At 40.8% G+C, this 54,216-nt stretch overlaps 1 protein-coding gene across 9 annotated transcripts; it reads left to right on the forward strand.

The window, feature by feature from the left end:
* Positions 1 to 1,576: 1,576 nt before the first annotated feature.
* On the forward strand, positions 1,577 to 50,879 carry Setx (senataxin). 9 transcript variants are annotated; one of them, XM_052181997.1, is made up of 27 exons: positions 1,577 to 1,693; positions 2,281 to 2,377; positions 5,909 to 6,098; positions 7,925 to 8,135; positions 10,214 to 10,323; positions 13,780 to 13,999; positions 14,648 to 14,767; positions 15,899 to 16,070; positions 16,192 to 16,279; positions 16,675 to 20,787; positions 22,142 to 22,241; positions 25,689 to 25,847; positions 28,468 to 28,730; positions 29,775 to 29,942; positions 30,557 to 30,713; positions 32,514 to 32,615; positions 32,793 to 32,908; positions 33,990 to 34,061; positions 35,002 to 35,151; positions 36,562 to 36,669; positions 39,830 to 40,017; positions 40,802 to 40,894; positions 42,114 to 42,278; positions 42,695 to 42,859; positions 45,337 to 45,435; positions 45,942 to 46,029; positions 47,818 to 50,879. In XM_052181997.1, exons 3-27 carry the CDS (start codon positions 5,922 to 5,924, stop codon positions 48,535 to 48,537), a joined length of 8,124 nt encoding a protein of 2,707 aa, XP_052037957.1. In that variant the 5' UTR covers positions 1,577 to 1,693; positions 2,281 to 2,377; positions 5,909 to 5,921; the 3' UTR covers positions 48,538 to 50,879. The 9 variants fall into 9 exon arrangements, with proteins under 9 accessions (XP_052037957.1, XP_052037961.1, XP_052037962.1 ...); XM_052182001.1 differs by having other exon boundaries at positions 28,468 to 28,700; XM_052181998.1 differs by lacking the exon at positions 1,577 to 1,693 and adding an exon at positions 1,708 to 1,986.
* Positions 50,880 to 54,216: the final 3,337 nt, after the last annotated feature.

The raw sequence follows: 54,216 nt of genomic DNA on the forward strand, positions 1-54,216 counted from the left end.
TTCATCTTTATGTGTATGAGTGTATTTTGCCTGCATGTATGTGGACTCCTTGCCGAGCAGTGCCCGAGGGGGCTGATCACTTAAGACCGAAGTTTCAGACAGATGTGAACTGCAATGTGGCGCCAGGAACTTTACCTCTGGGTCCTCGGGAAGAGCAGTGAGTGTTTATAATTGCTGGGCTCTCTCTCCAGTGCACACTTACACTCAACGACATTAACTTAGGACATAACTTAGCATTTATGTCCTTTCATGAATAAAACATGGTATATTGCTGAAGTCTGAAATCTGTGTTACAAATTCTGCAAGGATCTGTAGTACCAGGGGCATGGAACTGCAGGTAGTTTCTATCGTTTCCACTCATACCTGAAAATTTCAGTTAGCTCTCAAGAGCTTTGAATTAAAAAAAAAAAACCTACAAAACTATCAAATAAATGCGTTATTTTAAAAACCATAAATACACATAATACTTTTAACTTGAAACTGTTTCTTGCAACTTTGATTTTGATAGAAACCTTTGACGAAATGGAAAAAAAAAAACAGGGCAAGAAAATAACAGTCGGCCTCAACTGCCGCTTCCTGATTGGCTAAAGTCCCTCTAACGGTCACCTGCTGCCTCATACACCACACCCCCTTTTCTGGAAGGTTCCTTAGAGCTTTAACCTCGTGCTCCTGGCGCCGGCTTCTCATTCTGCGTTAAGGTTCTCGGAGGTAGGAGGGTCTCTGACCCACCTGCCACGTCTGAGGGCCTTGCTCTTTTTCCGTGGCGTTGGCAATGGAACCCAGTGGCGCGGTGTGATAGGTGAGTGCTCCTGAGTTACCTCCTTGCACCCTTTCCTTTTTTAAAAAATTATTTTAATTTTTAAATTTTGGTGAATGCGATGTAGGCCCCGGAATCGCTTTGTGTACGAGGCTGGCCTTTGGGACGCTCCGGCTTCAAGCCTTTCGAGTGCCGGGACTACAGGCCTGTAAAGTGGGGTTTTTTGTGTGTGTGCTTTTTTGTTTTTTTCTAAATTCCGTTTTTGAGGGAGAGAGGTTTTGGGCGACCCAACTGCCCTTTGGAAAATTTGGAGTGACGGTGTTCCGTTACTGGAGGCCTGTCCTGAGTCGGAAACAAGGATTAATTCGTATAGGCTTTGCAGGACCTTGAACTCGGGGGCGCCCTTACGGAGACAGTTTTCCGTCCCAAGCGCTCATTTTATTTTTATTGTCTAGGTTTCGGACGGAAGCGCGACCAGAGTCTCGGATGTTAGGGAGCTGAACAGCAGAAAGTCAACGGCAGGTAAGCAGCCAACCCGAGGAGGTCTAGGCAAGGGGCGGGGCGAGTCGGGGGCGGGGCGAGTCGGGGGTGGGGCGAGTCAGGGGGCGGGTCAGGCTCCTCGGCTAACTTACCGCCCCTTTGGTCAGGTGCTCTTGATTAGTTGGACTTGCCCCCTCCTTCCGGAAGTGATGCCACGCATCGGTCTGCCCGGCTGCTGTTTCCGGACTGCTGTTCTTCCCACCTCCCTCCGCCCCCATGGTCCGCCCCCTAGGCGTACCACAACAAGCCGGCCATGGCGGGGGCGGGTAGAGGGCGGGGCCTGCTCTCGCGGCTGTGGCGGGTTGGGTGCTAGGCGTTGCCGCACTTCCGTCTGCGGCTGCTCGTCCAGCCGGGGGCATGGAGGTGGGCTAGCGCGCTGCAGCCGGGCCTAACCGGGTGAGAAGCGCAGCGGGTAGGCCGCGAGCGGGGAGGGCGCGTGCGCGTGGAGGGGCGCGGGGCTTATTGCCCCTGGTTACTCGCGCGCGGCCTGCGGGAGAGGGCGCCTGCTGTGACCCTTCCGGAGAGCTGCGCGCGACTGGAGCGGCGGCGGCCACAGGCGGGCATCGCTTGGTGTTTCCTGCAAGCCAGGCCCTCCCCCGGAGCCCTGCGGTTCAGGCATCAGCACCGCCGGCTCTGGGCTGCGATGTACGGCGAGTGCCCTTAGCTTCGGGGCGAGGGAGGACTCCCCGGTAAGGATCCGGTTGGGTGCAGCGTCTGCCCAGGCGGCGCTTCCGCATGGGTACCGGGTTGCCCTCCCCGCTATCCCAGGCGTTGCAGTGTGGACGGCCTCCCGCACGCCCTCAGCCCACAGCGGGCACGATCCAATGCTTATTTGGCTCCTGAGGGGGGAACAGCCCCTAGACAAGTTAGGGTCACGTACCGTAGTGTGGGGTCTACCTGCGGTAACTGTGTAAGGTTGATGCAAGGCCCAAGGGAGATGAATAAGGGACATTTTATCAGTTTTTAATTTATTTTAATTTCAGAAATGTTCTTTTTGGGGGCCAAAGTGTGAATATGTCTGAATGCAGATAAGCCCAGCAATCGAAAAGAGGATCACTTCTCTGTAGGACGTTTGTCAAGGTAATTGTCTTTTTAAACAATCACCTCTTTTTCAGTTATTTGATAAGTACTGGAGTTACAAAAGTGTAGAATAGGTCCATGCCTTGACATCTCAAATTGCTGAGGTAGGGGCAGACTCCGAACCACCTTGATAAGGAAAGAAGGTAATGTAAATGTGAAGGACAGAGAGGAGGTTCTCAGAGACCCTGGAAGAGAAAAGTCTTCCAGGTCGCTGACACTCAGGGTTGTGTTGTACACTGGTTTCAGCAGGTGATCTTTGAGAATCACTAGTGGAGCACAGTAAGTTAACATTCTTATGATTAAGAACTGTATTGGTATGAAGGGTGTGAGTGTCTTGAAGGCAAATGGGAAAGCTACAGTACTGGAATGCCAGGCACTAGGAGTTTTAAGCAGAGCAGATGTAGGAGGTGGGAGAACAAACCAAGTGATAGGAATTTTATCCCCAAAGTGGAGGAGTTAACCTGTGCTTTAGAAGTCTAATGTGTGCAGTAACCTCTGGCAACAGTTTGTAGGAAGGTTTGGAGGTGGGTCAGGTGAGACAGAGAGATTAGACTTCTTTAGTAATTCAGGCAAATGATGAAAGAGTAGGAAGACTCAGGAAGAAAGGACTGGTGTTAGGACTTAGGTGCAGCAGAGAGGGAAGAACAAGGTGATCCTGAGGCTATTGCTCTGGAGATGGAGTAGGCGGCAGCACTATCAGTGTAGGGGAACACGCAGTTAGTGATTTATTTTTATGCGTATTGGTGGTTTGCCTGCATGTGTCTCTGTGTGAGGGTATCAATCCTCAGGACTGCCAGGTGGTTGCATGGAATTGAACTCAGGACCTCTGGAAGTCATCCTCCAGCTCCCTTTAGTGGTTTTATTCTTCTTGAAATCTCATCTTTAAATGTCTTTTTTCCTTTAATTGGTATTTTAATGTTGAAAAGTATTTTAAATTATTTAGAAGTATGAAGAAAGTATGCTTCAGAATTAGGTGTAAAAGTAACTTTTTTTTTTTTTGAGACAGGGTTTCTCTGTGTAGCCCTGGCTGTTCTGGAACTCACTCTGCATACCAGACTAGTATAGAACTCAGAGATTCACCTGCCTCTGCCTGTGGAGTGCTGGGATCAAAGGTGTGCGCTATATGTGTGTGTGTATAACTCTGTGGGCAGTAGAGTATAAGTGCCTGTGAGATCTATTGGAGGTGGAGTCACAGGAAGTTGTAAGCTGCCTGGGGTGCTGGGAATTGAACTCTGGTCCTCTGGAAGAGCAGTAATTATCTATACGTTTGTTAAGAAATTGTGGTGTTTTTTGTTTTTTTTTTGTTTTTTTTTTTTGTTTGTTTTTTAAAGCTTCAGAAAAGTGATTATCTATTTATATCTCTACATATCCTTGGCTATCCTGGAATTCACTATGTAGACTAGATTGACTTTGAGTTTAAAGAGATCCCTCTGTCCCTGCCTCAAGAGTGCTAGGATTGAAGGCCTGGCTATGTTAATGTTTTCTTATTAGCAGAGATTATGGACTCTGCATTTTAGAGTGCTACATTGCTATGTGCAAATGTTCAGTGGCTCTGATTAGATTCCTAGACTTTGATAACTCCTCTTTTCTTAGTGAAAAGAAACCAAATAATTGCCCTTTTCATGAAATTTAGTTCCACTGATATATTGTCTTTGTATAATGTATACAAGTATGTGTTATGTCTAAGGGAATTTTTCTCTTCGAAGATTGGCTTTTCTCTAAAAAGTGATACCACTTGATAATGCATGGATTAGGGCCATGGAATTTGTGGGCTTTACAGTGATACTTGTAACTTTTTTCTTCAGTTGGCTATAGTTTACATCCATTAGAAGTTGGGTATGTTACCTTTCTGGTTTTGGAGATGGCTTAAGAAGTCCACTTCATAGCTTGGCGGTGGTGCACACCTTTAATTCCAGTATTGGGGAGATAGAGGCAGGCTGATCTCTGAGTTTGAGGCCATCCTGGTCTAGAGTGTTCCTGTACAGCCAGGGCTATACAAAGAACTCCCCCCAACACCCCTCTTCCCCCCAAAAGAAAAGTCTGCTATATACTCCGAGTGGCTGGGACTAAGTTCCACCTCCTGCAGCAGGAAATAACTTGTTATTTGGGATTCTCAGGGAAGATGCGTGCCTTCTGTCTCATTGTTTATTCACTTATTTGTATTACTGTAATTGAATTGTGCTTATTTATTATATGGCTTATTTAGTATTTATCCTTTTCAAAGTGTTTCAGTTTTAACTGTGTTGAGCTTTTTCTTTTGCACCTTGCAGTGCAGGATGCTCCTGGCTCACTCTTCATTTTATCTGCTTAACCTATTAAGAGACCAAATCTTTTGACTCTTAGAGAACCCGACCTTCTCTCCCCCCCACCCTCCCCAGGGTTTCTCTGTATTATAGCCCTGGTTGTCCTGGAACTTGCTCTGTAGACCAGGCTGTCCCGGAACTCAGAAATCCGCCTGCCTCTGCCCCCCAAGTGCTGGGATTAAAGGCATGTGCCACCACCGCCCCGCCAGAAAACCTGACCTTAACCGGCTGGTACCTAGCACCAGTTTTCAGGCTACCACCACAACAAGACCTGTGTCTTAACATCAGTTTCCAGGTTACCCCCAACAAAACCTGTGTCTAGCACCAATCTTCAGGTTATTCCCCAACAAATCTGCATCCGCAGGTTACAGGCCTGCCCTGGTACTTCATAACAACCACAGATTGGGAGGAAAGCAGGAGTTAAGTTTATGGTTTAGCTCCAAGCACCAGTAAATTATGTTAAAGACTGTAATGCTGCTACCCCCCCCCCCCCATCAGATGTTATCAGGCTAGATACCCCTTATAAATGTTTGCCTGAAACTAGGCTCATGACTCCACCTTCCTGCTCTATCAGGGATGGTGGAGAGCCGAAGCTCAAGCTTGAATGAGACCCTAATTCGATTGCATAGGATTCGGCTCCTTGGTTTTCTTTTTAGGGGTTCACGAATATTTCATGGCACAACACTATAAATTTAATATGTATCCGGGCACACATTTGCTTTTATTCAGCCATGGCATACTGTTAAGTGACTTTTCTGTTGACTTTTACATAAAAAGTTCTTTGTATTGTATTTCATGTAGTGATCCTTTGATCACTGCTTTTTAAGAATATGAAAGGTTTTTTTTAGCTTTTGATTTTAAATTAGTGGGAGACTACACTATCTTGACGACATTACTTGGTGGTTTTTCTCTAATTTTGCATCGGTAATGTGTAGTTTGATTTCATTTGGCACACAGCGGGTGTGTTGTAACTAATGGAATGTGTTCAGATATTTTTTGCTGCTGTCGGGGATCAAACCCAGGGATTCTATTTGAGATAAGTACTCTGCCACTATGCTTCCTTCACCTCTGCCCTGCTTTCAGATTTGGGTTTAGTCAGTTAAGATGGGACAACAGAACATTTTGGCTGTGGAGGCAGTTTCTAGATGTAGAAAGTATTCTTGTTCTTTGTAAAAAGTAAGTCTTGAATGTTAAATTTTTTCTTTTAAGTGCCCTCTTTTCTTTTTAGCTACAGGTACAGAATGAGCACATGCTGTTGGTGTACTCCAGGTGGTTCTTCCACCATTGATGTCCTAAAGTGCTATGCATCTAGCACTGGATCAAGTGAATTTCAAACAGCTGATGAAGACCTCTGCTACTGCTTAGAGTGTGTGGCTGAGTACCACAGAGCCAGAGATGAGGTGCCATTCTTGCATGAGGTAATTTGCAGTAGATCTTAACCAGGAAGACAATACGTATAGATTACTGTCAGAAGCATTCAGGGAAATGTTGCTATGACTAAAGCTTTGAAATATAGTACAACTCCAGCACCTAATATCCCAGTATATAACAGTTCCTGTAAATACTTTCCAATGGGCTTGAATTGAAACTTAAAAGTACAGTTTTATGATCTGTCAGTTGCAGTTATTTTGCTATGAAACAGTTGTATAAAATTTCTAGCACTCAGGAAGTAGGGCAGAATAATTGCAGGTTGTAAACAGCCTGGCCTACATAGTGACACCCTGTTTCCAAAAAAATAAAAAGCTTTTCTTTTTTTATTGAAATGCTTACAAAGGTAGCATGTTAGGTTTATTGGCATTTATCTGATGAAGATTAGGTAATATATATATATATACTGTATATGGGGATGATTCAATCTGTGGTAAAGATTGTGCATTTTTATAAGGATTGTGAAGTGTTTTTGATGTATGAGATGTATATGTATCTGGTTGTTTTTGTTTTTTGAGACAGGATTTCTCTGTATAGCCCTGACTGTCCTGGAACTTACTCTGTAGACCAAGTCTGTCCTTGAACTCACAGATCCTCCTCCCTCTGCCTCCAGAGTGCTGGGATCAAAGATGTGTACCACCACTGCCCAGTGTATGTGTTGGGGGTGGATGGAAGGACAGAGAGAAAAAGAACCAGAGATTGATGTTGGGTGACTTCCTTGATTGAGCTAGCTCCACCTTAGTTTTTGAGACAGGGTCTCTATTGAATAATTCATAGGCTGGCTGATCAAGTTCCAGGGATCTACTTGTCTTAGCCTGGTACTAGTATTACAAAATACATGCTAGTGCACCAAGTTTTTTACATATGCTAGGGAAATAAATTCAGATCCCTGAGGAAATCACTGATTGAGCATCTCCCCATCCCTAATATTTATGTTCAAACTATCCATCCTATTTGTGTGTAAACTTATATTTAAATTTAAGGAAAAGTGTGTCCACCTGGGTGTAAAATGTTCAAGTAAAAGGAAGAGCAGCACATCATTCTTCAGGCAAAAGCTAGATGTGCTTAGTAAGGAAGGCAGTAAAAGCCAAGATAAGCTGAAAGTTAAGCCTTATTTTATAGCTAAGTTGTGGATGTCAAGGAAAATCTTTTTTGAGATAGGGTGTTTAGCCCACACTGCCTTCAGGTTCTCTATAGAGCTGCTGATGACCTTGAACTCTTCTGGTCCTTTTGCCTCTGCCTCTCTGGTGTTTGGGTTTCAGGCACGTACCATCACACTCAAGTCTGTCTATGCTAGGCATGGAACAAGATCTCATGCCTGCTAGGTGAGTACCTAACGACTGAGTTACATCATAGCTTTTAAACCATTTTTGCTTTTTCAAACTAACTTCAGATATATCAAGTGTTTTTTGGACTGCAATCATGTAAACAACTTTGACCTGCATTGGGAAACCTAACAGTGGGTGAGACTTACTTACCACAGTACTCACTGTGTTGCAGTGGTAGAAACCAAACTTCTAGTTCCAAGTTATGTCTGTGCTACTTTAAACTTCTCATTTGCTTTTTTCTTTTTCAAGACAGGGTTTCTCTGTGTCGCTCTGGCTGTCCTAGAACTCACCTTATAGACCAGGCTGACCCTGAACTCAAAGAGATCTGCCTGCCTTTGCCTCCCAAGTGCTGGGGTTAAAGGTGTACACCACCACTTCTGGGCTATTCTGATTTTCTAAACATGAAGAGGAAAAGTTTTTCCACAGGAAAGATTCACACATAGCATATTTTCAGATAAAAAACATTTCTGGACTTCATCTTTCTGCAGGTTTTATGGGAGCTAGAAACCTTACGCCTCATAAGTCACTTTGAGAAGTCCATGAAGGCAGAAGCTGAAGATGATGATGATTTATATATAGTGGACAACAATGGAGAGGAACAGCTGTTTGACTGCAGTGGCCAAGATTTTGAAAATAAGCTTCGAGTTCCTCTTTTTGAAATACTGAAGTACCCTTACTTGCTTCTGCATGAGCGTGTTAGTGAGTATCTAGGGTGTATAAGTTGGAGTTGGGACCATGTGGTTGCTGGGAATTGAACTCAGGACCTCTAGAAGAATAGCCAGTGCTCTTTACCACTGAGCCATCTCTCCAGTCCCTCTCTAGCCTTCTTAGTATTGTCTATTTTGAGACAGCATGTGCCAGGCTGACCTTGAATTCACTCAGTAGCCTAGGCAGGCTTTAACTTCAGCCTCCCCAGAATCTGGGATTACAGGCTGGTACCACCAGACACAACTATACTTTCTTTTTTTCCCCATGTGACTTGAGACCACATAGTTGCTCTCTAAAATACACTATGTATTTTTTATTTTATTGTGATGTTTTTCATTTTTTATTTTCCTTTAAAAGTCTTTTTGAAACAAGTTCTCTCTTTGTAGCCCTGGTTATCCTGGTACTGATCATGTAAATCATACTGGCCTTGATCTCTAGATTCTAGTTTCCTCCCTCTGGGATGTTGGGATTATAGGCTTGCATCACCAAGTTCTTCTTTTGATTAGATACATTACTAAATTCCAAGTAACTTGATTTTTTAAACTAAGTCTTTTTAAACATTTTCATTTAATACTTTTTATGTATATGAATGTTTTGCTTGCATGTATGTCTATGTACCACATATATGCAAGTACCCAAGGAGCTTGGAAGAAGTAGTTTGACTCCTTGGAACTGTAGTGAAAGATAGTTGTGAGCCATCATGCAGGTGCTTGGAATCAAATTCCAAGTCCTCTGGAAGAGTAGTCAATACTTTTAAAAGTTGAGTTATTCCTTCTGCCCTTTTAACATTTATTAAGAAAAATGTACCCATAAATGCCAGGGAGATAGCATAGCAGTTAAGTGCAACCCCCCCCCCCCCCCACACACACACACACACATACAGGGTTTCTCTGTGTAGCCCTGGCTGTCCTGGAACTCACTCTGTAGACCAGGCTGGCCTCAAACTCAGAAATCCACCTGCCTCTGCCTCCCTAGTGCTGGGATTAAAGGTGTGCGCACCACGCCTAGCTTTTTTTTTTTTTTTTTTTTTTTTATTGGTTTAAGTGCACTTCTCTTACAGAAGACCTGGGTTCAGTTTCCAGCTCCCACATGGCAGCTCATAACTGTCAGTAACTCCAGACCAGGGGATCTGACATCCCAGCCTGTTCTGATTTCTGTGGGCACAGATCTTTGTGGTGCACAAACATGCCTACAGGCAAAATATTCATATACATAAAGATATTTTTAAAAATTTAAAAATCCATAAAAGTGTATAAGCTTGAAGATTGTTTATACTTTCACATATAAAAAAGTATTGCAGCAGTTCCTGGTAAGCTGATCTAGTCATAAATCACCCTCCAAAGCTAGCTACTGTTATTAGTATACTATTTTTTGAAGTTTGACAAAATTGATTTTTAAATTTAATAGAGTTAATTGATCAATAAATGCAGTTAGGATGACTAACCATTAGGAGAAGTTTCCTTGTTCTAACTTTAGTCCAGGTGCAAGACACAGGACCTGTAACCATGCTCCTGAGATTGTTTTGGAGATCATTATACAAAGTATAAATACATGTTTTAGTAAATTTTTAAATTTACTAAACATTCCATTCATGATCACAGTGAATAGTCAGAACTGGAATTTAACTCAGTGGTAGAGAGTTTGCCTAGCATGCCTTAAGAATGAGGTTTGATTTCTAGCACTTAAGAAAATATATACCTCAATAGATAAATACTGATCTAACCAACAATTACAGCATCAGAGTTGTTTTTTTTTTTTTTTAAAGATTTATTATTATATGCAAGTACACTATAGCTGTCTTCAGACACACTAGAAAAGGTCGTCAGATCCCATTACAGATGGTTGTGAAGCCACCATGTTTGAACTTGGGATCTTCGGGAGAGCAATCAGTGTTCTTAACCACTGAACCATCTCACTAGCCCAGCATTAGAGTTTTTAATGCTTTGTTCAAAACAACAAAAAAAGAACGTTTATTTACAAACTAACCTAAGAGCCATTTTTTTTTTTTTTTTTTTTTTTTTTAGCTTCTTGAGGCCCTAAATTTAATCATTTATTGTCTTTCTGTTTAGATGAACTATGTGTGGAAGCGCTTTGTCGAATGGAACAAAACAATTGCTCCTTTCAGGTTTTTGACAAATATCCAGGCATCTATTTGTTTTTGGTTCATCCCAATGAATTGGTGAGTATGAGTGGTAGGCAGTGCTAGTATTGGCTTTACTTTGTACATGTTAGCTAGCTTTAATTATAGACTTACTATGTATTTTGTTTAATATATTAAGATTTTTACTCATTAGTGCATTTAGGTAGAATGGTACATGGTTAGGAGTGTCATGAATTTAAGAGCGCAGGAGAACACTTGCTGATGGGTGATACTTGAGTTTAAAAGACAGGAAGAAAAGTAGTTTGTCTTTCAATGTGTCTGTCCCAGACAGCGTTTATGTTGTTGTGATAAAGAACTGGCCAAAGCAACTTCGGAAGGAAGGAAAGGGTTTGTTTCATAATACACTGCTACATCATGGTCCATCAAAGGAAATCAACAACCTGGAAGCAGGAGCTGAAGCAGATACCATGGAGGAATACTGGCTTTCTTAGCCTACTTTCATGTATAATCTAGAGCCATCTGTTTAGGGGAGAAGAGATACCACCACAGTGGGCTGGGCCCTCCCATGTCAGTCATTAAGACTGACTTAAGAAGGCATTTTTTTTTTTAAATTGAGATTTCTTCTTTCTAAATATTTCTAGGTTTGTATTATGTTGATAAAATTAACCAGCATAGTATCAAACTGAACTAATAGAAGATTCCTGCTTTTTTCACTTTGTTGCTAAGATACATGGGAATGGCATTTTAAATATTAATTTTCCTAATAAGTGGGATTGAAGGGGGTGTAATTGTAGGGGATAGGTTAGAGAAAGAAAAATTTCTAAGTGCTAGAGATGAAGAATGTTGAGAGAGTGGACAAGAACAGGTGCAGAGATCACCACAACCATGGAAATAGGTTGTAAGTGAGAAAGTCTACACCTACAGTTCTATGCGCACTAGCAGTTAGAATGGAGTCTATATTTTAAGGCAATTGCTGAGAAAGTCTGTTTTGTTAAAATAATGGCAAGAAAAGATGTTTTGTTTTTAAACCTGCAGCAAGGAAAGAACATACTTCAGGATGTAGTAGTACATGCCTTTAATCCCAGCACCTGGGAGGCAGAGGCTGGTAGATCTCTGAGTTCAGGGCCAGTCTGGTCTATATAATTCCAGTACAGTCAGCTACATAGTGAGACCTTGTCTTAGGAAAAAATAAAGGAGCATAGCAATAGATTTTTAGTCAAAATGATGGTGATTGTTTCTTTCCTTCTAAACAAATGGTAGGAAAAGTCTCCAAAAAGGAAGTGAGGTAGTCAGACTTAGGTGTTTCTATGGAACAGCAATGGAAAAGCATAATAAGTGATAGAATCTTATAGACCATGAGGAATTTGTTATGCATGGTAATTAGAAATATACTCCAGAAGACAACCAGAAACCCTGTGAAAACAGACAAAAATACAAGAAGCTAATCAATGCTGGGTTGTTGAGTCAGTTATTGTAGACCTTACTGGCCTTGAACTCAGAGATTCACCTGCCTTTGCTTCCTGAGTGCTGGAATTAAAGGTGAAGGACACCATGCCCAGCTTACTACCTTTTAAGAGCAAGTACCTACAGAAAAAAAAGCAGCTGTGTTAGCTTTCTATTACTATACGTACTAGAGATATTTCACTTTGTAAAGGAGTGGTTTTTGACACCTTTGAGATTTCATTCCAAGAACAGTTACCCATGAATTTGAACATGTAGTAGCACCTCATGGATGGGGGAGGTATGTGGCAGAGCAAAACCACTTATCTCATGGTAAGAGTGAAAAAGAAGTCCTGCCCTGCAGTTCTGACTGAAGGCATACTCTATGTCCTGAAGAGCTGCCTACAGGCACTGTTGTTTAAAGGTTCTACCTCCTCCTGATAGTGTTGAAGCGTTTGTGTTGTTGGGCCTTAGGCACACTAGGCAGTGCTCTGCCACTGAACCCATAAACTAAGCTCTGCAGCAGCCTTTAGAGGACATACCTTTCTTTGAACTTGGTCCACCCCACCCCCCTTTCTACTTGAGACTTGGTTTGACTCTGTAACCTAAGAAACCTGGAACTCACTATGTAGATCAGACTGGCCTCAGGTGTGTGGCATCTCCTTCAGCCTCCCAAGTACTGGGATAACAGGCATAAACTACATGCCCAACCTGAACTCAGATTTTTGGTTTCATTTTTATACAAAGGCTTCTAACATCCATATTAACAATCATCAGCCTACTGTGTATGTGTGCATTATCTCTCAGACTCCTCCTCTACATACTCTTTAATAAAAGTCACTGTGTAAAACATCTTCAAGAGCCTTGTATGAGGGCTGGAAAGATGTCTCAGAGGTTAAGAACACTGACTATTCTTCCAGAGGTCTTGAGTTCAAATCCCAGCAACCACATGGTGGCTCACAACCATCTGTAATGGGATCTGATGCCCTCTTCAGTATGTCTGAAGACAGCTGCAGTGTGCTCATATTAATAAGCATGTCAATGACTTGGTTTAGGTATCCCGAAATGTTAATGGGATTGAGAAAGTAAACAAGTAGGCATCATCACCCTAAGGGCAGAGGCAGATGTGGATTATTTTTTAAAAAAGGGCATGCTGTAAACGAATTCGGAGTTGGTGGTGGATGGAAACGACCAACATCTATTGTAAAATTATGAAATTTTCAAAGAATAAAATGTATTAAAGGGGGGGCTGGCTTCCAGGCAGAATGCTGTATACATAGCGAAATCTTTTTTTTTTTAAGATTTATTTATCATATGTAATATACTGTAGCTGTCTTCAGACACTCCAGAAGAGGGCGTCAGATCTCCTTACAGATGGTTGTGAGCCACCTTGTAGTTGCTGGGATTTGAACTCAGGACCTTTGTAAGAGCAGTCAGCGCTTTTTTTTTTTTTTTTTTTTCGGAGACAGGGTATCTCTGTGTAGCCCTGGCTGTCCTGGAACTCACTCTTGTAGACCAGGCTGGCCTCGAACTTAGAAATTCGCCTGCCTCTGCCTCCCAGAGTGCTGGGATTACAGGCATGTTCCACCACTGCCCGGCTTTTTTTGTTTTTGTTTTTGTTTTTTAATTCAGTCAGTGTTCTTAACTGCTGAGCCATCTCTCCAGTCCCCTGAAGAATTTTTTTTTAAGTACTAAAGGAAAAGTTCACATATAAAATAGGTTTGAGAAAATCTGTTTTATCAAACCAACTAAAGAATAGATTGGCTTATAAAAGTCTTAAGTGGATTACTTCTAATAGACATGCCTAAAATGTAAGCAAGCAGAAAAGATTGATGGAATAAATGGAAAAAGTTACTAAATGCTTATAACAATATGAAATAGATACTAAGATAGGACAGGTTTCTGCTAGTCTTTAAATGAATGAAAATGATTGTTTAATAAATGATTTAGTTTGTTTGAATCAGGATTAAAAAAGGTCCATATTCTGTAATGTCACCCTTTGATCAGTCTACTGAAATCTTTAGAAATATTTTTTGTTCATTGCTCATTGAATTAATAAACCTACAAATGTTATTTATAAATACAATCACTTAGGTTCGGCGATGGGCTATTCTGACTGCAAGAAACCTGGGGAAGGTGGACAGAGATGACTATTACGACTTACAGGAAGTTTTAACTTGCCTTTTTAAAGTCATTGAGCTGGGGCTTTTGGAAAGTCCAGACATTTATACATCTTCTGTGCTTGAAAAAGGCAAACTGATCCTTTTGCCTGCACATATGTATGATACTACCAACTACAAAAACTATTGGCTAGGTGAGTATTCTTACATGGACATGTCTTCCCTAGTGTTCTGAGCACAGAGCAATCTGAGCAATTTCCTTATTACAAGCCTTCATGGTTCCCAGTTCTTGTTCCTTTGCTAAATTAGCTTAAGTATTTTATATCTTATTAAATATTATTTATTCTAGATGCCTTCCAAATACATGTTTTCAACCCTGAAGAGTAAATCTGTTGTTTGAAGTAGAATTGTCAGTGTGATGTTGATTATTATTACCTCATTTATTTTAATGGTATAAGTATTTCCATGTGCTGAGAGATTTTGCAAGTCACTATTTCATTAATTCCTGTTCTTTAAAGTTATATGTTATGGTTGGTAGCAGTTTTCTTCTTAGTGGTATATGAACTGTATATGAAATGTATAAATGAGGCATCTTAATTTTGTGAAATTCGAGTTGTGTGGTAGTCATCTTAGAAATCACCCTCTACCAAGACTATCAACACCTATTTTACAAAGAAAGTGTCAAGTACTGTTGTTGGGGAGTGGTGCTTTAAGTACCTCAGTCTTAAATATGTCAGGGGAGCTGAAATCTGTTGCTTTGACTTGCCGCTCTGCTTTCTTTCTACTAGCTAAAACAAGTGTAGTGTTGCTCATCAATCTGTTAAACTGGAATAATTTTATAGGTATTTGCATGTTGTTGACAATTCTTGAGGAGCAAGCCATGGATTCACTGTTGCTGGGCTCAGACAAACAAAATGATTTTATGCAGTCAATTCTTCATACCATGGAGAAGCAATCGGATGGTAATATACTTTACTTATAAAATGCTTTTGAATAATACTAGGTGGTGTACTTTTAAAAATGTTGGTGTCTCCGGGCGGTGGTGGTGCACTCCTGTAATCCTAGCACTCTGGGAGGCAGAGGCAGGTGGATTTCTGAGTTCGAGGCCAGCCTGGTCTACAGAGTGAGTTTTTGGTTGGGGATGATAGAGTACTTGCCTACCTTGCCCAAGGCCCTGGGTTTTGCCCCAGCACTGAAGCACAAATACCAACCAAAGTTTGAAAGGTCTGGGAGAAGTAAAGCTGAAGGGTCAAAACCACTAGGAGCAATAAAGTAGTAAACTGTAGTGCTGGCCTCCACAGAGCACTCTGGAAATCAAACGCCTGGGAATGTTAGCATAGTATGGAATCTGGTAAAGATGGTTAGGAATTTGATAGGCAGTGCTGACGGAGAAGGCATTCTGGTAATATCTGCAAACAGCTGATTTGTTTTTGCTACAATCAGATTATGGGGATATGAAAAATTAATTTTGGAAACAAAGTGCTGTTAAATAGTAAGCAAAATTAAAGATCTTGCTGGGGCAGAATTTTTTAGATTCTGGGACTAATTTAGATAATAAATACCATTTCTTATTCTTTTACTCTTACCAACAATACTTAGAATGATAGGGGGAGAGAGAAAACTTGTTGGTTATCAGTTTCTCATTATTTACTTTTTGCAAAGAGATTATAGTTTTAGAACATTTTGAAAATTTGTAATTAAGATATAAAGGCCCATTCCTTTAATTCCTGTGCTTAGGAGGCAGAAGCATATGAAATTTTATGAGTTTAAGGCTAGCCTGGTTTACAGAGAAACTTTCAAAACAGCCAGGGCTACACAGAGATCCCTGTCTGGAGGGGGACACACATACCCACTTTAAGTTTTTTTGGTTTTTTGGTTCTCTCCCTCCCCCCCTCCCCCCCCCCAGACAGGGTTTCTCTGTGTAGCCCTGGCTGTCCTGGAATTCACTTTGTAGATCAGGCTGGCCTTGAACTCAGAAATCTGTCTGCCTCTGCCTCCCAAGTGCTGGGATTGAAGGCATGTGCCACCACTGCCCGGCTTAGACTGTTTTTCTTAATTATTTGTAATTTAGTAATTGTTTCATTTTACTTCAGATGACAGCATGGATCCTTTCTGGCCAGCATTACACTGTTTCATGGTGATTCTTGATCGCCTTGGATCTAAGGTATGGGGTCAACTTATTGACCCTATTGAAGCATTTCAAACCATCATTAACAACGAGAGCTACAACAGAGAGATCCAGAATATACGGAACAGCTCCATAAGGTTTGCTAAATGTTAGAATTTAAAATACCATATTGTAGCTGATTTTCTAAGAAGATTTTTCTTTTCCCTCTTCTCCAACCCCTTTCATTTCAGTAATTTCTATTTATCCTTAATATTTAAGGACCAAGTTAGAACCGGAGCCACATTTTGATGATATGGTGACGTGCAGCCAGATTGTTTATAACTATAATCCTGAAAAGACCAAAAAGGTATAAAACATTTTTAAAGCTGAAGTGACTGAGTAGAGACAGCGTTCTGTGTAGACTGTTTGTTGACTTTATGATGTGTAGTCAGTCTGAATTCACTGTTTCATAAAGGCTCTCCAATGGGGCTGATGCATTTCATATGGGGAACATGAACTCTTAACCACAAGGGAGTATCTTGGTAGGAATAGTAGTAATCAAACTAACTGATAAGAAGACTGAAGTATGGGAAGATGGGAATTTGCATTTTCTAGAAGCAATTTTATAATTCATATAACATTAAGTATAGCATATTGTAGACCAGAAGAGTAAAGCTGCAGATTATATTCCTATTCTACAGATTGGGTGTTAACACCATTGATACTTGTTTATCTAAATATTTATCATTTTTTTCATTTTAGGATTCTGGGTGGAGATCAGCCATTTGCCCAGATTATTGTCCAAACATGTATGAAGAAATGGAAACATTAGCCAGTGTACTTCAGTCAGATATTGGTCAAGATATGCGTGTTCATAACAGCACTTTTCTATGGTTTATACCTTTTGTTCAGTCACTTATGGACCTTAAGGATTTGGGTGTGGCTTACATAGTAGAAGTTATTCATCATCTATACTCAGAAGTCAAAGATGTCCTTAACCAGACAGATGCTGTCTGTGACAAAGTCACTGAATTTTTTATTCTGATTTTAGTATCAGTGATTGAGCTGCATAGAAATAAAAAATGTTTGCATCTGCTGTGGGTGAGTTCTCAGCAGTGGGTAGAAGCTGTTGTGAAGTGTGCCAAGCTTCCTACCACTGCATTTGTACGGAGTTGTGAGAAGTCACCTGGAAGTACCCCCAGAGGAGCAGCAATAGTGTCATCCTTGGCATTGCATTCAGTGCCATCTAACTCTGTCCAGCTTGCTTGTGTACAGTTGATTAGGGGTCTCCTCAAAGAAGGTTATCAGCTTGGTCAGCAAACACTTTGTAAGCGGTTTTGGGATAAACTTAACTTATTTCTTCGAGGAAATTTGTCTCTGGGTTGGCAATTGACTGGTCAAGAAACCCATGAGTTACAAATGTGTTTAAAACAAATAATTAGAAACATAAAATTCAAAATGCCGCAATATAGAACTTTTGGGGATCCAGCTTCTACATTCAAAACCCCTCCTTCTTTTAAAGAAGAAAGTGAACAAATAGACAGGAAGCCTAAAAAAGACATTTATTGTTTGGAAAATTGCAGCCCAATATCTCCTAAAGAGCCAGTGAAAGCTGATAGCCATCGAGTATTGATTAAAGCAAATACTACAGAAGAGGAGGACTTCAAGCAGCATTACATTGATTTGAATGAAGAAGACCCTCTTCCAGCTGAGTTGTGCTCGAAGCAGAAAAGTGAGGCTTTTTTTTCTGAAAGTGCTCTAGAGCAAGTTAAAATAAGCATAGAGAAGTCTGGAAAAGAAAACTCTTTATATACACCACCAAATAGTAGTACTTCAAGAAATGGTCCAGAATGGGGATGTGACAGAGGAGTGATAATATCAACACATTCATTGACTGATTCTAGCAGTGATTTTATGGAAAAGGTATCTACATCAAATGAAGATGTCTCATTAAAGGATGGCACTAAAACTTCAAAACCAAGTTTCAAAGTACAGAAAGATGAAATTTGTGCCAAGTTATCACATGTCATAAAGAAGCAACACAGGAAAAATACTTTGGTCGATAACATCATCGATCTAGAGGAAAATACAGCTATGTCTGACCTTGAGAACTGTTCAGGAACAGGTAGAGGAACTCCAAAGGAAGATAGCATTGGACATGACATGTCTTCAGACCCTGTTCTGGAGGAAAAGCATGAAGAGGAAATATCTCAAAACAGTTCATTGTTCAAGAAAGAGACAAAAAGTGAGGAGTTGGATAATAGTTCTGATGATGATGAAGACAAGCTTCAAATCAAGGAAGGCCATGCTGACGATGATTTGGTATCATTTACAGAAGTTACTGATACACTGGTGAAGAAGAATCCATGTGAGGGTGGTATGAATCCTGTAAAGGTGGTAGTTGAATCAAGAGATAAGGAAATGAGGGCAAGTACAGTGGAAGAACAGGAGCCTCATGACAGTAGCAAGCCTTTGGTTGCAGGTCGTCAAATAGACCTCTGTAACATAACTTTAATATCTCAAACCACTGTTATTCAATTTCCATCAGGTTTAAGTAAACAGAATTCATTTCATCTACAAAAAGGTGATAAAAGATGTTTGATAGCTAACCAAAACAGTACTGCCACCTGCCATGGACAAATTATTGTTATTTCAGATTCTGATGAAGAAGAGGAAGAAGAGGATGAGGATGAAGAAGATGAAAAAAGTTGTATTGAGGAAAACATCAAACAGAGCAAAGTATGCATGGAGAAAGAGTGTTCAGAGCAGCATGGATTGATAGTTAATAACAGTATGGGAAAGAAGCTTGTAAAGGAAGAAGAAACAGTGTGCCCTGTAGAATTTGAAGACTCTGAATCTCAGCTCTTTGAGTTCGAAAGTTCATCAGAAGTCTTTTCAGTTTGGCAAGATCATACAATAGACAGCAAAAACTCCCTTCAAGAGGAGCAAAAGAGCTGTGTAACTCATGTAGCTGATAGTACAAACAATAACTTGGGTTGTGGTGTGGACTCTTTGTCTGAAGAGGTTGTTAGAAAGAAAACAGAGGGTGTTAAAGAGCCTGCAGAACCACACAGTAGTGTTTCTGCTGAGGTATTTTGTAAAAATGGAGTGAAAAAACTTAAGAGGAAACGATGTGACAAAGTTACAGCTGAAGATCCTCAGAGGCCTTCCTCTTCTGTTGGAACTGAACAATTGGCTGATCACAGAGATCCTACTGAAAGTGATTTAAAGAGTGCAGACTTGGGGATGGCAGCTCCCAGTTCAAGTGTTGAGACAGATTCCACAAAGTCTACAAAGTCTCGTCCTCACTCAAAACCTGTTAGGAAAGTTCCAGCCTCTAAGGCTACTAAGAAAACACATTCAGACACTAGAAGAGGACAGAATAAGAGTTCATGTTACATAAGCTGTAGAACTTCTCCTGCTATTGTGCCACCAAAGAAGTTTCGCCAGTGTCCAGAGCCAACCTCAACGGTTGAAAAACTTGGACTGAAAAAAGCTCCTCGGAAGGCATTTGAGTTGTCCCAGAGGTCTCTGGAGTGTATAGTCCAGTTACGTGACCACGGTAAGACTGTTGGAGTAGTTGATGCCCCCAAAAAAACTAAATTAATTTCTCCTCAGACTCTTTCTATCAAAAATAATAAGAAGCTTCTGACAAGCCAGGATCTTCAATTTCAAAGGCTTATGAGATCCAGATCACATCAAAAACGAGACTTTGATTACAAAAATACTGATATGATAAGAGCAGTGACACGTATAGTACAGGGTTCGGATGTACTTGAAGCAGACTCTGATGAGCCAGATAATCATAGAGGAAGTGAGCCACTTGCTATCAGTAATGAAAAACAATTAGCAAACTGCATGCTTTCCAAACCAGAAGTGGCAGAAGCCTCTTCTGATCCTTGGGTGACAGGTATAACATATCTTGTGAACCAGTGTGAATCTAGAGTGTTAAGTGGAGGAGTGCCAACAGATGTGGTGATGGTCTCTGCTTCAGAGGACCCTGTGACAGGTGGAGGTGCTCTCACAGTGCAAGTTGGGGAGGTGGCAGCTGTGAAAGCTGCAGAGCCAGAATCTAGTAGTGATACAGATGATGATAATTTATTCCTAACACAACATGATCCCCAAGATATGGATCTTTGCTCACAGTTGGAAAATAATAAAACCATTATTGTGGCTCATAAAAAGGATACAGTTCAGAGAGAAGATCCTTTAAGTCGGCCTCAGTTGGAGTCTTTGAGTATCACAAAGTGTAAATACAAAGACTGTGTTGAAACCACAAAAAACCAAGGTGAATACTGCCCAAGACACTCTGAAGCTAAAGCAGCAGATGATGACGTGTTTCGTAAACCTGGCTTGCCTCTTTCTGTAGCCAGGCCCTTGAGACCTACAACTACCAAGATATTTAGCTCAAGCAGCGCTTCACGAACTGCCAATCTTTCCAAGTCTTTGGAAAGTACCACACTTCAGTCAGCACTAAAAAAGTCAAGTGGAGCACAGCCTAATCTGAAGGTGACACCACCCTCTTCCATGGGTTCTCAGAAGCCAGTGGCTGAAGTGAAAAGTCTATGCAATATTTTTCATTTTCAGAATCCAAGCAGTTCCAACAGACAGAATTACAAGCTTACATTTAGTGAGAACAGGCCTATGTCGTCATCTTCTCCAGTGAACATTCTCTTGCCATCGCAGTCTATCTTTGACACCTTCATTAAAGAGGTCTTAAAATGGAAATACCAAATGTTTTTGAACTTTGATAAGTGTGGTGCTCCAACAAGTCTCTGTCAGTCTATTTCAAGACCCGTGCCTGTCAGATTTCAAGATTGTGCAGAATATTTTAATGTTTTTCTACCTTTGATTATATTGAATGCTTTTGAAACAGTAAGTATTCTTTAATTCTTTGCCCCTTCTGTAGATAGATAAATGGTTTTCAGTATATAGCTTCCTAAGTTTCTGTTTGCATCTACACTCACTTCAGTGAGAAGGTATTGGAAGATTTGGAGTTAGTATTTAGACCAGAGACTAGTGATACACAGTAGCTTATTCCTTACCCAACATCCTTGGTTGTGGGTAGAGAATAAACTGTGGAAAGGCTAACAGATCTAGTAGACTAGTTACAGGTTGGTTACAGCAACTTGGGGGTAAAATGATGGTGACTTTGGGTGATAGCTGTGGAGATGGAAAGGCTGTAGGGTACATTTTAGAATACATGATTGATAAGGAAATTGAAGAGATGACTGTTTTGTGGCATAACCTGGCTATGTTGTAATGTTTACTCTCTGCCAGGACTGAGGTAGAACTTCGTGAGTTCACCTCTCCTGGTTTCTAGGCTGGAGCAGTACAAGGCAGGAAAGCCCCTGCTGGATGTTTCTAGCCAAAAATGATGTATAATGTGATGATGGCATTGTGTCCTCCTCCTCTTCCCCCATGAGGAGTAACTGCGCGGTTAACTTTGAGCAGAAGCAGTTCAGCACTAAGAGTCGTTGATGAATGGTTCTGAGGAACTAAGGGCCAGTTGCAGATTTAGCTACTTTAAAAGTTATTGTAAAACAAAACAAGGTCTCAAAGGTCATTTTTTGTTGTTTTTTGTTTAAAAAGTGTAAAATAGTCTTTTTACACTAGTAATTTTTTTTTCATAAATTTGAGCTTAGGAGTAGTCATTTAACTCAGGATCTCAAAGATACTTCTGGGTTTGATTTGAGGCTTTGGAAGACTAGTACATGTGACATAGAAACCAACAGGAAGAGGGCTTGTGCCAATTCCCTGAGGTTGAGAGAAATGTAGGATAATCTCATTGTGAAGTAGGTGCTACCAGTAAGATTTAGCATCATGTGAACAGTATCAGGGCCACAAGTGACTGCTGAATATGCAAAGTGTCTTATTTCAACTGAAGAATAGTAATTTTAGCCTTTAGAAGTTTAGTTAACAAAAACAGGCGGCAGCTCAAGCCTTTTTAATCCCAGTGCTTGGGAGGCAGAGGCAGGTGGATTTCTGAGTTCCAGGACAGCCAGGGCTACACAGAGAAAAAAAAAAGTTTAGTTAACAAATGTGGCTAATGGCTGCTGAATTGGGCAGGGCAGTTGTGGACAACTTGATAAACCTCACAAACTGATTCTTAGGTTTCATTTGGGAATCTGTTCTGCTTTACCTTTAACCCACTTTCAAACATTTTGTTGTGTGTAGTGCTTTTAGCATGTTCTTTATTTCTTAGTTCCTTTTTTTTTGTTTTGTATAGATGGCACAGGAATGGCTGAACTCTCCAAATAAAGAGAATTTCTATCAGTTGCATTTACGAAAATTTCCTGCTGACTATAGAAAATACTGGGAGTTTCTGAGTAAGTTCACACGCAACTTGGAATATATGATGATAACCGGGAATTTTTACTTGAGAGATGCCAGGGGCTGGGCAGACAATCTAAAGTCCAAACATCTGTAGTTGTGCTGTCTTCTCAGTCTCCAGTGGTCTAGAATAGTTCTCAGCCTGTCTTCACTGCATGTTTTTGATGCCTAAAGAGTACTGTCCAGTTAGTTTGTAGAACACATTCTCTGTTTCCTAGATGTTATCTTAGACTTAAGGTTTTATGCATTTCATAAAAATTGAACAGAGAATAGCTTTTCTTGGTGGGAGCTCACTCTGCTTACTTGATTGCTGAGTATCTTCTGTGAAGTTACTGTTTTCCACAATCTGTGTTGTGCTCCTTTTTTTCTTCTCTGTTTTGTTTTTTTATAATTTGTTTTGGGGTTCTGGGATTAGAACCTAGGACCTTTGTATTCTACCACCAAGCTATAACACAGTTGAAAATTTCTTTCTTTTTTTTTTTTTTTTGTTTTGTTTTTTTTGAGACAGGGTTTCTCTGTATAGCCCTGGCTGTCCTGGAACTCACTTTGTAGGCCAGGCTGGCCTTGAACTTGGAAATCTGCCTGCCTCTGCCTCCAAAGTGCTGGAATTAAAGGCATGCGCCATCACCGCCTGGCTTTCTTTTTTTTTTTTTTTTTTTTTTTTTTAAAGATTTATTTATCATATGTAAGTACACTGTAGCTGTCTTCAAACACACCAGAAGAGGGAGTCAGATCTCATTATGGATGGTTGCGAGCCACTATGTGGTTGCTGGGATTTGAACTCAGGACCTTCGGAAGAGCAGGCGGTGCTTCTAACTGCTGAGCCATCGCTACTTAGGCTTCTTTAAGTTACTCCTCTCCTCCAGGTTCTGTTCCTGTGAGTCTCTGGTGTACTGTCACTTCTTGTCTTTGTTATAGATTGTATGAATGAAATTCTCCAGTCTGTGCTCTTGTATTTTTTACTGCTTGTATCGAGTTAACAATATGAAGATTGTTCATAGTTCTGGTTGACTTGTACCTTCTGCCTCATCTCCATTCTTAGTGCTTCATGGCAGTTTCTTAGTGCTCAACTGACTCAATTGATAATGAACCTTTTTATTGTAGTGCTTGCTTTTTTCCCCCTAGTCTTGTTTACTTTATATCCGTCATGTGGAATGCCATTAGTAGCTTTAAAGTATCTTTGTATACTTACATGTGATTTTGAAATTGGAGAACACGAGAGAACTTTGTGATTAAGAACCAATAAAAAAGGCCTGGGCAGGGTGGTGGAGCATGCCTTTAATTCTACCACTCAGGAAACATAGGCTGGACAACAGTCTGCCTGGTCTACAGAGTGAATTCCAGGACAGTCAGGGCTACACAGAGAAACCTTATATTAAAAACAAACAAAAAATAAACCAGTAAAATGTCAGGCCTAATGGCTCACTCGTGCTATAATTCTAGCACTTGAGAGGCTATGGTTGAGAGGGTGAAAGGTTCAGGGTCAGGGGGAAGGAGAGATACTCAATTAAAAATTGCTTTTGAAGAAGACCCAGATTCTATCCCTGGTACCCATGTGGTAGCTCATAACCATCCATAACTCCAGTTCTAGGATCCAATAGGCAAGCAGGTGGTGCATATACATACATCCTGCAGGCCAAACATTTATATACATAAAATATTGCTCAGGGATTGCCACACAAACCATACAGACAGCGATCTCAGCTAAGCAAGAATAGTTGATTGAACACATACCCCAGGACTGATCTATCAGGACTCAGGATCCCAGTTGTGATACTAGTCTTTTCTTAGGGCAGGCTTCTTATAGAAAAAAAAAAAACAAGTTCGGAATTTGAGAAGGCAAGGGTGGAGGCAGTACTACATTTTGGCTAATTTGACAAAGTACTATCAGCTGACTTTTAAGCTGATTGGTCCTAAGTAAGTTAAGAGGGGTGGTGGATGGGTGGTGAACAGGGGAGTTTCAGAGCACTGAGATAACAGCATAAGTAATACAACCATACTGTTAAGATCAAGTTTCAGTGTTGACTACAGATAATTACTTCTGAAAAATGGAGTCTGAGAACCTGAACTTAATTTCACCTTATAAGCAAAATGGAGATTAAATAAAAAATGACTACAATGATGTTAAAAGGAGCAGGCCTCAATATAAAGTAACTAAAAAAGGTCAGGGTCATGCCGGGGGTGGTACACACCTGTAAACTCTGTGAGGCAGAGGCAGGCAGATTCTGAGTTCAAGGCCAGCCTGGTCTACAGAGTGAGTTCCAGGACAGCCAGGGCTATACAGAGAAACCCTGTCTCGAAAAAGCCAAAAACCAAAAACCAAAAACCAAAAACCAAAAAAAAAAAAAAAGATCAGGGTCAGTCAGGGCTACATAGTAAGACTGTCGTAACTAATAATAGCTAGAATGAACCTTATGGAAAGAGTATGTCTGCTACTTTTCAGTATTCTATTTTGCTTTATAGAAAATTTTAACTTTGATTTGAAATGATTATATTCTCTTACTCTCCTCCCTCCAGCTCCCCAAAGAACCTTATATTACAACCCTCCTTCATATCTTCCTTTTGTAATATACTGTTTTCTTTTCAAGACAGGGTTTTCTGTAGCCCTGGCTGTCCTAGAACTCATTTTGTAGTTCAGGCTGACCTCTAATTCACAGAGATCCTCCTGCCTCTGCCTTCTAAGTGCTGGGATTAAAGGCTTCTATCATCACCACCCACCATATATATATATGTGTATGTGTATATATATATACCTTAAAGAATCCTATAACGAACAAGCAATTACAATTGGGTTTTTTTTGAAAGTGAGTTAAATGTCCTTGTGGGCGATGGGCATTGAACTCTGGTCCTCTAGAAGAGCAGCCAGTGCATGTTACTTTGTTCTTTTGGGGGGTGAGGGTAGAGTAGGGTTTGAGAGTTTCTCTGCATAGCCCCTGGCTGTCCTGGAATTCTGTAAACCAGGCTGGCTAGGACTCAAGAGATCTGAGCACACCACCACCACCCACCTGATTCCTTTAAATCACTTTAGCTCACTGAACCCACTTGGTGCTACTTTTCTGCTCCTGGATGTGGGGTCATCTACTGGAACCTGTGTAATCTTATCAAGTGTCCATCCTCCTAAAGAAAAGTGACCCTCCCTCCCTTATAACCATCAATTGCCAGTAACTCCTCAGCTAGATGTGGGACCTGTGGAGTCCTTCTGCTTTCCATGCTGGACTTTTGAACCAGCTTCATCCTGGGAAGGTCATGTATAGGCAACCACAGCTGTTACTGTTTGGTCTGTATCAGATTTTTAAATTTGTATTAGCTTAGGATACCCTTTTTAATATATAGAGAGAATCCATCAGGACTTTATACTTTGGAACTTAGTACATTTACAATTTCTTGTAAATTGATCTTGAAATCTGTTAAAAGTTGCATAAATGACAATTTTTGTTTCATAGTTTACTTGGAGGAATCTGAACTAGCTAAACAGCATCACCCAAAGGAAAATGATCTGGTGTTTTTAGTTCCTGCGAAGAAATACATGGACAGGCATGGCATGCAAGATCACAATCACTATTACTGTGGCTATGTTCATAAGTTTCGTCGTACTTCAGTCAGTAAGTAAATAAATAAGGGGTCAACAAGATGATCTCATTTGCTGTACATTGTGCTTAGCTTTGTATTTTGTTATATGCCAGGTTGATCACTTTTCACTTAGAATTCTTTTTCTATTTTCTCACCTAAGATCCTGAGTTTACTGCTTACTATTCAAAAGCTTTGTTTTAAATTATGTGTATGTAGGTATATGCATGCAAGTGCAGGTACCTGCTGAGGCCAGATATGCTGGATCCCCTTGGAGCTGGAGTTACAGGCAGTTATGAGCTGCCCAGCATCATGGGTACTGGGAAACCCAACTGAGTTCTCTGGAAAAAGCAGTATCTTTTATGTTCTTAACTACTGAACCGTCTCTCCAGCCTCAAACTGTCTGTCTGGCCAGCCGGCCCTGGCTGTCCTGGAACTCACTGTGTAGACCAGACTGGCCTCAAACTCAGTGAGTGATCTGCCTGCCTCTACCTCTGTAGTGCTGGAATTAGAGGCTCACTCTGCTACAACCTGACATTGTTTTAATGTTCTCTCTTGATACGTTCTTCTGTCATCTGTTCAAGTCATCTGTTTAATAACTAAGTCACATTCCATCCTTGGCTTTCTGGCTAATTACTAATGAGAAGAACAAACAGTTTATTATTATAAGGCAGCTTAAACTTGGAAGTTTACTGTTTCCATCACTTCAACCATTGCATTGTAGGGATTTCTCCCTTGTAGCTGGAACTAAGAACATCTGCTGAGCAATGTGTCTTACACATTCTATTGCATATTTGTAGTGTTCTCCAGAGGTGGTCAGAATTAATTTGTTGTTACTAAGGGAAGCTATGGCTCAGAAATATCAAGTAATATAGCCAAGGTTGTTGCTAACATCAATTTGTAGGACAGAATTGAATCATTTTCTTTTTAGTCATAGTCCTTCTATGTTGCTCAGTTGTTTTTGAGCTAGTGGGTTCAAATAATTCTCCTGCCTTAGCCTTCCAAGAAGCTGCTTGTTACTGTAGGTTGTATCACTGCTGCTTATTACAAGTTCTATCATTAGACATGGTTTAAACCCTGGTTGTAGTTTACTGTGAAGTCCCAAGTTCTGCTTTTTGACAGTTGAAACACTAGTATTCAAACTTGCATGAAAGGATGATTTCCTGATTCTTCATCCTTACTTCATTATGTCTTCAGAGTACTGTTGATTTCTTTCTCCTGAGACTGCAACACCATGGTGCATTTTATCTGATACAGAAGATTTATAAAGTAGGATGTGGCTGAATTTTTTTCTGACTTTTGAAAATGATTATAGTTGTTGATTTATAATTATCTATTTTACAAGTTCTTTTTCTGAACTTATAGATCAAAACTTTTGAACCTCTATATCTAAAAAGCTATAATTTAAACCTTTGTGGTCGTTTCTGGTCCTTTCGGCTTTCATAACCATCTAATTCATTGCAAGTTTGACTCATTGTTTATAGGGTGTTGCATCACCCTATATCCAGCCATCATTTTTACCACTTTCTCCATAGCACTCTATTTTCTTTGTATGTTTTGAGGCAGGATTTCTCTGTGTAGTCCTGGCTTTCCTGAAACTCAGAGATCTGCCTGCCTCCTAAATTCTGGATTAAAGACATTTGCCAGCCAGGCAGTGGTGGTGTACACCTGTAATCCCAGCACTCTGGGAGGCAGAGGCAGGTGGATTTCTGAGTTCGAGGCCAGCCTGGTCTGCAGAGTGAGTTCCAGGACAGCCAAGGCTATACACAGAAACCTTGTCTCGAAAAAGCCAAATCCAAAAAAAAAAAAAAATTTGCTTTTTTTTTTTTTTTTTAAATTGGTTTGCAGTAGAAAGTTTTTTGTTTTTTTAATGTATAAGTCTGAGCCTGTTACCTTACACAGAGATACCATATGACTTTCTTCCTAACTGGGTAGCATTCTGAGTTATTGCTGTGTTAACCCAGAACTCTACAAAAATACACACTCTATTTTGCTCTTTGGATCTTGTAATACATGGCTTCCACCTTTTCCTTTGACCTGTACCAGCTCTGCCTCACTATATCTGAAATCCCTCCCAGCACAGTTGTATGCCCCATCTCTGTGCTTGCTGAGTCAGCTTGTTGCACTCTTTCTCCCTTAATGGACATAGCTTTCACATCTACTCAGTAATCTCTTGTCAGGAAGACTCCAGCTTGTCTACCTCTGCACCCATTCGTTCTTCATCCTGTTTGTTTCTCCAAATCACTCACTACTTTCTGACATATTTACTTGGTACCTTTCTCTGGAGGACAGGAACATTGTTGCTTGTTTGTACTTTCAAAACAGGGTTTCTCTGTGTAGCCTTGGCTGTCATGGAACTAGCTCTGTAGTCCAGGCTGGCCTCAAACTCAGAGATTGTTTTTTTTCACAGTGAAAACTACAGGTTTATTTCATTTGCAACAGTTCCACACAGTTCTCCACCAGCTAGTCAAGTGTAAAAATCACTCTATAAAACCCGAAACCAACTCCTGAACAGTGGGGAAAAAATTAATTTTAAATTTACTAAATATAAGTGACTTAAACATCCTGTAAAATATAAGTTCTAAACACTCGTAACTACTATTTTCTTTTGGATAATGTTACACTGATGCTTGCTTCTCTCTCTTCTGATTCTAGTGCGCAGTAGGAAAGCTGAGTGTTCATTATGCATCCAGACACAAGATAACTTGCCAGCCAGTGTAAAAGAACTTACAAAATGTATTGTAATCAGTTCTCTGGTAACTACACAGAGGAAATTGAAAGCCATGTCTCTGTTGAGTAGTCGGAACCAGTTGGCCAGAGCTGTTCTAAATCCAAACCCCATGGACTTCTGTACCAAAGATCTACTAACTACAACTTCCGAAAGAATTGTGAGTGCTGATTTGAATGAAGCCAGGAAAGTAAGAGAACTTTGGGTTAGGACATTTTAGCTGCTACGTGGTTCTATATTGTTGTGCACGGCAGTGTTTATTTCCCTTCAGTTTTTCAAGGTGGACAAGTAGGTTAGCTTATGTCTGGGTAAAGATAAAGTAAAAGGGAAGTTAGGCAGTGGTGGTGCATGCCTTTAATCCCAGCACTTGGGAGGCAGAGGCAGTTGGATTTCTGAGTTCAAGGCTAGCCCAGTTTACAGAGTGAGTTCCAGAACAGCCAGTGCTACACACAGAAACCCTGACTTGAAAAACAAAAACAAACAAAAAAACCAAAACAAAATAAAAAGGGTGTGTTGAAAGGGTATCCTCCTGCTCTTCTCCAGTGTTTGCTTCAGTGCTTGCTGGGTGCTCACCATTGAGTTGTTCAGATTCTGTGGAATGAGTTTTGTATTTGAAGAGTTGGTGGAAAACTGTGGGATTGTTGCAAATGAAGAGATAAACCTGTAGTTTACACTGTAAAAAAATGTACATTAGTCCAGAAAATTAACAAAACACTGGAAAGGAAGCCATTATACTTCTCACCCTCATTGTGTACTAAAGCTTTCATGTTCATTATCCAGTCAGTTTGCACCTTTGAAGGACTTGATTTAAATGAATCAAAGAGGTTAGGTGTAAGGCTGTCTAAATTGAAAGACTAAATTAGACTAGGTCTGGCCATGAAAACTGTTTTCTGCCTTGTGACATTGTATTAGGAAAGAAGAATTCTTAGAACTTTCACTGTTGAAGCAGAGAATTGATTAAATGGAAAATATCAGAATAACTGAAGAAAAGTTATTTAAGAAAATTTATTGTCATATTTGTAAAAAGCATTAAAGTACAATTATTAGTGGGCTGATGGCTGTGGATGCTGACTAGTAATTAGTATCCAGTTAGGTTTTCTCTAGCTGTGAAAGTTCAGTCACTTAGATACTTTTTTTGTTTGACATGGACTGGAAGAAAGTTAAACATATGCTGTTCTTAGCTTCTCTCATGTGTTACCGCAGAAAGAATTCATTACATACATCTTTTCTATAGATTGCCTACTTAAAAGACTTTAATGAAGACCAGAAGAAAGCTATAGAAACTGCATATGCCATGGTGAAACACTCACCATCCGTTGCCAAAATTTGTCTGATTCATGGACCACCTGGAACAGGAAAATCAAAAACTATTGTTGGTCTCTTATACCGCTTACTGACAGAGGTAGGTGTGATACTGTTAGCCTAGACATGGTTCTACTTGACCCAAATTAAGAGACATGGGGAGACATGGGTATTACAGTACCTTTGCCCTTTATACGTTTATTTAAAAAGAGTTTTTATTACTACTATTGTTTTTAATTTTACGTGTGTGGGTGTTTGGCTCACGTGTATGTTGGTACAACTTGCATACAGTACTTAAAGAAAATAGAAAAAGACAAGATTTCCTTGGAACTGGAGCTGCAGACAGTTGTGAGCCATGATACGTGTGCTGGAAAGTGAACCTCCTGAGTACTCTGGAAGAGCAGCCAGTGCTCTTTATTGCTGAGACATCTCTCCAGCCTCTTGAATGTAGTATTGGTTAGACTAAATAATCATTAAGTAATGGTAAAATGTAAGGCCTAGAGCATCCCAACAGTTGGGATAAACTTTATGGCGGAGAAGGCTTTATGTATGTGTATGTGTTTTATGTAAGAATGAAGGTTAGTATCTTGTATGTGCTCGTAAGTGCTGTACCTGCTGCACTGCTTGCCACTGTTATTGTCATATTGTGGAAGGAATAGATGCTTTCCTTTAACCATTGTGACAGCTCATTGTCTGCTGTGTGACAAATTGTAGAGCCAGAGGAAGGGCCATTCAGATGAAAATTTCAATGCCAAAATCAAACAAAACCGAGTCCTCGTGTGTGCACCTTCCAATGCAGCGGTTGATGAACTTATGAAAAAAATTATCCTCGAATTCAAAGAAAAATGTAAAGACAAGAAGAATCCTTTGGGTATGATACTTGTTTTTGCTACTTTTCATTTTATTTTTCTTGAGAATATCTGACACTGCCTTTTAGCAGTTAAGATCAGAGTCAGTTGCAAGTAATGTTGTACGAGCATGGCGGACATTTATTTGCTTCCAGTTCCAAAAGCTTAGGGTGCTGATTAGTCTACATTCGGGTCTCTGCTGTGCACTCTTTAGGAATCGAGATTCCTTCTGAATTGGTGCCTTAATATATTGTGAGCTTCATTCCTTAGTGTACCTCCTGGTCAGGGATAGCTGCTGTACCTGCCGTAGGAGACATATCACCAAGAATGAGGAGAGGTCAAATGACAAAGGGAACAGTTGAGCTATCTTCTTTTTATTTATTTATTTATTTATTTAGTATATGTAAGTACACTGTAGGTGTCAGATCTCTTATGGATGGTTGTGAGCCACCATGTGGATGCTGGGATTTGAACTCAGACCTTTGGAAGAACAGTCAGTGCTCTTACCCGCTGAGCCATCTCTCCAGCCCGAGCTATCTTCTAAGGAGGGTTCCTAGATGCATCCCTAGTTTCATCTCTCTTTATTTCTCTTTGACTGCAAATTAAGTGGGACATGTCTGTATTCTGAGAGATGACAAATATTCTTGCTTTCCTTTCATATGTACACGTAATAATATATGGTTTGTTTCCTCTAAAACTTAATACACTGTGAGTCATAGCCAAACTCTTTCTTTTGGTATGTATTTTTAGTGGCTGTGAGGAGAGACATTATCCTTCTAGTCTTCTCACTCTGGTACTTCTGAGCTGACCATGTATTCCTCTGACTGGCTCTCAAGCCACAGTTTGGATAGCAGTGTCTAAGAGAGCTGCATGTGTACAGTCAAGAGACATAACTGCAGGTGTTGTGCTCAGTGTGCTCTTAACTGCAGTGGAGTAGCAGAGTTGGGGGGCATCCCCCACAGTAGATACCTACCCTGAAGTGTTTTCAAGTACAGGTAAAATTAGAAACAGTCTGAATTTCTGTCTGTGGCTAAGTATAAATTTTGTTTTTCTTTTATATCTGTTGAGATGGCACAGTGTTTTTTTTTTTTTCCCCTATTCCTATAGTAAATCACAGTGCCAATTTGTGAATGTTAGTGCCAATTTGACACAGTGTTTGATTGCTAATGTGTTATTTTAGCACTTTTTGAAGATAGTGGTCATAAATGAGAACAGCCTGTACTTTTTTTTTGTTGTAAAACAGACTATTTTATACAGTTCGTTTTTATTATTGAAAATTTGTGCCAAGTGTGGTACACATACCCCGTTCTTACAGGCAGGAGGATTGTTAGAAGTTAAAGGTCAGTCTGGTCTGTATATTATTGAGTCCCAGGCCAGCAAGAACTCTCTCAAAACACCTTAATTCTGGGTGTTGTGGTGGGAATGACCAAGTAAGATTCTATTTGAATTAAATATATAGTTGTATATGGTTAAGAAAACTTAAGAGTTAGGTGTGGTGGCACACGCCTTTGATCTCAGCATCTAAATTTATCATTCATTCCTCAAGTGTGTTCTTCATGGAACACTGTATAGAGAAGAATTTGAGAAACATCAGCCTAACAGTATGAGCTCTGCATGTACTATCCATGTGACCTTCCTAGCTTATATTGAGTGGAGTGGTAAGTACTTGCCTTACGGAGTTGTTATCCAGAATATCTTGAAAGAATGTGTGAGAAGTCTTTAGCTCCTGGTGTGCAGTTGACAGTTGATGCCCTTCTCTGATTAATATGGAGATGGGATGTATTAGCAATGTTCTTATTAATTTTATGTCTTTTTATCAACAGGAAACTGTGGAGATATAAATTTAGTACGACTGGGTCCAGAAAAATCTATTAATACAGAGGTCCTAAAATTCAGTTTGGACAGCCAAGTCAACCATAAAATGAGTAAGTGCTGGCCTTTTTGCATTGATGGTCTGTTGCTATTTGTATGACAGAGTAATGATGGGGGCACTAGTGGTATTTTGGGAACCCCACAACTAGTCTAGTTTCTTTCTCATTGTGTTTGTGTGTGTGCCTGTGTGAACTTTGCTAGAATTAACGTGATTTTTAAATTTATATTAGAAAAAGACTTGCCTTCTCATATTCAAGAAATGCTTACAAGAAAAGAAATACTAGATGCTCAACTTGATGAGCTTTCTCGTCAGCGAGCTCTATGTCGAGTTGGGCGGGAGATGCAGGTATGAACACCTCCTCACTTGGACCTTGCAGAAGTGACTTAGATATGAACTAGTCAATGGGTGTGTAATGCTGCTCTTATTGATGTGATGTGACTCTGTGATATACTGGAGTAGTGTCAGGGTAAATACTTCTGTAAATACTGTGTTTCATAACCCATAGTCTCTGTGGCAGCTTCTCAGCTTGATTGTGGCTCTAAAGCCTCATCAGATCAATGTAAAAAAAAAAAAAAGCAATTGTATTGCAGTAAAAATTTATTTATAAAAGTAGATGGCATATTTTACTTATTAGGCACTTTACTGTTAAGTTGAACCCATTTTAGGGGCTGGAGAAGTGGCTCAGTGGTTAAGAGCTGTGGCAGCTCACCATAAACTAACTGGAGTTCCAAGAATTGATGGTATCTTCTGGTTTCCTCAGACTCTTGACACACACATAAACATAGTGCAAACAAAACACATGTAGACATAAACAAAAATAACCAACATTTTTAATTAGGTTGAGACAGAATTTACTGGCTCATATACTCAAAGTCAAGAGTGACTTAGCTTTCAGTATGTTTGGATCAAGAAATGTACCTGATTTTGCCGCCTTTTGGTTTTCTTTCCTCTGTATCTCAGCCTTTTTTTTTTTTTTTTTTTCCATGAGAAGTCAAATGCCTGTATTTTGGGGCACCACCACTCTGGCTTAAAATACCAAATGTCTGTCCCAAGATTACATTCTGATTAGTCTCTGGTTGCCAAGCAGATCTAATCCCAGATATTATTTAGGGGAAGGGTGCCATGCCTGCATTATGTTACCTGCTTATCACTGTGACAGGATTGTTGTGTTTTAGTGAAGCACCTTAGACATGAATGGAGGAATGCAGCTCCGAGGTTTGCGGTACTAGGCAGACAGCAAGCATGCACATGGGAGACATAATTGAGCCCCTCAGGTGTATAGAGCAGTGGTGGGACTTGACTGGTGGGAAGAGAGCATGCTTTTTCAGTGAATTCATGGGTAAAATGTTTTTTACTCTAAGGTGTGAAATATCTGAGAGCTTTTTAAAGTGCTTGGTTTTCACAGTGATTTCAAAATTGGTTTCAGAGGCAAGAATTAGATGAACACATTGCCATAGTTTCAAAAGAAAGGCAAGAACTTGCTTCAAAAATTAAAGAGGTAAGTAGTTTACCTGCAGCAGTTTACTTTCTTTATGAAACAGTTCAAAGGACATAAGGGCTGAAGTTTGTTTTAAAAAGTATTTAACATAAAAATGACACCTGCAAAGGTGGAGATATCAGTGTTTTTCTCTTAAGTATAGGTCAGTATTAAATATTTTCTCTTCTCACCAGCTGCAAATAGAGAGTTGCTACCATGAGTAGTTCATGAGACTAGGTTGTGGCTATTGAGAGAGACCACATGTGTAATTTAGTAAGATGGTAGTAACTGTGGACTATCATGTGCTCTATGGATTATGAATATAAGTTGAGTGACTGTGGGATACAATTAGGCATAAAAACTTACAGCTCCCTTTTATTCTATTCCTGGCTTAAGCATAAGCTTTTGTGCTTGTTTGAATCCTGTGTCATGTATACTTGGTCCCAGTTCTGGGACACCCACCACAGTCCAAAGTAAGTTTAGTAGGACAGTTTAAGAGTAACTGATAGTTTGCATTTTTTGACCAGAGACAAACAAAATTGAATTTAATGTATATTTTCATTAACAGTATAAATAACATCTAAATTAGTATTTTATACTTACAGGTAAGTACATTGTTCATCTGTGTTGTAGAGCTTTGTTCCTCATTGTGTCTTCTATGGGATATTAAATTAGCCATATTTGGGGGGAACACTTATTATAGTTATGGCTAAGAGAAGAGATCCTGGCTTTGCTTTAGTACTGGAGCCAGATTTCCACCTCTTCTAAAACTCATACACATTGCCTTGAAGTTCAGGATGGATTTGTGTGGAGGGATTTCTTGTTTTCTAGAGCTGAGGCTTCCCCTTTTATTAAATATTTTTATGTCACATGAACAAAAAAGGTAGATATCTTTTAGTAAAAATAGGACTGTTTACAGGATTTGCATATAACTAAATATAGTTATCCTTTATCATCCTAGGTTCAGGGACGCCCTCAGAAAGCACAGAATACCATCATCTTGGAGTCCCATGTCATCTGCTGCACATTGAGCACTAGTGGTGGTTTATTGCTTGAGTCTGCTTTTCGAGGTCAAGGGGGTGTCCCCTTCAGTTGTGTCATCGTAGATGAGGTCAGTAGACAATCAAGTGTGTAGGTATGACTAGGACTGTAAAGAAAAGTTGTGGATGAATTATGGGTGCTGAAGTGTGGATGAAATGGGGCTTTTATTGTGATCACTACTCTATCCGTGCTGGAGACCCAACATCCAGCTTTGCTTGTGAGGAGGCCTCTGCATCCCAGCCCTTAGCTGATATGCACATGTTCTCAGACACTGAAACAAGGTGCTGACAGCCTGCTACAGAGTGAGGACTGTAGTTTTCTGGGCACGACTGTCTCCCAACACTATCCCTTCTGAGCTGGAGTAGTTTCTCTGCTAACTTTGAAATAAAAATTTGTGAGTTGGGACAGCTTTGGCCATTGCATTTTTAACTGACATCTTTTATTTCTTGTCCATTTACTGAACACTAATTATGTACATTGTTGTTGGTTAGAATGAAAAGTCAGACAGAAAGAGTAGATCATTAGATACAGAGAATCATTCTAGGAGATCCTTTACCCTGCTGTAGATATGTAAATTATGTGATAAAATAAAAGACCAGAAAAAAATGAGCCCGGCGGTGGTGGCGCACACCTGTAATCCCAGCACTCTGGGAGGCAGAGGCAGGCAGATTTCTGAGTTTAAGGCTAGCCTGGTCTACAGAGTGAGTTCCAGGACAGCCAGGGCTACACAGAGAAACCCTGTCTCGAAAAAACCAAAAAAAAAAAAAAGCCAGAAAGATAAAAATGATGAAATAATTAAAGGCAACATTACTGAATTAGAAACTCGGGAAACTGTCATACATCAAGTATCTGAATTTCAGAGATTATGTTCTAAAACAGCTGTTACAGACGCTTCCCAGACTCCAACTCCAGCTCAGTAGAAATAAAGCAGGTACTTAAGATGGCCACAGCCTTCTGTTGCTAATTCCACAGTTATGTCATCTGTGGTGTTCAAGTTCATAATACTTGTTAGATTGTTGAAAATTGTGTTTAGGGGCCTGAAAGATAGCTTAGCTGTTAAATCAATAATTGTGTTTAATTTGTTTTGTTTTATGATGAAATCTTTTACATGTATATATTTTCATTGCTGGACCTTCATTGTTCATGGTACAGTGTCTTACATAAAGACATTTAATACAAGTATAATATTAATACAAGTATAATATACTTTAATCATTTAAAAGCTTATTTTTGATACCTGGTGTAGAGGAGGCTGGGATATAACTCATTAATAAAGCACTTGCCCTGCATGGATGAGGTCCTGCAGCAGCAGCAATAGCACAATTACCACCACCACCACCACCACCACCACCACCACCACCCCCATACCACCACAATAACAACAGTAAAGGTTTGGCTATACTATAGGATAAGTTTGGTACTTTTTTGGATGATTAGAACTTAATTATGGCTCTCTCTCCTTTTATCCTTCCTTAACCAGGCTGGGCAGTCTTGTGAAGTTGAGACGCTTTCCCCACTCATCCACCGCTGCAATAAACTTATCCTAGTAGGAGACCCTAAACAGCTCCCTCCCACAGTCATCTCTATGGTGAGTATGTCTGTTCATGTCAGAGGATCTGTTTTAATTTTGAAAAAAAAGGTTCTGTTTTTAATTGTCATTTCTTATTGAAGGGGAAATTAGGAAATGACAGATAAAAAGTGTTATTTGAAGTTTCCTAAGAAAAATTGTGTTCAGGCATGCCTGCAGTCCCAGCACTCAGGAGGCTGAGCAGGTTCTCAGCTGAGACCTGCCAAGAGATACACAGTAAGACCTTGTTCCAAGACAGAGTGAATGTTTTTTGTAAATGTCCTCTTTGTTCACAGTTGTGCTTCTGAGTGTATGAGCAAGAATTTCTCATACACAAAAACCTAAGTTCACGTTGCAGTGCTTCATGCTTTCCTTGTGGAGGAGGGGCTATATCTGATTTGATAAGAATACAAAACACATAAGACAGCAGTAAGTGTAAAGACAACTCCCCTCTCCACTCCCACCTCATGCTTTACACACTGTTCCTGAAGCTAAGGGAAACATAAGGAGGCATGATTTGGAAATAGATGTTCAGTTTGGGCATTTTTTTTCTTCAGGAGTTAAAAAAAAGTCTGCCCTTCACACCTGAAAGTGCAGTTGGTAACAGAAGAAAGTGCACTCATTGCACATAGAGCTGTGGAGGATGAAGACTGATGTGGTCCAGGCTGCCTTTCTTTTTTTATTTTGTTTTAATTTTTAAGAATATTATTTAATGTATATGAGTACACTGTAGCTGTCTTCAGACACATCAGTAGATGGCCATCAGATCTCGTTACATATGGTTGTGATCCACCATGTGGTTGCTGGGAATTGAACTCAGGACCTCTGAAAGAGCAGTTATTGCTCTTAACCACTGAGCCATCTCTCCAGCCCCCATGCTACCTGTTTTGTTTTGTTTTGTTTTGAGACAGGTTTCTCTGTATAGACCTGGCTACTCTAGAACTCTCTATAGACTGGGCTGGCCTTGAACACAGAGATCCACCTGCCTCTTCCTCTCAGATGCTGGGATTAAAGGCCTGTGCCACCACTGCCTGGCTAGTCGGCCTTTTTTGTTTTGGATTTTACCTCAACATTAGACTTGCAAATTAGATATGCAAATGCATATCAGAAATTGAACTCAGTAATTGTTTTGGGTCATTCTAAATAGGTGCTTATACCATGGTTCTGAAATTTAATAAAATTGATGATTTTTACTAACATCTTTTATACAGAGTGGTGATCTCATAATCTCAGAAAAAAGATCATTTTGTGAATACATCTCTGTCCAGTTATTCAGTGATTGTGTGTTTTGTTGTTGCCATTTGTTTTTGATTTTGGATTTATTGAGAACGATGGATCGGTTCTGTAACTAATAGGTGCACAGCCACTGTGGGGGAACTGTGGCAAGAGCTCTGCTTGTGAGCAGTTCAATCAAAGAAGCTTCCTGAAGAAAAATTTTAAAATGATTACAAACACACACACACACACACACACAAATTATTTGTGTGATTTCTACCACATGCATGCCTAATGCTTAAGGAGGTAATGAGTTTCCATGTGGGTGCTGGGAATCAAACGGGCCCTTTGCAAGAACAAGAAGTGCTCTTAACCACTGAGCCTAGCCAACATTCTTGTGCACTTGTCTTTTTTTGTTGCTTTTTTTTAACCATCTATTTTCTGGAGATAATTACTGTGGAATAGTTTTGCTTATGTAGCCTTAGCTGGCCTGGAACTTGTTCTGTAGCCCAAGCTTGATTTGAACTCAGTGATCCTATCTCAGCTTCTTGAGTGCTGGTATTGTAAAGATATACTACCACAGACAGCTCAGGCAGGCACTATTGTAGATGTGGAGGTTGTGATGATAAAAAGACAAAGTCCTTACACTTATGGTGCTTCTGGCTCAGTGGGTGGTAGATAGTATTTAGTTATAGAATGGAGTAAGCAGCGATTTTAAGATAGATGAATGGATGTGTATGTATATATTTGGGGTTTCATATTGTTTGAAAGAACAGATTTACTCCATATGAAATTGGCTTTTTTCCAGCCAGTTTAGGGACAGTCTTTTTTTATGTTATAAATTACAAATTTCTAAGTTTGACTCACTTTTTTTGTCTGCCTAAGTAGTTCTATTATGTTGTATAAATTCTTTTTACAAAAGAGAGATTTAAAATTGGATTTGGAAAATTGGACTTGGGGCTAACTTTACTTGAGTAAACTTCGGGAGATGCAGATGAAATTGCCAGATGTCTCTTAATGACTAGTTAGTTACACAAGCTTGTATACATAAAATGTACAACTTGTACATAAATATTAGGATACACAATGCTTTACTTTCACTATGGAAATTTGTGTAACAGGCTTATTCCTAATATATATGTCTTCAGAGTGAGTATTGCTATTAGCATGATAATATTCCAGTGTATAGGTTTTAGAACACATTTTAACTTCCAGGTATGTGATTTGAATCTTTGATACTGTCATTGAAAACTATATAGCACCACTGTGAGAACATGGGCAATTTTCTTCATTTGTTTGGGTCACTTTTTCATGCTGATGTTATTTAACCATTACTTGGTTTGTAAAATGAATTCAGTAGTTTAGATTTGATCTTTCCTGACTTAATAGTATTAGTACTTGGCACCATGGGTCTGTGAAGAAATCACTGTGCAAAGGCTTCCTTGTAGTGACACATAGCACTTAAGTTTGTGAGGGCACAAAGATTTGTTAAAAAACCAAAAATCTATATTAAGTTTTTGTACTTTTATTGTTCATTCAGGTGGTCTCTTGGTCCTATCAGAAGAGCTTTGGGTATGGTCATTCATACCCTTACCTCTTTCATAGCACTTTGTAGATTTTCTAAAGAGAGACCATCTCATCTTACAGTCAAGGGTCACAGCTCCCTGAGGATCAGCATCAGAAACATCTTTCCTTGAACCCAACTGATAGTAATCTTATGGCACCTGAACTTTGACACATTCGCTTTGGAATATCAGTTCTTACAATAGTGGGGACTTGTTTTTTAAAACAAAAAACAAAACTTCTGTCTTTCAAGTCAGGGTTTCTCTGCGTGTATCCTGGTTGTCCATGAACTGAGTTCCACCTGCCTCTGCCACCTGAGTGCTGGGATTAAAGGTGTGGACCACCACTGCCCCAAGCTTCCTTCCCAGGTATAAACGTTTAAGAATAATTTTTTTCTTCTCAGAAAGCACAGGAGTATGGCTATGACCAGTCGATGATGGCACGATTCTGCAAGCTGCTGGAAGAGAATGTGGAGCAGAACATGATTGGCAGGCTGCCGGTGTTACAGCTTACCATTCAGTACAGGATGCATCCAGACATATGTCTCTTTCCTTCTAATTATGTTTATAACAAAAACCTGAAGACAAATAGGTGGGTGTCCTGTAGTGCTTGTAAGCTTGTCCTTTGGGAAGCTTTAGCTGCTTATTAAAATGTCTTGGCATAAAAACCATAAACCAGGCTAACTGTGTTAGGCAATGCAGGTGATCCTATTACTTGGGAAGCAGAAGTGGAAAGATTGTTGAGAGTTAAGAGGTCAGCCAAGACTACAGAGTAAGACCCTATTTGGGGGTAGCGGGAGGGAGGGTATTTAGCTTAAATCATTGTGCTATGTTGACTATATAAAATGTAGATTGGGGGGTGGGAAGAGGAAGTAGGGTGGTGGTGCATACCTTTGATCCTAACATTTGGGAGGCAGGTGGATCTCGGGGGCCAGCCAGGGCTACATGGAAAAAGCTGACTCAAAAAAAAGGGGAAGGGGAAATCACCATGTTTAATATAACCCAAATACAATCAATCACAGGTGATTTCCTGACCTATCTTGTGGTGCTAGGGACTGAAGCCAGATTCTTAGTCTTGTTTGTGCGTTTGCTCTCCTTGGAGGCTGCTCCTTGTTTCTCTAGCCCTGTATGTATGTTTCCTGTATATTGTTCTGAGCTGTTTTTGAGTCATGATCGTATAGATCATCTCTTCTTTGGTACCAGAATGGAAATAAAATCCAGCTTAGACTTTTTTCATTGCTATGCATTTGTGAAAGAAGACCTCTTAATCTCTTAACTTTTTCCTGGTTCTGTCTCACACAGAAAATAAAAGAAGAAGATATTGATAAAATGTGTGCATTAGAGCATATTTTCTGAATATGATTGCTTTTCTATAGATTGACCGAAACCATTCGATGTTCATCAGAGTGGCCATTTCAGCCCTACCTCGTGTTTGATGTTGGAGATGGTTCAGAACGACGGGATAATGAGTATGTTTTTTTCTTCCTTCATTCTCCAGTAATGGTCTCAGAATCATTAGGTTATAAGCTTTTCCAATACATGTCTCTCCAGTACCAAGGCATAGTAGTCATTTTTGGTATCTGTGTTGATGGCTTCCCCTTTTCTGTATAATTGGGCAGTACTCTTCAGGTGACCAGTAAGTTCTTGAATGGTCATTACCATGAGAGACCCCAATCAAAAGATGATTGTGATCTCATGGAAAAGCAGGCATGAGCTGGATAGTCTTTGAAATTTTGAGTTGTGAAGGAATGTGTTGGGTACTTATAAAATGATAGCAAAGTGGAGGTGGGTGGTGTGTTGCTAGGTTGCAAATGTATCAGAAGAGCCAAGGATTGCTCTGAATAGAGGAATTAACAGCCTGGAGGTATTGTTTATGAACATGTGCATAAATACTACCCTGTTATGGGGAAAATGTGAAAAAACAAAACAAAGCAAAAAAAAAAAACCCCACAGATTCTAAAATGAGAATAGAAATGGGGCTGAGAATAGGAAATGGGGCAGAACATTTCTTGAAGTGAAAATAAAGAAGAGTCAACACCACAGGGATTGCAATGGAAAGGTTCATATGTTTTCAAGTGTAGAACAGAAGACAAAGAGCTGAGCCCCCAGCACATTATAAGACCAGAAAGCAACAAGGACCTTGATAGAGTCTTAACCTGAGGAATAACCAAGGTATAGAAGGAGCCATCTTCCTAGGATGTTACAGTGTAGTATGACAGTAGTTATTGGGCATTTAAGACTCAGGAAAACAAGGGCCCACTTTGATAATGGTTGGATCTTCTTTGGTAATGAACTGGCACACATACTTGGGGTATGAAGTGGGAAAACAGGATATGGAGCCAGCAGAGAGGATAATGAAATGGCTTGAGATGGCTTTCATGTGATTCAACCCTGGTGGGTCATGTTCATGTTTAGCTGTCGGGTGACATCTTTTCAACTTCGTGGTTTATTGGTTTAAACTTAACTGACTACAAATTCCTTTTTCACAACCACTTCCTGTATTGGACATTTATTTATAGTTACTCATATATATGATCAATCATTATTATATCCTCTTGATATTACTGCCTAACTAGAGGGAAAACACCTATGTGCTCTTTATTATAATGGAAGATAATTGAACCTAGTGAGCAATTAGACTGCTGTGAGATTTGACACCTTGTCTTTTTCCATCTTTTTATTTTTTAGCTCATATATAAATGTTCAAGAAATAAAGTTGGTGATGGAAATAGTTAAACTTATTAAAGAGAAAAGAAAAGATATTTCCTCCCGAAATATTGGCATAATAACCCATTATAAGGCTCAGAAGACAATGATCCAGAAGGATTTGGAGAAAGAATTTGATAAGAAAGGGTGATGTATTTTTATATGTATTTCTCTTTAGTTTGAATTAGGTTATTTCCTAACAGTACAGGGGTTGAATCAGGGTCTTTGTATACTAGGCAAGTGCTCTAACATCTTGAAGTTATATATTGCCCAGTCTTTTTATTACTTCTGTGGTCATGTTTCTAAGTTTCCCATTTGCTGTCCTCCTGCCTCAGCCACCAGGCCCTGCTAAGATTGTGGTTTTGTCTACTTACCTCCTCACTAAAAGATTAAAATCTGGAAGTCAGTGTCAGGTGTGTGGTGAGAAACATTTAACTCTCCAGCACTTGGAAGGTGGAGGCAGGATGATCAGTCAAGGTCATCCTTAGAACCATAGTTTCTTTTCCCGTTACTGTGACAAGATATTCTGATAAAAGCATTAAAGGGTTTATTTCACCTCACAGTTTATTACAGCCCATCATGATGGGGGAATCAAGGCAGCAAGACTCTGAAGCATCCAAGCAGCAGCAGAAGAACAGTGAATGTATGCATGCTAGTGATGAGCTCGGATCCTCCACTGTTACACAGTCCGGGATCTCCAGCCTAGAAAATGGTGCCACCCACACTGGGTGGGTCTTCCCAACTCAACTAACACCATAAATAATAGATAACCCCCAAAGACATGCCCCCAACCCATTTCTTGGGCTAGTAGTACAGCTTTTACCAAGTTGACTATTAACACTACTCATTATATTCTGCTACATAGGGAGTTCAGGTCTAACCTGGGCTACCTGAGACCCATCTCAATGAAACAGTTCAGAAAGATGGCTCAGTGGTTAAGAGCACTTGTACTGCAATCATGAAGATCAGAGTTCAGATCCCAGTACTCAGACAACAAGCTGAGAGTCCAGTATGCTTCTTTGTAACCACAGCTCTGAAGCAGGCAGAGATGGGGCTATTTGGGGGTTTGCTGGTTTGCTGGCCTCCAGGCTGAGAGAGCATAAGCTTTCACGCTTCTTGTGGCCTTGGCCTTTCCTCACATGCACACATGCATACATGCACAGTTACTCCAACAATACATACATCTTTTAAAGATACATACAAATATCTTTTAAAATACCCAAACTAACAACCTTTTAACTGTCTTAATCTAGAAACACACAAAACTGACTTTAGAGAAAAAAATCTGCAGAGAGAGAGAGAGAGACAGAGAGAGTGTATGTGTGTGTGTACATATATAGAGATATATAGATATATTGGGGGGGGGCTGAGAAATAGTCAAAACCTGAGAAACACGTTAGACTTGACTGCTGAGTTCCACCAAATATCAGTCCGCAGTCAACATAAACACAGCTGTGTGTCTCTGCAGTCCTTGCACTCTGGAGTCTGAGGCAGGAGGATCTAGAGTTTTAGACCAACCTGGGCTACATAGGTAATACCCTATGTGAAAACAACAACAGAAAACCCAGTAATACTTAGGACTTGACAAAAGTCTAAGAACACTTTCTGGGTTTTTGTTTTGTTTTGTTTTGTTTTTATGTAAGGCAGACACACCATGGTGTGCATGTGGTCAGAGAACAACTTTCAGTAATTGGTTCTTGATAGAACTCAAATCATCGGGCTTGGTGGCAAGTTGCTTTATGTATTGAACCACGTTGCCAACTCCAAGGACACTAAATTTTTTTAATGACACCAGACCAGGGAAGGTGTTATAAGAGCCTGATAACACTAATGATTGCAGATTTAAGAATGCTAAATCTACAGCTGCAACTGAATCCAGTGCGTATTAAAGAGACTGTATATCATGACCACATGAAATTTATCCCCGAGTGCAGTGTTGGCTTAGTATATTGGTGGAATAAGAGAAAGAAGCAAGACTTGGCGGCTCACTCCTGGAACCTCCATACTTGGGAAGACAGGGCAAGATAAACATAATGAGCTTTAGGCCACCTGGGTTACTGAATGGAGACTGTCTTAAAGAACAGTAAATTAGATTGAGAAGGTGACCCACATGCCATACTAAGATGACAGAAAAGACTTAACAAACCTATCTTTCACAACAAAAAATACTATTAGGAGTACAGAGAAAATTTCTTAACTTGCTTGTCTATAGAAACACATAGGTAACATTGATCCATTATGGGTCAGCAGTCTTTCCTGTAGGCCACGAAGGATGTTTATTCTTACTATTTCTGTTGTCCATTGCAATAGACACACTAGCCAAAGCAAGACTTTTTGTGTGTAAGTCTATAAATAATTCAGCATGGTTATATTTATAGATTCAGTTAGTGAAGCTACATAAACTCTTAGGGTTAACACTCAAGTTTCAGAGACTTGTAGAATACAGGATTGATATATAAAAAGTGGTTGTCAGTGAATAGTCTGCTCAGGAAGTAAAACCATTCTATTTATATTGGCACCAAAAGTAATAAAATACTTTGGAGTAAATAAGACCAGTAGTATAAGATGTATCCACTGAAAGCTACAAAGCATGTTACAAGAAAAAAATTAAGTACCCAGGACATGGGAAGAAGGTCATGGATATGAAGACACAGTGCAGTCCCAGTGGCTGTACTCAAAGAAGACTGGTGCTTTCTCTATTAGAATTCCACCTGCCTCTGACCGAAGTCATCAAGCTGATGAAACTATTGAAGACCGAAGGCTTAAGGAAACCTACATACAAATATGTATAGCCTCAGACTAGGAGATGGTTTCTTATGGACTTCATAAACACTTAAGAATTGTGTTTCAGAAGATGCCATGAAAAGAGTGGAGAAAGGATGTTGTTCTGACCTCAGAAGCGTATCTGAAAAGACTGATCTACCTGGAATATACAATGAACCTTACAACTCAGTACTTTTGTGTGTGTGTGTGTGATTTTCATGACAGGGTTTTTCTCTCTGTAGCCCTGGCTATCCTGGAATACACTCTGTAGACCGGGCCAGCCTCAAACTCAAGAGATCCGTCTGCCTCTGCCTCCCAAATGCTAGGATCAAAGGTGTACGCCATTACTGCCCCACATCCAATGAAGAGTTTAAAATACTGCCTATGTACATGTATTTTATAATTTAAATGTTTTAGTAAACTTCGTGCCTTTTATAAACAGACCTGCAGAAGTGGATACGGTAGATGCCTTCCAGGGCCGGCAGAAAGACTGTATCATTGTTACCTGTGTCAGGGCAAGTGCTGTGCAAGGGTCAATAGGGTAAGTAGCTCACGTTGCTTTGTCACTTGTTGAGAAGCAGCTGTCATCTAGATCCACCAGTCTCTTAGCCCTAGCTATCATTGTTTTATTCTTTTTTTTTAAATAGTGGTTCTCAACCTGTAGGTCAAGAAGTCTTTGGGGATGTCAAGTGACCACAGGATTACATATCCATCATATCAGATAATTACATTATGATTCACAACAGTAGCAAAATTACAGTTGTGAAGTAACAACAAAAATAATTTTATGTTTGAGAGTCACAACATGAACTGTATAAAAGAGTTGCAGCATTAGAAAGGTTGAAAACCACTGGTTTAAACCTGTGTTGGCCATTGGGATGGCTCAGTTTGGTAAAGTGCTTACCATAGAAAAGCATAAGGACTTGAGTGACTGGTACCCATGTAAGAAGCCATGCATGATGGTGTGCCTCTGGTAATCTGGGCACCTGAGCCAGAGATAGGCATACCCTGGGCGCTCACAGAAGTAACTTTCTTGTCGTTACATAGATTCCTGGCAAGTTTGCAGAGATTGAATGTCACCATTACACGAGCCAAGTACAGCCTCTTTATCCTTGGACATTTAAGAACTCTGATGGTAGGTACACTCTGTGGGGGCTACAGGGAGGTTTAAAATTATCTGCTGTTGCCTATTAGGGAATTTTTTCCCCCATCAAAATGGAAACGATTTCTTGGTTACAAAATAAAGGTTGTTAGGTCTTTTCAGCATCTTGGCTATGAGCTTTTGTGTACATACAAACTGTTCTTTCTTAGCTCAAAGCTCAGGTGTGTGCACTAGGATTTCAAGGTGACTTGTCTTAAACTCTAGTGGGCATTGGTGACAAGACCAAAGAGGGAGTGTAATCGACATAGAAAGTGCTAGGACAGAGTTTGGCAAACAGTAGTGTGGGTCTGTGAGCGGCTTCTTCAGAGAGAGTTCAGGGACATGTGGAACTGCCTTCTTTGGGCACATGGGTTGCAAGGAGAGGTCTGCCCCGGAGCCATTCTACTGCAGAGGCTCTTGGAATGAAGCATAATGTTCTGTATTTTTAGTGGGTACGTGCTGTGAGTGAAGCCAGAGGCAGGCAGCAGGGTAGTGTGCGCTTGCTGCTCAGCTCATCTAGGTGGTATCGGGGTGTTGGTGCTTTTGAAGTTTTAGCTGTGAGCTTTATCATTTAATGTCGCAGCTCTCTTGCCAGCCCAGTAACTTTTGGGTGTTTTAAAAAGTGGTCCTCTGAGGAGAGAAACCAACTCTGCTTGTTTTTCTTCCCTGTTTTGTTAATAGAAGCCAAGAGCATTCAAATGCATCTCCTTCCCATCTCACTCTGTGGTTTTTAGCTTGTGTTGTTTGTGTGCTCTTTAAAGCTGTAAAAGCTTGTTTTATATCTCTTTTTAAGTTGATAAGGAAAAACAAAATTTTATCATAAATATTGCTAAAAGATTGTTTCTAACATAAACATTAACATTTTAAAATAAAGTCATGGGAACTAGAGACATGGCTCAGTGGTTAAAAACATTTGCTGCCTTTGTAGAGGACAGTAGTTTGGTTCTCAACACCCAATGTTGGATGGCTTACAACTGCCTGTAACTCAAGCTCCAGGTCTCTGAAAGGTCTTGTTCACTGACATAAGCAAACACATAGAATATAGAAATATATTATAAACCCCTACTGATGGGCTAGGGACAGATGAGTGGTATAACACTTGGCCTAGCAGGTATAAGGCCCCTAGTCCATCCCCAGCAGCATGCATATAATTTAAGCAAGAGAGTAAAATAATAGGAAGATTCGGGGGCTGGAGAGATGCTCAGGGGTTAAGCTCTTGTAATCTTCCCTGAGTAAATAGTCCTTTGGGGCTTGGGAGGCCTTTGGGAAGCTAATAAATTCTGTGGGTTTTCTTCAAGAGCAGTCACGTGTGGTCAGGAATTTGCCTTCTGAAACAAGTCTTAACTGTTAAAATGTCAGCCATGCCCAGGAGCAGGTGGCAGTGTAGGTCAGCAGGATGCTTACTGCCGTAGCTGCTAGAGGATTGTAGTCACTGTGCACTTTCAGGGTGGATGCAGCAGGACTGTGGTTTTAATTTTATTTTAATTAACATAAATTTGAATAGCTCAGCAGAGCTAGAGCTACAGGAGGGCATCTTACTGTATTGTAACAATGCAAGTGGAGTTTCCTTACAGCCATCACCAGCCCTGGCTTTCGATAATGCCTGCTTATAGTTGGTCGTTGGAATGCCTCCTGCATTCTTCTGAGTGGTGACTTTTTGAGAGTCTGTTTTATCAGACTATATTTATTCCTTCAGAAATGGAAGTTGGGCCCTCCTGCTTTTCCAGCAAAATGAATGTTTCTGTAGGGTGTGATTTTTTTTTTTTCTCTTCTTTGTTTCAGGAAAACCAACATTGGTATGAACTGATTCAGGATGCTCAGAAGCGTGGGGCCATTATTAAGACCTGTGACCCAAACTATAGACATGATGCAATGAAGATTCTGAAACTGAAGCCTGTGCTACAGAGGAGTCTGACCCATCCCCCAGCCTCTGCCCCGGAGGCACCCAGACCTCAGGGTGGCTTGCCCAACAACAGGCTGGACAGTGGACTTGCTACAACATCTTTTGCTGCTTCTTTGTATCACACAGCCTCTGATACTGTCACTTCAAAGGAACCTGAAAGGCCACTTCAAGACCGACTTCGAGATCCACGACTATTCAGGAGATTGGATGCTGAAGCCAAGGGAACATTCCTGAAGGATCCACAGCCTGTGAGTCCCCAGCTCCCTGGGGTAGTTCATCTTTTGGGAGAACCTGGCTTCCCTGTTGTTTTCCAGGACCTAGTTGTGCCACCATCCACTGCCATCGTTGCTCCTCTAGGCAGCCACAGGTCACCGATGCAGGCTGAGACACCACCTGCTCACCCTGCTGCTGCTGCCACCTCCACAAATAAGAGGAAATACAGTGACCCAGATGCTGGGCTCCGCCACAGAAGAGAGCCCAGGGCCTTCAGTGGAGAGCAGGGGAGGCATGGCTCTATGACTCATCATGTGCTGAGAAGCACTGACTGGGACAGAAGGAGGCTAGATGACAGCAGTGACAAGAGGAGACGGTTTCTATAGTAGCGCCTGGTGATGAGACTGTTGTCCCCAGGCTAGCTAGTAGCATCCTACAGATAAGCTGGGTTCTGGGTTTGTTTTTGTTTCCCTTGAAAAGTCCTCTGTTAGAGGATGGAAATACCTTCTAATTCTTGGTCTGTTTGTTGGTCTTGTTTTCAGTACTTTTTGCCAGTTGCCACTTGGAGAGGGCATTTGTATACCTGTAATCTTGTTCTTGAGGTCAGAAATTCAAAACATTGGGAGCTTTTGTTCTGTAGAAAAGGTTAGAACAGAGTGAGTACTGTAAAGGTTAAACTGAATCTATATAGCAAGTGGAAAATCCTTTTAAAATGTAAACTGGTAGACCACATTACCTGCCTCAGCCTAAAACGTTGATCATTTTCCAACAGAACAAACTTCATATTCAACCATTGTGTGGTAGACAAGTTTAACAGCCTCGGTACTGGGAGTTAGCCAAGTTTGAACCAGTGGCCAGTGTCTCGAGCTGGGTTTTTCTGGGCCTTTAGAAAGCAGCACGTTGGGAGTTGTTGCGCTCATAGGTACGCTTTGAGACAAGGCAGCTTGGCACAGGGCATTACTGTGACCAGTTAGTTCATTTACCTATACTGGTGTATGAATTAGTTTTCTGCCTAAATACCTTTCCCTTCTCAAAACGGAAGAACAATTCTTGAATTTTCATTCATGTTTCCAGTGTTTTGTGAGGTTGGTGTAACTGGTGAATTGAAGACGTGCTTAGCAAATGGAGGATTTGTGCTGGCTTGGCCTGGCCTGGAAGAGTGCATTTAGGATTCTTGTGAAGGCTTGAGAGTTGCCAGGAATATTAAAAAGGATGCCTTAGAAGGGATTTCAAGGGAGCTACACAGGGGCAGAGCAGGTAGCATATCTCAGGCAGAAGAGAAACTCCATGAGAAGAGCAGCCGCCTGGGCTGCAGGACATCCGTAAGATAGATGAAAGTGCAGTCTGTGTTGTGCCATTGCAGGCTCTAGACTCCATCAGACCTGGTGTGCTGGAGAGAGGAAAGCAGAGGGGCCTAGAAGTCAGCAGGACAAGGGAGGACTGCTTAACCCTTCTCTACATATAAGAGCATGAGTGATTACTGTACACACAGCCCATTAGCCGCCTTGGGGCAGGATGACAGCCCTAAAAATTAGTGTTCGCTGTTTGGAGGGGTTTTTGTCATCTGGGGCTTTGTGTTAATAATTCTGCTGAAGTAGGTTTTGTTTGTTAAGAGCTTTGAAAAACTGCATTTTGCCAAGTTTCAACATTTGACTTTCCTGATCTCTTTCTGCTGGTGCTCAGACATAAACCCTGCAGAACACGTAGGAAACTGGGGAGTAGGCACCCGAGTTCTCAGAGTGCTTTAGCCTCCTGGCTGTCCCTAGCTAAGTAGGAAAGAAACCCTGCTCTGGCTAGAGCTTCTGCATGTGACATTGGCAGGACACTTCACTGTCACTTGTAATTTTCTTTCCTAGTGTCTGTGAGAAGTGCTCAGTTTAGCAGAGACTTGTAAAGGTAACCGCCTAAAAGCCAAAAGTCTGCTTCTGAGACGGGCATCACAAAACAGCAATAGCCAGGACATTTCTCACTCTAAAGACCAAGAAATACATTTGTAAAAAGAAGTTTTTCCAAAGCATGTTTTAGTTGGCTGCTCTCCACTAAGGATGTTGTAAGGACATTGTGTGTTCATCTGCTGGTTCATACGGCTAGCCATGTCAGAGTATTGGAATTTGTATTGCACCCTGCTTATTTTGTGAGTGTAAGGGCTGCTGGGATTAGACTCTGGCCAAGAGATCCTCCTTTTCAGCAAGCAAACCTTGTCTTAGAACTGTCTTCAGCAGAATGTAGTTGCATAACATTAGATTTGAAATCTTATTCCAGTTGGTAAAGGTATTTGCAGAAAGTGTTTGCTGTGTCAAGTGGCCTTTCCTGACAGTTCTGTCAGAAATGGTTAACCCTGACAAGATAAAAGTTCACTTTGTCCTTGCTGTAGTTAAAAGAACATGCCCCAACTGCTTTCAAATGATATTTCAAGGTCAGTGTATTATACCTATCTTTATTTTGCTTCTCTTTTGATTTACCACAGTTTGTTCAGTTATGTTTTCATGAATTATCAGGAGTAAATTTGAACAAAAACATGTGAATAACCTCCTGTAAATGTGTTTTATAACAAAAGTGTGCTAAACTATTTTCTAAAAATTACTTTGTGCACTTTGGGAATCTTTCTGTAGCTTTGTGTTTTGTATGCTCTGGATTCATAACTGGATTTTGGCAAATAGTAAACCTGTTATCTTTGTTAAAACCTAATATTTAAGAGAAAATAGCAGAAATAAAAACAAGAAAACTGGCCTGGTTTAGAAGTATTCCGTGCTGATGGGGTAAAGCTGGAGGAGCCTTTCCTCTACCAGCTCCCTGTTTTGATTTCCCTTCCTGCCCAGTCCCACTCTCCTCATCCTCAGGTCCCTTTGGAATCTGGGTATGGTTATGAGCGTCCTCATTGCTGCATGGACAGCCTGTAGGTTACAGCAAGTTCATTAGGATGGGGCTGGGAGGTAGAATGAGCAGGGATGTGGGACAGGAGCTCTTGGAGATGCCAGAGTAGGCACGACACATCCATGTCCAAGTCAGGTAATTGCCGGTGGCCGCAGATACTCAGAATACACATAGTAGCTTACAGAAGGATGTCACTTAAAGGTCGCTTGATCTGCTTTCTGCATCTTGCTATACCCAGGGTGTACTCGGAGATCACAAGGAAGAAGGGAGGGTGATAATAAATTTGCCCAATGGGATGAGTGCTGTGCCATGGTCACTTCATCTGTGGAATTTGTTAGCATAGTAGCTGTCAGTGGTTGAAGTGAGCAGGCATCCCTCTCTGTACCAATCCACAATTGTACGCAGTTATTCCACTCCCTGGGTTTCACTATTCATCGAGGAATAAATAATTCAGGGAGCAACAGAAGATTTAGCTTGAACTTAAATGAATTTACAGTGTTACCAGCACCACGGAGGCAATTTCTGCACACAAGGGATCTGAGTTATCACCGCTTCTGCTATGGGATGTGAGTAGAGTTCTCCAATAGCATCTGAAGCCATGGAGGCCCGGAACATGGCTGGCTTTCTTTTTCTGCCTTTAGCCTGGAAGTCAGCAAGGGACCTTTTAGAAAGGTGTTGCTTCCAGCCCATCCTACATTTTCTGATCTAATGTTTTTGAGCACAGCTCTTGAAGATCGGAGCTCTTGTGTGTTTCAATAGCAGAGCCTTGGAGTCTAGCTCCTGTGGAGTCATCAGGAATAAGAGTCCAATAGGGGTCAGTACATCGGTCAGTACATCATCTCTAAGGTTTTGGATGTAGCCCTCCAAGTAGTCAATGACACCAGTTTCTGTTCAGATGGGGGGTTCCCTAGGGCAGTCAGTACAGCAGGGCCAACGGAGGAAACTAAAATGGCCCAACCGATCCTCCCACCAGAATCTATTAGTTACAGGGCCCACATCATTTCAAAACCTTTGATTTTCCTGAGGGTTTGCTCTTGGTTTGGACATTCTGGGCTTGGACATGTATAAAATCATGGAGACAGGTTCCTATCATTTCCAAAGCTGTGTGCACTTGTTCAGATAGTCATTCACTCTACTTTTTCTTTTCTCCATCATCTGCCTCTTTTTTTTTTTTTTTTTTTTTTTAAACCCCAGTGCTGGGGATTGAACCCAGGACCTGGCACGTGCTAGGCCAGCACTCCACATCTCTAGAGATTTCCCTCCCCTTTTAAAGACAGGGTCTCCCTATATGGCCTAGAATTCTCTCTGTGTACAGATTAGGCTGAACTCAGAGGTCCACCTGCCTCTGCCTTCTGAGTGCTGGGATTTAAGGATCCCCATAACACCTGACTAAGACTTCTTTTTTTTTTTTTTTTTTTTTTTTTTTTTTTTTTTTGGATTTGGTTTTTTCGGGCTGGAGAGATGGCTCAGCAGGTAAGAGCACTGACTGCTCTTCCGAAGGTCCTGAGTTCAAATCCCAGCACCCACATGGTGGCTCACAACCATCTGTAAAAGAGATCTGGATTTGGTTTTTTCGAGACAGGGTTTCTCTGTATAGCCCTGGCTGTCCTGGAACTCACTCTGTAGACCAGGCTGGCCTCAAACTCAGACATCCGCCTGCCTCTGCCTCCCAGAGTGCTGGGATTACAGGTGTGCGCCACCACCGCCCAGCTGTTAGACTTTTCTTATACTTTTAAATTGTGTGTATCCGTGTACATCTGGGAGACGAGCATGTGCAGGTGTTTGTGGAACTTAGAGGCATCAGATAAAGATCTCCTTGGAGCTGGAGTTACAGGCAGTTTGTAAGCAGTCAGACAAGGAGGCAGGGGCCTCGGGTAGGTCCTCTGCATGAGCAGTAAGGTGTCTAACTGTTGACCCTTTATAATGAAATAAAGAACTCAGACCAGTTTTCTAACCAGTCTCTTTTTAAACTTATTGTATGGGGGGGAGGGGGGGCAGTCAGGCTTGGCATCTAGTACCTTTCACTGATCCATCTCACCAGCCAGATGTTTGTATATACCAGTGGCCATAAAAAACTTTCTACAGTAAGGAGTTGGGTGTAGAGAGGATTTCAGCACCCCCCCCACCCCCCCAACCCCCCAACCCCCTGGTCTGGAGGGGCTTGTGAATGCTTGTAGCCTTGTGAATGCCAGGTGCTGCAGTCTTCCAGGTTAAACCAGTGCAGCTGAGGATGCTGTCTCTCCCTATGCTCCTCCCAAGACCTGCAGGACTGCTGAGAGTACACCCTTCTCTTCTGGGGCAATTGGCGCACATTCTCTGCTAATTTTTCTTCTGTGCTCTTTGTCCCTTTTGCTTTTAGAAGCAGTGTGTTTCTGGTGTGAATCATACATCATGTCCATTTCCTGTGTTCTATATTGCTTTGTGCCTTTTCATGCCTATCTATGGTTATATAGGAGGATTTGCTTCTCTTCCTCCTCCTCCTCTTCCTCTTTCTCCTTGTCTTCTTTCCAGTTTTTGGAGACAGGTTTCTCTGTAGCCCTAGAATGCCTTCTACCTCTTGAGTGCTGGGATTAAAGGCGAGACCACCTTCTAGCAAAAGATTTGTTTTTAATGTCATTTAATGTATCCATCTAAAAGCTGAAAAACCATTTCTCATTTAGAAATTCAAACCTTTTGTTTTTCAAAATTATGTGAATGTGGAGGTGGGGGTGGGTGTGTCCTCATGTGTGTGTGCTCCTAGAGGCTCGAATCCCTTGGAGTTGGGGTTACAGGTGGTTGTGAGCTGCCACGTGAGTGCCGAGAATCGAACCCCAGGTTCTCTGCAAGAGCAACAAGTGCTTTTAACCATAGAACAACTTCACTAGCCCTTAAATTGCACTGTATGTATGTCGTGTGTGCAGGCACATGCACCACGTACTAGCTGCTTGCAGGAGTTGTTTCTGTTCTCCTGTGTAGCTCCTGAGACTCAACTGAGGCAGTCAGACTTAGCAGCAATCGCCCTTGTTCACTGGGCCATCTCCTGACCCTTAGTGACTCACAGGAAAGGGGCTCCTTTATGCCATCTGTATGACCTTTCAGCACAGGTACGTGGTGTGCAGTGACCGTGTCAGGGTGGCAGGCACAGTCATCCCTTGTGATGACTGCTTGTTAGGACCCTTTTCTGCTCTCTTCCAGCTCTTTTGAAGTATTCA

Source organism: Apodemus sylvaticus, chromosome 5 (assembly GCF_947179515.1).
Source record: "Apodemus sylvaticus chromosome 5, mApoSyl1.1, whole genome shotgun sequence".
NCBI classification, from domain to species: Eukaryota; Metazoa; Chordata; class Mammalia; order Rodentia; family Muridae; genus Apodemus; species Apodemus sylvaticus.

Bases quoted from the DNA above. Each gene is read 5' to 3' on its own strand.
- Setx (XM_052181997.1), top strand. From the start codon at position 5,922: ATGAGCACATGCTGTTGGTGTACTCCAGGTGGTTCTTCCACCATTGAT. The intron at 6,099-7,924 runs GTAATTTGCAGT...ATCTTTCTGCAG, and splicing joins AGGTGCCATTCTTGCATGAG to GTTTTATGGGAGCTAGAAAC. The intron at 14,768-15,898 runs GTAATATACTTT...ATTTTACTTCAG, and splicing joins CATGGAGAAGCAATCGGATG to ATGACAGCATGGATCCTTTC.